The sequence below is a fragment of the Bufo bufo genome, chromosome 5 (genome assembly GCF_905171765.1).
Source record: "Bufo bufo chromosome 5, aBufBuf1.1, whole genome shotgun sequence".
NCBI lineage: Eukaryota > Metazoa > Chordata > Amphibia > Anura > Bufonidae > Bufo > Bufo bufo.
The window spans coordinates 550,127,464-550,199,552 of NC_053393.1; the positions used below are offsets into that span (position 1 = coordinate 550,127,464).

A 72,089-nucleotide genomic window follows, 5' to 3' on the forward strand; every position below is an offset into this window, starting at 1 on the left:
GCCTTCTCGGGTAAGTCAGCGGCGGCTGTCCCGTCTTTGCTTGCAGCAGGCGCTGGCTCTGGAGGCGCTTTAGATGCGCAGGGGCCATCTCTCCTCACGAGCTGGGAAACTCGGATTTCAGGCACAGTGGGCTCGTAGACGAGTTCTCCCTGTATTGCCATCTGGTCCCATTTTGGTAGAGGGAGCGCCATCTTCCTTGCTTCCTCTGTCATGAAGAGTGCAGGAGGTAAGGGTGGAGCCCAGAGGGAGGAGTCTGCACTCTTTTGGCTCACAATGTAAAGTTCGTGGTGGGCAGTCTTTAGTTTTCCCGTGTCTAGGGGGGCGTATTCGGCATCTTCGCACTCTTGAGAGGGCGTTCTTGTCTTTTCCCGCTTCTGGGGGGCGTATTCGGCAATTTCGCGCTCTTGACTTTTCCTGCTTCTGGGCATGAAGAAGCAGCGGCATTTTACGAGTATGGCGAATTAACCCTTGCACTGCTGGAGCGCACGTTTAGCGCTTTCTGACACAGCAACAAGGCAATAAAGTCCATTTTCAGGGTTTTGTACAATTCTCAGAACTTGCAGTACTGTGATCCGGTTAAACACACAATTGGATCCGGTTCTGTTGTCAGGGATAGGCACACAATTCGATCCGATCCTGTTCCAGTGACGCCATTTTATGCAGTAAGCCGGATTGGACTAATGCACACTGGCGCAATAATATGTACTGACTGGGTCAGGTGTAAATGATGGTTAAGAGTTTTTGTTCGTGACACCAATTGCAGCGTGCGCAGGGTACAGTCTCAGGGCCCCTTTAAGGTGTTGCAACTCACGTACCAGGTTAGGAATGCCAGAGTGGGGTAATGTCTCTGTGTAGTAGTAGCAATAGTGTCAATGGTGTCTCCTACCTGGGTACGGCTGGACTCCTGGATCCTGGCTCACTTGCAATAAATTGAGTGTTGCTAGTTAGAGTAATTGAGGGTTTTAGTAGCAATGAATGAGATCCAGACTTGTAATAATGTTCAACTTGTCTTTACTGGAGGCAGCTTGAATCCATATGAGATACAGCATTAGTCGTTTAGGTCCCAGCAGGTTTTGGCAATGTATGGCAGGGATCAATATCTCTTCTGCATCTAGCATGTGCCTGGAGAATATGGCAGGAATCTATCTTCTGCTGTGTGTGGGACTGACTAGCTGAGGAGGAATTTGGCTTCTCCTGGTCTCTGGATAGTGCTCACAGTTCTGCTCACAGGGAATGGTTCGTCCTGGAGTTCTGGAGGTGCTGCTTGCTTGTCAACCAGTTGAGGCTGAAGGCTCAGACTGGGAAGGGTGATCTTTGGTCTCAGCCGAGACTCGATCCTGGGTTGGGATCCCTAGAACTGGGAGCTCCTACCAGCACAGCCTTCCCCTAGCAGGGGTAGCTGGCACACTAACTGTAACTTCCTTTCCTCCCCATGAGGCAGGACGTGGGAACATTCCACACCTCCTCAAAGAGGGGGGGAGCTAAACTGGAATAAACTATTCCAGTCTAGATATGCTAAACTGAACTAAGGTCCTGCTGACACATTGCTGCCACCTGCTGGTGTACATAGAAATTACAGCAAATACATGTAACAGGCTTAGAAAATGCACATTTGTGAGAATGTGATGTTAAATTACACAGGATGACAATGCAAATACACTTAACAGGATGTAGCTAACATGAGACACAAAGCCAAACCCTTGGTTCAGACACCATTTACCAAGCCATATATTGGATTCCTTAATGCGCATCTTCCTGTCATGCTGAAGGTTATGCACAAGCAAAACTGCAGAGAATGAAACAGTCGATGCAACCTCCCGTATATCATTACCAAGTGTATGAATAGCTTCTTTCACCTTTGAAACCTCATTGCAAGCCAGATCATTTGTCCCAAGATGGACAATAACATCCACCTCCCTTTCCTGCTTTGCTTGCCTAACAATATTAAGGATGTGTCGTCTATCCCTGCTAGCGGTAGCACCAGGGAGACATCTCATAAAACCATTTTCCTCAAACTTCACACCTCTTATGATGGAATCGCCCACCAACAGCTGCTTACTATCATTCCTCACCTTCTCCTTTTTGTCTTTGGCTGCAGTCTTGCATACTTTAGGCATGGGAGATGATTGTTTCTCACCCACTGTGCTTGAGCTATCATCCATGTTGCTCTTGCGCTCTGAAAGTGCTGCAAATGAATTATGGAGAGCCACAGACCGTGGGACATGTCTTCTATTAACAACTCTAAGTCTACCAGAACCTGCAGTAACCCATCTTCCATTTCTAGGGGGCCTCTGTGGCAGTGGCATTGCAACATTCCCAGCCTGAGTTTGTTTAACAGTTAATTTACAAATCTCGGATTTCAAAAATGCAATTTCCTGCTGCATTATGGAGAGCTGTCTACAGATCAGACAGTATCCAAACCTCTGAAAAGTGGAACCTGAAATAAAAGCACAAAAATTCCTGCACAGAACCAGGCCTGCCATTGCAAAGAGGGGAAAGATTTTAAACAAGCAAATCTTACTTTTTTAGTTTGTATCCACCTCCAGATTACCTCCTGAGTATCTCCTGAATATCTCAGATGCACTTAGTAATGCTGCACTTTGAGAATGCAGCAAGCTATAATTAGGCAAGCTAATACTATGTTGCTATATATATATATACACACTCCCACAAAAGCTCCTCCCCCAACAAATTTAACACCTTAATCACCCTATGCTCATTTGCAATCAGACAATAGCAAAAATCTGTCTAACAAATTCCTTACCTGTTTTGAAGCAGAGTGTCCGAGTATCCACCAGTAGCTTCTTACCAGTCCCAGGGTCTGTCAGCTCCGCTGCACTGCCTCAGGCAGTATTAGATGTATTGGGCATGGATGTTCGGTATATTCCTGGTTTTGTTTTTTTGCGATCCTCACTAGTAACTGCTCGCTGTTGCAGTTTGCAGTCCGCACTTATGCTGGCATTATCTTTATCACATGCAGGTTCTCAATACCCCCTGTTTTGACCCAGTACTTATAAAGTCCCCTACAGTGCCGACTTCTTCCCCCCCAATAATATGTTCCCTTGAAGTGACAGAAAGAAAGTCCTGCTCCATGTTCCTGCACGCCTCTTCCGACCTGCGACCTGAGTTGCTCGTGTCTCGTTGCAGGCGGTGGCAATGATAATGTCATTGCTTTGTGACTGCCTGAGCCACCTCATAGGCTTCGGGCCTAGTTTTCTGTGGACTATGAAAGTAATTTATGGTGGGACTGGGAACCATTTGCTCCTGTGCCCCGCCGCACTATTCAACTGTATTGCCATGTTTTGGCCTAGCGGCTATTCTGCAGTGGGCGTATCCACTCTGGCACCAGTCCATTTGCCTATGTTCCCTGATACATACTTAAAGGGGAGCCCTAGATATTGCTCAGGGGGTGGGGCAGGATCCTGAAACAGCTGTCTACAGATACACCGCTCTTCCTTTTGGAGTAGTTTGACTGGCACGTTATCTCTTCTGCATGCAATATCCTACTATGGTTATCTATTACCAAAAGATTTATAGGCCAGATGTGCATGTGGGGCCCCTAGGCATAGGGCCCAAAGAGCATATGTAACAACATTGCATTCGAAAAGTCTTCAGATCTTTTCACTTTCCTCACATTTTGTTATCTGGCTCCTTGTGCTATCAGTTCCCCTATCGTTCTGCCCTCAGTCCCCATAATGAGAAAGTGAGAAAGTATTTAGCCCCTTTACTCGGGACACAAGTCTTCAGCCCCTTTACTCGGGACATAAATCTTTAGCCCCTTTACTCGGGACATAAGTCTTCAGCTCCTTTACTTGGGACTTAGCTGAAGCCCCTTTTCGCAGTCTTCTTGGAGATGATGCCACAAGGTTTACTCCTGGATTTGGGAATTTTCGGACGTTCTTCTCTGCACAGCCTCTCCAGCTCTGTCAGGTTGGATGGGGGCCGTCGGTAGACAGCCATTTTCAGGTCTCTCCAGAGATGGACGTGTCAAGGACATTCCCAGAGTTGTCCCTAAGCCGCTCCTGTGTTGTCTTGGCTGTGTGCTTAGGGTCACGGTCTTGTTGGAAGGTGAACCTTCGGCCCAGTCTAACGTCCAGAGCTCTGGATCAGGTTCTCATTAATAATATCTCTGTACTTTGCTCCATTTAGCTTTCCATCCACCATGACCAGTCTCCCTGCTCTACCCCCAGTGATGCTGCTACCCCCATGCTTCACTATAGGGATGGTATTGGGCAGGTGATGAGCGGCGCCTGGTATTTTCCAGACATGATGCTTTAACCCCCATGCTTCACTGTAGGGATGGTATTGGGCAGGTGATGAGCGGCGCCTGGTTTCCTCCAGACATGACGCTTAGAACTGAGACCAGAAAGTTCCATGAGAGCAGAGAATCTTGTTTCTCACAGTCTGAGAGTCCTTCAGGGGCTTTTCTACAAACTCTAGGCAGCGTTCATGGCATTTTATTAAGGAGAGGCTTCTTTCTGGCCGCTCTGCCATAAAGCCCAGATTGGTGAAGGCTGCACTGATGGTCGACCTTCTGGAAGTTTCTCCCATCTGCATACAAGATCTGTGGAGCTCAGCCAATGTGACCATTGGGTTCTTAGTCACCTCTCTTACCAGGGTCCTTCTCCCCCAGTTACTTAGTCCTGTTTGTTCTTCTTCCATGTAAGAATTATGGAGACCACTGTGCTCTTGGGAACTTTCAGTGCAGCAGAAATGTTGTTGTCCCCTTCTCCAGATCTGTCCCTCTACGCAATCCTGTCTCTGAGCTCTACAGGCATTTTTTTCCCTCTTGGCTTGGTTTTTGCTCTGATGCATCGTCAGCTGTGAGATCTTATATAGACAGAACTGTGTCTGTCAAAATCATGTCTGATCCACTGGATTTACCACAAATTACTCCAATCAAGGTGTAGAACATCTCAGAGAAACTGGAGGCCCCAGATCTGAATGTCAAGTGTCATAGCAGAGGGGCTGAATACTTATGTCCAGGATAAATACAATTTTTTTATTTTTAATAAATTTGCAAAAATGTCTAAAATTCTGTTCTCACTTTCTCATTATGGGGGACTAAAGGCAGAACGATGGGGAAACTTATAGCACCAGGAGCGAGAGAACAAAATGTGGAAAAACTGTAAGGGTCTGAAGACTTTCCAGATTCACTGCATATACCAGCAGCAGTTGTCCCATTAAAGGACTAGGCTGTAATAATGAGAAGGGAGCTGACAATCCCATTCCATCACCCATGACAGAGGCGTGTACGTCTTGTATAATGGAGCTCAACCCGCACCCCTGTCCCTGCCTACTTGCCTCGCAAGTCCTAGTGACAAGGGACAACTGGTCGACAAACCCTCAACTAGGATAAGTGCAGGGAAGAGGGACAAACATACAGCAGAGCAGTCAAACGAGCCGAGTCAGAACCTGGAGAGCAGCAAGGTACCAGAGGAGCAAGCAGAGGATCGTCAGGAGGAAGCCGAAGTCAGAACCAGGAGGGAACGCCAAGACCAAGTGATGAGACGGACGGAAGTCTACCACGAGCAGGAGACAAACAAACCAGGTAAGTAATCGCAGGAAGGACCTCAATAACAGGCAATCTGTGGCCAGCAGATTGCCTGTTTAAATAGGGCGCTGGTGGGGTCATGTGACGCAACACTCTCCAAGGCATGGGACACTTTCATGACACCCGCCAGCACACTCATCCTGAAGCGCAGCCTAGTGGTACAAGGAGGGAAACGTTTTGGAAAATAGTGAAGGAATACATAGCAGACCGTGTCAGCGTCCTAAATGATCCCTCAGTGCCTTACAACTACTGGGTGTCCAAGCTGGACACGTGGCACAAACGTGCGCTCTACGCCTTGGAGATGTTGGCCTGCCCTGCCGCCAGCGTTTTGTCTGAGCGGGTATTTAGTGCTGCTGGGGGCATAATAACAGATAAGCGTATCCGCTTGTCCACTGGCAATGCTGACAGGTTTACTCAGATAATAATGAACAAGGCCTGAATTGCCCCTGACTTCTCCACTCCACTAGAGGAACGCTGAGCTAATGAGGAACAAACACGCAATTTAAATGTATGCTTTAGGCCTCATGCACAAGACTTGTTGTGCGTCTGTCAAAAAAAACTGATGCGGCATCAGTTTTTTGGGGAGAATCCGTTTTTTTCCACAGATCCCTTGTAATAAATGCCTATCCTTGTCTGCAAATGTGAAAAAAGTAGGACATGCACTATTTTTTTTTGCTGAAGGGAAACACGGACAACGGACACGGAACACAAACGGATGAACGATCAGCATTTTTTTGCTGACCCATTAAAATGAATGAGTCCCCATCCTATCCGCAAAAAAAATGGAACGTAGGCCGAGAAAAACAACTGTCGTGTGCATGAGGCCTTACAATGTACTCAATCCACAAGATTCAGATGCACCCTTTTCACATCCAAAAAAGGGTATATGTTTGAATCTTGTTTACTCCTCCTCCTCCTGGTCCATACAGTATACAGTATATATATGCCCTCACTCCAATGTTTCATACGGTCTGCTCACCTGTAGGCCCTCACTACAATGTTTTATGGGGTTTGCTCACCTTCAGGCCCTCACCCCCAATGTTTCATACGGTCTGCTCAGCTGTAGGCCCTCACCTCCAATGTTTCATACGGTCTGCTCAGCTGTAGGCCCTCACTACAATGTTTTATGGGGTTTGCTCACCTGTAGGCTCTCACCTCCAATGTTTCATACGGTCTGCTCACCTGTAGGCCCTTACTACAATGTTTTATGGGGTTTGCTCACCTTCAGGCCTTCACCTCCAATATTTCATACGGTCTGCTCAGCTGTAGGCCCTCACATCCAAAGTTTAATACATCTGCTCAGCTGTAGGCCCTCACTACAATGTTTTATGTGGTTTGCTCACCTTCAGGCCCTCACCCCCAATGTTTCATACGGTCTGCTCAGCTGTAGGCCCTCACCTCCAATGTTTCATACGGTCTGTTCAGCTGTAGGCCCTCACTACAATGTTTCATACGGTCTGCTCACCTGTAGGCTCTTACCTCCAATGTTTCATACGGTCTGCTCACCTGTAGGCCCTCAATACAATGTTTTATGGGGTTTGCTCACCTTCAGGCCTTCACCTCCAATATTTCATACGGTCTGCTCAGCTGTAGGCCCTCACATCCAAAGTTTAATACATCTGCTCAGCTGTAGGCCCTCACTACAATGTTTTATGGGGTTTGCTCACCTTCAGGCCCTCACCTCCAATGTTTCATATGGTCTGCTCAGCTGTAGGCCCTCACCTCCAATGTTTCATACGGTCTGCTCAGCTGTAGGCCCTCACTACAATGTTTTATGGGGTTCACTCACCTGTAGGCCCTCACCTCCAATGTTTCATACGGTCTGCTCACCTGCAGGCCCTCACCTCCAATGTTTCATACGGTCTGCTCAGCTGTAGGCCCTCACTACAATGTTTTATGGGGTTCGCTCACCTGTAGGCCCTCACCTCCAATGTTTCATACGGTCTGCTCACCTGAAGGTCCTCACCTCCAATGTTTCATACGGTCTGCTCAGCTGTAGGCACTCACTACAATGTTTTATGGGGTTTTCTCACATTCAGGCCCTCACCTCCAATGTTTCATACGGTCTGCTCAGCTGTAGGCCCTCACTACAATGTTTTATGGGGTTCGCTCACCTGTAGGCCCTCACCTCCAATGTTTCATACGGTCTGCTCACCTGTAGGCCCTCACCTCCAATGTTTCATACGGTCTGTTCAGCTGTAGGCCCTCACTACAATGTTTTATGGGGTTTTCTCACATTCAGGCCCTGTCATGCCCCACTCTGACGATGTGCGGAGGTCGGCCAGGATAGCAGCACGAGTTTAGTATTTGTTTTGGTGTCGTGCTGGATCCGCCTCTCATCAGGTGCACTGGGTGGAGTCATTAGTTTAAATGGCCTCCAGCTAAGTGCTCTGAGCAGATTATACTGATCATTTTGGTCTGGGAAGTTTGGAGGAAAGGTTGGCTGTCTGTTCCTGCTCTCAGAGATAAGTGGCATTTCTAGTTTGGTTGTTTGTGTCATCTAGCCCATTCAGGTTCTGTGCGAGCAGGCTGCTCCTTTCTCCCCACTTCACCATCTCAGGGAGTTCAGGGTTTTGTTAGTCCAGGCTGGTAGACACAGCACACCTACCTTTAAGGTCTGCCTGTGGGCTGAGCAGTGCAGGGAAAGAGGTCAGGGATTTACTAGGAGGTGACCCTTCCCCTGTCTCTCGTCCAGAGCCTGGTTGGTGTGTTATCATTTATACTGAGTGCACGTCCGCCGTGACAGGCCCTCACCTCCAATGTTTCATACGGTCTGCTCAGCTGTAGGCCCTCACTACAATGTTTTATGGGGTTCGCTCACCTGTAGGCCCTCACCTCCAATATTTTATACGGTCTGCTCAGCTGTAGGCCCTCACCTCTAATGTTTCATATGGTCTGCTCACCTGTAGGCCTGTCACGGATGTTGTAGGGGAGAACACCAAAAGACAACAAGAAGGAAGGGAAAAGACACTAGGCCTCACCGCTAGGGAAGGAAAAGGGTCACCACCTATAAAACCCTGCTCCTGGCCCTAACTCCTATCCGTATGGGCACCTCTCGATGGTAGAGATGCCCATACACAGGAACCTAGAAAACCCTGGTGGCCCTCAGATGCCCTAATAGTAATGACAGGGCAGAGACAACCCGCTCCTTCCCTGGTGAAGCAACCAGCGTCTCGCTGAGGCCTAGTAAACAACAAAGGTGGGGGGGAATACAAAACACAACAAGCGGAACACTTAACTTCTGAGGCTGATGGATGATGGACGAACAGGACTTCACCATGAACCACACTCCAGCTCTTCCAAAAACCAAATGAAGCTATCCAGAGCAAGGAGTGATGGGTAAAGTCAGACTAAATAGGGGGAGGTGAAGGTCACATGATCCACACCTGAACAGGTGGTGTGGACATACCAGCAACTCACAGACAAAGTGAAACCAAAAGAGGCTATCAGATAACTAATGCGCAGATATTCTCTTAGACCTTCTCAAGCCTGTTACCGGCGTGACAAAGCCCTAACTGCAATGTTTTATGGGGTTCGCTCACCTTCAGGCCCTCACCTCCAATGTTTTTAAGGGTCAGCTCACCAGCAGGCCCTCAACCATAATGTTTAAGAGGGTCAGCTGAGCAGCAGGCCCCCACCCGTAATGTTTTAGAGGGTGACCAGGAGGCCCTTGCTCCTAATGTTTTTTGAGGGTCAGCAGCAGGCTATTATTAATAATTTTTAAAGGGTGTGTATGATGCCCTCTTTTATGTGTAATAAAAGGTGCATTGTAGTGCCTGCTCCTTGTAATTTTTGGCAGCCCTTTCACTTAGTGTATAGGCTTTATGAGTGTAGGAGTCCCACTACCTGAACAATTGTAGCACCATGTGAATGAGGCCTTCCTTTATGTGATATACAGGTTGTATCTCTTTTTCCTTGTAATTTTTGGCAGCACTTACACTGTATATACAATTGTATCTACAGGAAAGAATGTTTCCTAACAATTTTTCCTCTAAAAAGGTTTTTTTTTTTGTGGGGGCGGGGTTTTGGGCATTTTTTTGTCAGTCTGTAAAAGTGGCGTACAACTCGAACAACATGATTCCCAGAAGCGACATTGGTGTCCAAGATGCATCCAGACATGGTCCCCCTGCTGTTCCTGATCTATTTCAGAGGTGTTTCCATCACTTTCAGACCTTTTCCTATGAACCAGGCACCCTCCCCTCATCCGAGCAGGGGGTGCCTGGTCGCCTCCCATTGACTTCCATTATACTCGGGTGCTCGGCCGAGCGCACAAATATCGCGATGTGTTCGGACTGAACACACAAACACTTTGGTGCTCGATCATCACTATACTTAACCCACAACTGTTGATCATCGGAGACGTATGACCTGAGAAACTGTTCCACAGACTGATTAAGTCGTTCCGTCTGCCCGTTACTCTCAGGATGATAGGCAGACGAGAAAGACAATGAGATTTGGCACCTCAGACAGAAGGCTCTCCAAAATCTAGACACAAACTGGACCCCCCCTATCCGATACAATGTTTTTGGGAATACCGTGCAAACGTACAATTTGTTCTACAAATACAGCGGCCAGAGTCTTAGCATTAGGAAGCTTTGCAAGAGGAACAAAATGTACCATCTTGCTGAACCTATCGACCACTACCCAAACCACAGTTTTACCCTCCGCAGGTGGCAGGTCCGTGATGAAATCCATCGAAATATGAGACCAGGGTCTACTGGGAATGGGTAGGGGTCGCAAGTCAACAGCAGGGCGAGTTCTAGGGGTTTTAGACTTGGCACAAACCTCGCAGACCGACACATAGGACTTGACATCCTTGACTAGGGTGGGCCACCAGTAAGACCTTGATACCAGCTCTTTAGTATCCTCGATACCAGGATGTCCACACAAAACAGAGTCATGACACTCACCCAACAGCCGGAGACGGAATTGTTCGGGGACAAACAACTTATCTGTTGGTGTGGGTGCCGGGGCCAGATGTTGTTCTGCCTTAACCACCTCAGCCCCTATGGCTTAAACACCCTGAAAGACCAGGCCACTTTTTACACTTCTGACCTACACTACTTTCACCGTTTATTGCTCGGTCATGCAACTTACCACCCAAATGAATTTTACCTCCTTTTCTTCTCACTAATAGAGCTTTCATTTGGTGGTATTTCATTGCTGCTGACATTTTTACTTTTTTTGTTATTAATCGAAATTGAACGATTTTTTTTGCAAAAAAATGACATTTTTCACTTTCAGTTGTAAAATTTTGCAAAAAAAATGACATCCATATATAAATTTTGCTCTAAATTTATTGTTCTACATGTCTTTGATAAAAAAAAAATGTTTGGGTAAAAAAAAAAATGGTTTGGGTAAAAGTTATAGCGTTTACAAACTATGGTACAAAAATGTGAATTTCCGCTTTTTGAAGCAGCTCTGACTTTCTGAGCACCTGTCATGTTTCCTGAGGTTCTACAATGGCCAGACAGTACAAACACCCCACAAATGACCCCATTTCGGAAAGTAGACACCCTAAGGTATTCGCTGATGGGCATAGTGAGTTCATAGAACTTTTTATTTTTTGTTACAAGTTAGCGGAAAATGATGATTTTTTTTTTTTTTATTTTTTTCTTACAAAGTCTCATATTCCACTAACTTGTGACAAAAAATAAAAACTTCCATGAACTCTCTATGCCCATCAGCGAATACCTTGGGGTGTCTTCTTTCCAAAATGGGGTCACTTGTGGGGTAGTTATACTGCCCTGGCATTCTAGGGGCCCAAATGTGTGGTAAGGAGTTTGAAATCAAATTCTGTAATAAATGGCCGGTGAAATCCGAAAGGTGCTCTTTGGAATATGGGCCCCTTTGCCCACCTAGGCTGCAAAAAAGTGTCACACATCTGGTATCTCCGTACTCAGGAGAAGGTGGGGAATGTGTTTTGGGGTGTCATTTTACATATACCCATGCTGGGTGAGATAAATATCTTGGTCAAATGCCAACTTTGTATAAAAAAAATGGGAAAAGTTGTCTTTTGCCAAGATATTTCTCTCACCCAGCATGGGTATATGTAAAATGACACCCCAAAACACAATACCCAACTTTTCCTGAATACGGAGATACCAGATGTGTGACACTTTTTTGCAGTCTAGGTGGGCAAAGGGGCCCAAATTCTAAAGAGCACCTTTCGGATTTCTCTGGTCATTTTTTACACATTTTGATTTCAAACTCCTTACCACACATTTGGGCCCCTAGAATGCCAGGGCAGTATAACTACCCCACAAGTGACCCCATTTTGGAAAGAAGACACCCCAAGGTATTTCGTGATGGGCATAGTGAGTTCATGGAAGTTTTTATTTTTTGTCACAAGATAGTGGAATATGAGACTTTGTAAGGGAAAAAAATAAAAATAAAAATAAGAAAAATCATCATTTTCCGCTAACTTGTGACAAAAAATATAAAATTCTAGGAACTCGCCATGCCCCTCACGGAATACCTTGGGGTGTCTTATTTCCAAAATGGGGTCACTTGTGGGGTAGTTATACTGCCCTGGCATTTTCCAGGGGCCCTAATGTGTGGTCAGTAGGTAAATGACCTGTGAAATCCTAAAGGTGCTCTTTGGAATGTGGGCCCCTTTGCCCACCTAGGCTGCAAAAAAGTGTCACACATGTGGTATCGCCGTATTCAGGAGAAGTTGGTCAATGTGTTTTGGGGTGTCTTTTTACATATACTCATGCTGGGTGAAAGAAATATCTCGGCAAAAGACAACTTTTCCCATTTTTTTATACAAAGTTGGCATTTGACCAAGATATTTATCTCACCCAGCATGGGTATATGTAAAATGACACCCAAAACACATTGCCCAACTTCTCCTGAGTACGGCGATACCACATGTGTGACACTTTTTTGCAGCCTAGATGCGCAAAGGGGCCCACATTCATTTTATGAGGGCATTTTTAGATATTTGGATCCCAGACTTCTTCTCACGCTTTAGGACCCCTAGAATGCCAGGGCAGTATAAATACCCCACATGTGACCCCATTTTGGAAAGAAGACACCCCAAGGTATTCAATGAGGGGCATGGCGAGTTCATAGAATTTTTTTTTTTTTGGCACAAGTTAGCAGAAATTGATATATATATTTTTTTCTCACAAAGTCTCTCCCTTTCCGCTAACTTGGGACAAAAATTTCAATCTTTCATGGACTCAATATGCCCCTCACGGAATACCTTGGGGTGTCTTCTTTCCGAAATGGGGTCACATGTGGGGTATTTATAAGAAGTCTGGAATATAAATGTCTAAAAATTTTTACGCATTCGGATTCCGTGAGGGGTATGGTGAGTTCATGTGAGATTTTATTTTTTGACACAAGTTAGTGGAATATGAGACTTTGTAAGAAAGAAAAAAATAATTTCCGCTAACTTGGGCCAAAAAAATGTCTGAATGGAGCCTTACAGGGGGGTGATCAATGACGGGGGGGGGGGGGGGTGATCAATGACAGGGGGGTGATCAATGACAGGGGGGTGATCAGAGAGTCTATATGGGGTGATCACCCCCCTGTCATTGATCACCCCCCTGTAAGGCTCCATTCAGATGTCCGTATGTGTTTTGCGGATCCGATCCATGTATCCGTGGATCCGTAAAAATCATACGGACATCTGAATGCAGCCTGACAGGGGGGTGATCAATGACAGGGGGGGTGATCAATGACAGGGGGGTGATCAGGGAGTCTATATGGGGTGATCACCCCCCCTGTAAGGCTCCAGGGAGACGCCTGTATGTGTTTTGCGGATCCGATCCATCTATCAGTGGATCCGTAAAAATCATGCGGACGTCTGAATGGAGCTTTACAGGGGGTTATCAATGACAGGGGGGTAATCAATGACAGGGGGGTGATGAGGGAGTCTATATGGGGTGATCACCACAGTCATTGATCACGCCCCTGTAAGGCTCCATTCAGACATCCGTATGCGTTTTGCGGATCCGATCCATCTATCAGTGGATCCGTAAAAATCATGCGGACATCTGAATGGAGCTTTACAGGGGGGTGATCAATGACAGGGGGGTAATCAATGACAGGGGGGTGATGAGGGAGTCTATATGGGGTGATCACCACAGTCATTGATCACGCCCCTGTAAGGCTCCATTCAGACGTCCGTATGCGTTTTGCGGATCCGATCCATCTATCAGTGGATCCGTAAAAATCATGCGGACATCTGAATGGAGCTTTACAGGGGGGTGATCAATGACAGGGGGGTAATCAATGACAGGGGGGTGATGAGGGAGTCTATATGGGGTGATCACCACAGTCATTGATCACGCCCCTGTAAGGCTCCATTCAGACGTCCGTATGCGTTTTGCGGATCCGATCCATCTATCAGTGGATCTGTAAAAATCATGCGGACGTCTGAATGGAGCTTTACAGGGGGGGTGATCAATGACAGGGGGGGGTGATCAATGACAGGGGGGTGATCAGGGAGTCTATATGGGGTGATCACCACAGTCATTGATCACGCCCCTGTAAGGCTCCATTCAGACATCCGTATGCGTTTTGCGGATCCGATCCATCTATCAGTGGATCCGTAAAAATCATGCGGACGTCTGAATGGAGCTTTACAGGGGGTTATCAATGACAGGGGGTAATCAATGACAGGGGGGTGATCAGGGAGTCTATATGGGGTGATCACCACAGTCATTGATCACGCCCCTGTAAGGCTCCATTCAGACATCCGTATGCGTTTTGCGGATCCGATCCATCTATCAGTGGATCCGTAAAAATCATGCGGACGTCTGAATGGAGCTTTACAGGGGGGTGATCAATGACAGGGGGGTAATCAATGACAGGGGGGTGATCAGGGAGTCTATATGGGGTGATCAGGGGTGATCAAGGGGTTAATAAGTGACAGGGGGGGGGTGTAGTGTAGTGGTGCTTGGTGCAACATATTACTGAGCTACCTGTGTCCTCTGGTGGTCGATCCAAACAAAGGGGACCACCAGAGGACCAGGTAGCAGGTATATTAGACGCTGTTATCAAAACAGCGTCTAATATACCTGTTAGGGGTTAAAAAAATCACATCTCCAGCCTGCCAGCGAACGATCGCCGCTGGCAGGCTGGAGATCCACTCTCTTACCTTCCGTTCCTGTGAGCGCGCGCGCCTGTGTGCGCTCGTTCACAGGAAATCTCGCGTCTCGCGAGAGGACGCGCCGGCGCGTCCACCCAGAAGAGCAGGGCCGCCGCAAAGACGCAATCCTGCGTACGGCGGTCCTGAGAAGGTTAATAAGAGCCGTAAGGTCTTGGGACACGGCTGCTAAAAAGACATTAGCTGGCAGTATGGTTTCAGGCGGTCCGTCCGTAGGCTGAAACGCACAAAAACTCAGAGATTAGGCATTGGCCTTCACGTTCTTACTTCCTGGCCTGAAAGTGATGGAGAAATTAAAACGTGTAAAAAACACCGCCCATCTGGCTTGACGGGATTCAACCTCTTAGCAGACTCAAGAAACATTTTTGTGATCAGTAACAACGGGGACACAATGTTTAGCCCCTTCAAGAAAATGCCTCCACTCCTTAAACGCCCATTTAATGGCCAGCAATTCCCGATTCCCTACGTCATAAGAAAATTTTCTGGAAAAGAAGGCACAAGGCCTTAAATTGGTAAGAGTAGAAGGGCCTTGTGAGAGGACTGCCCTTACCCCGTCCTCAGAGGCATCCACCTCCACAATGAACGGTCTTTCTTGATCCGGCTGAATCAAAACAGGAGCGCTACTGAAGGCCTTTCATTGTGAGTTTCAAATGCTTCAGTAGCTTTAACAGACCAGTTCTCCAGGTCCGCCCCTTTTTTGATGAGGTCGGTCAAGGGTCTAGCAATTACCGAAAAATTATTTATAAATCTGCGGAAATAATTAGCGAACCCCAAAAAACGTTGTAAGGCCTTTAAGGACGATGGCCTTACCCAATCCATAATTGCCGATAGCTTGCTAGGATCCATTTTAAAAGCGTGAGGAGTGAGAACATACCCGAGATATAATATCTCTTGTACCCCAAAAATACATTTCTCCTGTTTGCCAGATAATTGATTCTTCCTCAAAATCTCCAATACTTGTTTAACATGAAACACTTGACTTTCAAGGTCAGGGGAAAAAAATCGAAACATCATCAAGGTAAACAATCACAAATTTACCCAAGAATTCTCTGAAAATATCATTCAGAAAATTTGGGAACGCCGCTGGCACATTGCTGAGTACAAAAGGCATTACAAGATATTCGAAGTGTCCAAGCAGGAGTATTGAAAGCTGTCTTCCACTCGTCTCCCTCCTTAATTCAAATTAAGTTGTATGCCCCCTTCAAATCAATTTTAGAGAACCAGGAAGCCCCCTGTACTTGATTAAACAAATCGAGAATCAATGGGAGGGAGTATTGATTCTTAATCGTAATCTTATTTAATGCCCGATAATCGATACAAGGTCTGAGGCCTCCATCCTTCTTTTTAACAAAGAAAAATTCTGCCCCCATAGGATGGAAAAAAACTAAATGTAGCAGCACAACGACTAAGATATATATATACCGTTCCTTTATGTGGTGGTGCCAGCCGTGTTGGAAGCCAGTCCGAAGCTCCCCCAGACGTAAACAGACTTTGTAGGAAAACCGCAGCACTCTCTTGTCTTCAATATCCAAAAATGTTTATTCACCAATACAATGCGACGTTTCGACCGGTATGGTCTTTCTCATGGCTTAAGAAAGACCATACCGGTCAAAACGCTGCCCCCCCATAGGAGATACAGAAGGCCTAATGTGCCCCTTACTGATACTCTCCTTGACATAATCCTCCATGGCCTTGTGTTCAGGCCTAGAAAGAGATGCGTCCTTTGGGAAACCTGGCACCCTCTACCAATTAAATGGCGCAGTTTTAAGACCTATGGGGTGGTAAAGACTCGGGGTCAGATGAGGAGAACACATCCATATATTCCTTTAAGACTAGAGGCAATGTATCGGATTCTGCTGAGACCCCCGCTTGCACCACAGACAAGCACAAGTCGCATTTAGACCCCCATTTCACCAGTTCTCCCTTGGTCCAGTCAATAATGGGATTATGTAACTGGAGCCAAGCCATCCCCAGTACTTCCTCTACTGGTAAGTTTTCAAGAACTAACAGGGAGCATATTTCGAAGTGACACACGCCCACAGTCAAGGGTATCTCAGAGGTGAAATGCTTCACGGTACCACCCACCAGGGCGGTGGAATCGATCGCCATGATGTGGATGGGAGTGGGTAGTGTCAAAATCAGAATGCCCAACCCTAGTGCAAATTTATGATCAATAAAGTTGGCCTCAGAACCAGAGTCGATAAAAAGCATTACCAGAAAATTTGTTATTACCCATGGAGATAGTAATAGGCACTAATACCTTACTCTTGACCAGCTTAGGATATACCTGGTACTTAGGCTCCCCCGTCTTGGTTGATTTATCGGAGGAAGGCTTCTTGGAGCACTGGTTAATCCAATGGTCTGAGTCTCCACAATAGAAACAAGCCCCACGTCGGTGGCGCTGATCTCTACGAGTCATCCCGACCTGCATGGGTTCCTCAGAAGAGATATCAGCTCGGTTCATAGGACAAACCTCTGGCTGGACCGTCTCCTGGGGAAAGAACAAACGTTCCTGCCGTCTCTCCCTAACAAGTCTGTCAAGTCGAACAGCGAGTGTCATAGTCTCCTCCAATGTCTCAGGAAGCTGATAGCTGACTAATATGTCTTTAAGATTCTCCGACAAACCTGACCTGAACTGGCTTTTAAGGGCTGGTTGATTCCAACCCGAGGGGACACACCATCTTCTGAACTGAGTGCAATATTCTTCTGCAGGTTGATCCCTCTGAACCAAAGCTCTAAGAGCGGTTTCAGCTACCATGGCCCTGTCAGGTTCATCATACAGAGTTCCCAGAGCCTGAAAGAACCCCTCGACGGAACTGAGACAGCTAGCAGGGCCGGCGCTTCCATATAGGCAAGGGGGGCAATTGCCCCTGGGCCCCCGAGTCCTTAGGGGTCCCCAAGCCCATCACCCGACATCGGCCGGTCCCGAGCCTTTTTTTTTTTTGTGAGGCCTCGCGCTGGTGGGGGCCTCGCTCTAGCTCCGGGAAGGGGGCCCACGGCGGCTGAGGCAGGTCACAGGGAGATGAGCGCTTCCATTGTGGAAGCGCTCATCTCCATAGTCATCTGTACTGCCGTCCTCAGGACAGTGATACAGATTGCAGTGCTGTGGAGCAGGGGAGGGAGAGGCGTCTCCCTTGCCTGTTCCTCTGATAGGCTGCCGGCACAAGGCCCGCAGGCCGGAAGAGGCCTGCATCGCATCCCTGTGTGATGGAGGTAAGTATAAGTGTTTTTTTTTTTTTAATACCAGACTTTTCCTATCACATGGGGGTAGCGGGAGGCACTTGATACTGGCACATGGGGGGGGGGGGGGGGTTTGGCACTTGATACTTGCACATGGGGGGGGTTTGGCACTTGATACTGGCACATGGGGGGTTGGCACTTGATACTGGCACATGGGGGGGTTGGTACTTGATACTGGCACATGGGGTTGGCACTTGATACTGGCACATGGGGGGTTTGGCACTTGATACTGGCACATGGGGGGTGTTGGCACTTGATACTGGCACATGGGGGGGTGTTGGCACTTGATACTGGCACATGGGGGGGTGTTGGCACTTGATACTGGCACATGGGGGGGGTGTTGGCACTTGATCCTTGCTTATGGGCGGGTTTGGCACTTGATACTGGCACATGGGGGGTTGGCACTTGATACTGGCACATGGGCGGTTGGTACTTGATACTGGCACATGGGGGGGGTTGGCACTTGATACTGGCACATGGGGGGGTTTGGCACTTGATACTGACACATGGGGGGGGTTGGCACTTGATACTGGCACATGGGGGGGTTGGCACTTGATACTGGCACATGGGGGGTTGGCACTTGATACTGGCACATGGGGGGTTTGGCACTTGATACTGGCACATGGGGGGTTGGCACTTGATACTGGCACATGGGGGGGTTTGGCACTTGATACTGACACATGGGGGGGGTTTGGCACTTGATACTGGCACATGGGGTGGTTGGCACTTGATACTGGCACATGGGGGGTGTTGGCACTTGATACTGGCATATGGGGGGTGTTGGCACTTGATACTGGCACATGGGGGGGTGTTGGCACTTGATACTGGCACATGGGGGGGTGTTGGCACTTGATCCTTGCTTATGGGCGGGTTTGGCACTTGATACTGGCACATGGGGGGTTGGCACTTGATACTGGCACATGGGCGGTTGGTACTTAATACTGGCACATGGGGGGGTTGGCACTTGATACTGGCACATGGGGGGGTTTGGCACTTGATACTGACACATGGGGGGGGGTTGGCACTTGATACTGGCACATGGGGGGGTTGGCACTTGATACTGGCACATGATGGGGGTTGGCACTTGATACTGGCACATGGGGGGTTTGGCACTTGATACTGGCACATGGGGGGTTGGCACTTGATACTGCCACATGGGGGGGTTTGGCACTTGATACTGACACATGGGGGGGGGGGGTGGCACTTGATACTGGCACATGGGGTGGTTGGCACTTGATACTGGCACATGGGGGGGTTTGGCACTTGATACTGGCACATGGGAGGTTTGGCACTTGATACTGGCACATGGGGGGGGTTGGCACTTGATACTGACACATGGGGGGGGGTTGGCACTTGATACTGGCACATGGGGTGGTTGGCACTTGATACTGGCACATGGGGGGGTTTGGCACTTGATACTGGCACATGGGAGGTTTGGCACTTGATACTGGCACATGGGGGGGGGGTGGCACTTGATACTGGCACATGAGGGGGTTGGTACTTGATACTGGCACATGGGGGGTTGGCACTTTATACTGGCACATGGGTGCATTGGGCATTTGTTACTAGCACATGGGGGGCATGGAGAGGCACTTGATACTGGCACATTATTATGGGGCACTATGGGGGCTTCTACTGAGGCCACAAAGAAGGGGTATTTTATATGGGGGGCTCTGTGTGGTACTAGTATTATCAGGGGTATTATCTGTTTCTGCAGTATAGTATTGGGGAGCACAGCGGCACAGTATTGGGGGTGGTAGGATGATTTGTCCAGAAGATGGGAGGATGATGGAAAAGTAGTAAACTAAGATTTTGTTTTGTCAAACTGCAGACACAAGAAATGGCTGAAAAATTGTGTCTGGTCTAAAGGTCTGAAAGGAGAAGACGAGGACAGAGATCATCTACATCAAAGGAGACGTCACTGGATGTAAGAGGTATGGGGCTGTATTTCTGTAGTGATGGGGGGACGTTAAAGTCAGCAAGTGTCGTGTATGGGGGGGGGTCTTATTGTTTTTCACCCCAGGGCCCCATTTCACCTAGAACTGGCCCTGACAACTAGGATCGGAAGGCAAGGAAAAAGCCCAATCCCGGGGGTCCCCCTGTAGTCGGGAGATAACTATGCCCACCCGTTAGCTCTCTGAACCGGATGACAAGGGTGGTAACCTGAAGTAAAGCTTACAGTTCTCTTTGAAGGAAAGAAACTTTTTACGGTCACCAGAAAATGGTTCAGGAAGCTTAATCTGGGGCTCCATATGATGACTAGAGACACTCTGTCCTGATTCATGTAAACGGCGTTTCTCCCCCAATTCCTGAACCATCTGAGTCAAATTGGAAACATGCTCCATCAGGGTAACCAAAGGATTCATGGTAACAGTGGTAAATGGGCCTGTTATTCTGTCACGCACACAGGGGGTGGGGAAGTGACCACTGAGCTCAACCCGCGCCCCTGTCCCTGTCTACTTGCCTCACAAATCCTAGAGACAAGGGACAACTGGTCGACAAACCCTCAACTAGGATAAGTGCAGGGAAGACGGACAAACATACAACAGAGCAGTCAAACGAGCCGAAGTCAGAACCTGGAGAGCAGCAAGGTACCAGAGGAGCAAGCAGAGGATCGTCAGGGAGAAGCCGAAGTCAGAACCAGGAGGGAACGCCAAGACGAAGGGATGAGACGGACGGAAGTCTACCACGAGCAGGAGAACAGCAAACCAGGTAAGTAATCGCAGGAAGGACCTCAATAACAGCCAATCTGTGGCCAGCAGATTGCCTGTTTAAATAGGGCGCTGGTGGAGTCATGTGACGTGGCAAGCGTCACATGACTCCTGAGTTCTAATACAGCCGAGCACCGAGAGAGCAGCTCGGTGCTCAGCCCCATTGCAGTTGCCATGGGAACGGTCGACGCCAAGCGCGCTGATGATGCGAGCGCGCCCCGGCCGTCCCCGCACAGAGCGCACCGTGACACCCATAATGACAGCGTCTGTAACCTATCCAGTTACAGGGGGTCCTATTGTTACACGACCTATCTGAAGCTAATGAGATATAATGATCCCAGTCTGAGGGCTCCATTCTCTCCAGGGGCTGCCTACAATGCGACGACATGCAGCGCCCCGGCCATGAGCAATTTCAGCAGCACATTCTGTCAGTAAGAGATCATCGGCACAAGGCAGGAGATAAGCGGTCAAAGGAAAATATCATAGAAAATCATTACAGGATCCATCACCAGTCACTACAGCCCAGGAAAAACATTAGAGGATCCGCCATCAGCCTCTACAGGGAGAAAATACGTTTGTTCCACATGTCAAGATGGAGCCTGTCCCTGCCCCTCACTGCGTGCTGTCCGGGGGTCCATGTTATCAGAGGAATGTATATGATGACCGCCAGCTCCGTCCTGGGTCATTGCTGCGGGTTAATCAGTCATTAGTTGTCATAGACTCCAGGATAAACAGGATCAGAGTGTGACAGGACCGAGCGTCTCCTCCGGGGATCCAGGGACAGTGCATCTAAAGGCATTTACACCATCCGAGGAGCAGCCGCTAGTCAGGAAGGAGGCGTTCCTTACTGACAGTCGGCTGCTCGTTAGTGGAGGTCCTTACTGACAGACAGTATCACACAGGACAGGATTGGATACACAGCTCAGCAGACAGTATCACACAGGATAGCATTAGATACACAGCTCAGCAGACAGTATCACACAGGATAGGATTAGATACACAGCTCACCAGGCAGTATCACACAGGACAGGATTAGATACACAGCTCAGCAGACTGTATCACACAGGATAGGATTAGATACACAGCTCAGCAGACAGTATCACACAGGACAGGATTAGATACACAGCTCAGCAGACAGTATCACACAGGATAGGATTAGATACACAGCTCAGCAGACAGTATCACACAGGACAGGATTAGATACACAGCTCAGCAGACAGTATCACACAGGGCAGGATTAGATACACAGCTCAGCAGACTGTATCACACAGGGCAGGATTAGATACACAGCTCAGCAGACAGTATCACACAGGATAGGATTAGATACACAGCTCAGCAGACTGTATCACACAGGGCAGGATTAGATACACAGCTCAGCAGACAGTATCACACAGGATAGGATTAGATACACAGCTCAGCAGACGGTATCACACAGGACAGGATTAGATACACAGCTCAGCAGACAGTATCACACTCTGAGCTGTGTATCTAATCCTGTCCTGTGTGATACTGTCTGCTGAGCTGTGTATCTAATCCTATCCTATGTGATACTGTCTGCTGAGCTGTGTATCTAATTCTATCCTGTGTGATACTGTCTGCTGAGCTGTGTATCTAATCCTATCCTGTGTGATACTGTCTGCTGAGCTGTGTATCTAATCCTATCCTGTGTGATACTGTCTGCTGAGCTGTGTATCTAATCCTGTCCTGTGTGATACTGTCTGCTGAGCTGTGTATCTAATCCTATCCTGTGTGATACTGCCTGCTGAGCTGTGTATCTAATCCTCTCCTGTGTGATACTGTCTGCTGAGCTGTGTATCTAATCCTGTCCTGTGTGATACTGTCTGCTGAGCTGTGTATCTAATCCTATCCTGTGTGATACTGCCTGCTGAGCTGTGTATCTAATCCTATCCTGTGTGATACTGCCTGCTGAGCTGTGTATCTAATCCTATCCTGTGTGATACTGCCTGCTGAGCTGTGTATCTAATCCTCTCCTGTGTGATACTGTCTGCTGAGCTGTGTATCTAATCCTATTCTGTGTGATACTGTCTGCTGAGCTGTGTATCTAATCCTATCCTGTGTGATACTGCCTGCTGAGCTGTGTATCTAATCCTCTCCTGTGTGGTACTGTCTGCTGAGCTGTGTATCTAATCCTATCCTGTGTGATACTGTCTGCTGAGCTGTGTATCTAATCCTCTCCTGTGTGATACTGTCTGCTGAGCTGTGTATCTAATCCTATCCTGTGTGGTACTGTCTGCTGAGCTGTGTATCTAATCCTATCCTGTGTGATACTGCCTGCTGAGCTGTGTATCTAATCCTCTCCTGTGTGATACTGCCTGCTGAGCTGTGTATCTAATCCTATCCTGTGTGATACTGCCTGCTGAGCTGTGTATCTAATCCTATCCTGTGTGATACTGCCTGCTGAGCTGTGTATCTAATCCTATCCTGTGTGATACTGCCTGCTGAGCTGTGTATCTAATCCTATCCTGTGTGATACTGCCTGCTGAGCTGTGTATCTAATCCTATCCTGTGTGATACTGCCTGCTGAGCTGTGTATCTAATCCTCTCCTGTGTGATACTGTCTGCTGAGCTGTGTATCTAATCCTATTCTGTGTGATACTGTCTGCTGAGCTGTGTATCTAATCCTATCCTGTGTGATACTGCCTGCTGAGCTGTGTATCTAATCCTCTCCTGTGTGGTACTGTCTGCTGAGCTGTGTATCTAATCCTATCCTGTGTGATACTGTCTGCTGAGCTGTGTATCTAATCCTCTCCTGTGTGATACTGTCTGCTGAGCTGTGTATCTAATCCTATCCTGTGTGGTACTGTCTGCTGAGCTGTGTATCTAATCCTATCCTGTGTGATACTGCCTGCTGAGCTGTGTATCTAATCCTCTCCTGTGTGATACTGCCTGCTGAGCTGTGTATCTAATCCTATCCTGTGTGATACTGCCTGCTGAGCTGTGTATCTAATCCTATCCTGTGTGATACTGCCTGCTGAGCTGTGTATCTAATCCTCTCCTGTGTGATACTGCACTACACCCCCCATCATGTACTGTTGCTGGATTTCTCTGCAGACTTTGCTGCGGCTGGTGCAGCGGGTGACTCTCTTACAAGCCGCCATCAGATGCTTCATCCAGACCGCGGAGGAGGCGAGAGGATCGTCGTTCTGGGGGGATGTGGGGGTGTCCGGATTTCCATCTCAGGAGAGTGATTATGAGAGTCAGGTCAGTACGAAATACTGGAAAGGACCAGAATGTGCTTCTGCTGTATATATGGTATACGTATACAGTGTATATATGGGTGTTATCCAGTACAGATACAGTCCTGATCAAAAGTTTAAGACCACTTGAAAAATTGCAAAAAATCATATTTTACATTGTCGGATCTTAACAAGGTTCCAAGTGGAGCTTCAACAAGCAACAAGAAGAAATGGGAGTGAGACAGAACATTTTTTGAGCATTTAATTAATTGAAAATAACGAATAAACTGAAACAGGCTGCTTTTCAGCTGATCAAAAGTTTCGGACCACATGCCTTTTAAAAGGCCAAATCTGTGCAAAGATGTGGATTCATTGTCATTTTCTGTCAGGTCGTCACACGTTGTGATGGCAAAGGCAAAAAAAACTCTCCCTTTTTGAACGTCAAGTGGAAGACCCCAAAAAAATGTCATCAGCACTGAGCCGGAGGATCCAATTGGCTGTCCGTCAAGACACTGGACGATCCTCGACCCAAATTAAGGCCCTTACTGGTGCTGACTGCAGCCCCATAACCATCAGACGGCATCTGAGACTGAAGGGCTTCAAAAACAAAAACGTCTTCAAAGACCTCGTCTCCTTGAACGCCACAGAACTGCTCGTTTGGACTTTGCAAGAGAGCACCAAACATGGAACATTCAAAGGTGGAAGAAAGTTTTATTCTCTGATGAGAAAAAATGTAACCTTGATGGTCCTGATGGTTTCCAACGTTACTGGCATGACAAGCAGATCCCACCTGAGATGTTTTCTACGCGCCACAGTGGAGGGGGCGCCATAATGGTCTGGGGTGCTTTTTTCTTCAGTGGAACAATGGAGCTTCAGGAAGTGCAGGGTGTCAAACGGCCGCTGGCTATGTCCAGATGTGGCAGAGAGCATTCCTCATGACTGAGGGCCCTCGTCTGTGTGGTAACGACTGGGGTTTCAACAGGACAACGCTACAGTACACAATGTCCGCAGGACAAGGGACTTCTTCCAGGAGAATAACATCACTCTTTTGGCCCATCCTGCGTGTTCCCCTGATCTAAATCCAATTGAGAACCTTTGGGGATGGATGGCAAGGGAAGTTTACAAAAATGGACAACAGTTCCAGACAGTAGATGGCCTTCGTGCGGCCGTCTTCACCACTTGGAGAAATGTTCCCACTCCCCTCATGGAAACGCTTGCATCAAGCATGCCGAAACTAATTTTTGAAGCGATCAACAATAACGGCGGAGCTACTCATTACTGAGTTCATGTTTGGAAGTTGGATTTCTGTTTTGGGGGAAGGGGGGGGGGGTTAGTTTTTGTTTTTGGAGTTGTGGTCCTAAACTTTTGATCAGCTGAAAAACAGCCCGTTTCAGTTTATTCGTTGTTTTCATTAATAAATTGAATGTGAAAAAAATGTTTTGTCTCCCTCCCATTTCTTCTTGTTGCATGTTGAAGCTCTAAGAACCTTGGTAAGATCCAACAATGTAAAATATTTTTTGTCATTTTTCAAGTGGTCTTAAACTTTTGATCAGGACTGTATATGTGTGTTATCCGGTATATATAATATATATATATATACAGTACAGACCAAAAGTTTGGACACACCTTCTCATTCAAAGAGTTTTCTTTATTTTCATGACTATGAAGGCATCAAAACTATGAATTAACACATGTGGAATTATATACATAACAAACAAGTGTGAAACAACTGAAAATATGTCATATTCTAGGTTCTACAAAGTAGCCACCTTTTGCTTTGATTACTGCTTTGCACACTCTTGGCATTCTCTTGATGAGCTTCAAGAGGTAGTCCCCTGAAATGGTCTTCACTTCACAGGTGTGCCCTGTCAGGTTTAATAAGTGGGATTTCTTGCCTTATAAATGGGGTTGGGACCATCAGTTGCGTTGAGGAGAAGTCAGGTGGATACACAGCTGATAGTCCTACTGAATAGACTGTTAGAATTTGTATTATGGCAAGAAAAAAGCAGCTAAGTAAAGAAAAACGAGTGGCCATCATTACTTTAAGAAATGAAGGTCAGTCAGTCAGCCGAAAAATTGGGAAAACTTTGAAAGTAAGGGCTATTTGACCATGAAGGAGAGTGATGGGGTGCTGCGCCAGATGACCTGGCCTCCACAGTCACCGGACCTGAACCCAATTGAGATGGTTTGGGGTGAGCTGGACCGCAGAGTGAAGGCAAAAGGGCCAACAAGTGCTAAGCATCTCTGGGAACTCCTTCAAGACTGTTGGAAGACCATTTCAGGGGACTACCCCTTGAAGCTCATCAAGAGAATGCCAAGAGTGTGCAAAGCAGTAATCAAAGCAAAAGGTGGCTACTTTGAAGAACCTAGAATATGACATATTTTCAGTTGTTTCACACTTGTTTGTTATGTATATTATTCCACATGTGTTAATTCATAGTTTTGATGCCTTCATAGTCATGAAAATAAAGAAAACTCTTTGAATGAGAAGGTGTGTCCAAACTTTTGGTCTGTACTGTATGTGTGTTATTTGGTATATACATTATATATGGGTGTTATCCGGTATATACAGTATATACACTCACCTAAAGAATTATTAGGAACACCTGTTCTATTTCTCATTAATGCAATTATCTAGTCAACCAATCACATGGCAGTTGCTTCGATGCATTTAGGGGGGTGCTCCTGGTCAAGACAATCTCCTGAACTCCAAACTGAATGTCAGAATGGGAAAGAAAGGTGATTTAAGCAATTTTAAGCGTGGCATGGTTGTTGGTGCCAGACGGGCCGGTCTGAGTATTTCACAATCTGCTCAGTTACTGGGATTTTCACGCACAACCATTTCTAGTGTTTACAAAGAATGGTGTGAAGAGGGAAAAACATCCAGTATGCGGCAGTCCTGTGGGCAAAAATGCCTTGTGGATGCTAGAGGTCAGAGGAGAATGGGCCGACTGATTCAAGCTGATAGAAGAGCAACGTTGGCTGAAATAACCACTCGTTACAACCGAGGTCTGCAGCAAAGCATTTGTGAAGCCACAACACGCACAACCTTGGGGCGGATGGGCTACAACAGCAGAAGACCCCACCGGGGACCACTCATCTCCACTACAAATAGGAGAAAGAGGCTACAATTGGCACGAGCTCACCAAAATTGGACTGTTGAAGACTGGAAAAATGTTGCCTGGTCTAATGAGTCTCGATTTCTGTTGAGACATTCAAATGGTAGAGTCCGAATTTGGCGTAAACATTATGAAAACATGTATCCATCCTCTGATGGCTACTTCCAGCAGGATAATGCACCATGTCACAAAGCTCCAATCATTTCACATTGGTTTCTTGAACATGACAATGAGTTCACTGCACTAAAATGGCCCCACAGTCACCAGATCTCAACCCAATAGAGCGTCTTTGGGATGTGGTGGAACGGGAGCTTCGTGCCCTGGATGTGCATCCCTCAAATCTCCATCAACTGCAAGATGCTATCCTATCAATATGGGCCAACATTTCTAAAGAATGCTATCAGCACCTTGTGGAATCAATGCCACGTAGAATTAAGGCAGTTCTGAAGGCAAAAGGGGGTCCAACACCGTATTAGTATGGGGGCACTAATAATTCTTTAGGTGAGTGTATATGTGTGTTATCTGGTATATACATTATATATATATATATATATATATATATGTGTGTATTATCCAGTATCCTGTAGCTACAGTGATGAACCTGATGTTTTTTACATCATCTTCCTAGGAGGAGGAGGAGGAGAAGAAGAAAAAGAAGAAGAAGGAGACTCTGGAGCTGGCCTTCGATGTGACGTTCTTCAGGACTCAGTATGAGGTGAGGCGTGTGCCATCCAGCAGGGGGCAGTGTGGGGTTCAGGGCATTCTTCACTCAGGGCCTCTGGTCATTCTTGTAGTTCACGTTTCCTGAGAAGGCGATAGCGGTGGCGCTGCAGAGGCCAGGGGATCGCTCGGAGGGTGACATCCGCTTCATCCGCAGTATGATGATGGGCATCCTGAGCTTCCGGAGATACAGCACCCAGATGCAGTACATGCTGGCCAGGGTCGTCTATTACAGGAGGTTTGTGTGGGGCGTAGAGGGCGACATACACACTGACCAGATGTTCTAGACCAGTGATGGCGAACCTTTTACGGACCATGTGCCCAACCCACTTATTTATCGTAAAGTGCCAACATGGCAATTTAACCAAAATACCAATATAGTATATCCTCCATGTACTTTATCATTTAGCTATAACACCCGGCCTACAATCAGTGCGCTGCTTGTTATGTCCATACTGCGTCCTGCGCTGATGAATGACAGGAAAAGTCTAAGGCGTATTGGTACACCATAGACTTTTTCCATGGTGGGGGTGCCCACAGAAAGGGCTCTGAGTGCCGCCTCTGGCACCCGTGCCATAGGTTCGCCACCACTGTTCTAGACTATTCTTTGTGAGCTGTGCACTTCTCCTGCTCTTGTTACAATGTATCAGTGCAGGAAAGCAAGCAGAGATATTGAAAATGGCACAGAGTTGATACACAAAGTCTTGTTTATTATCCTGAGTTAGCAGTGGGACCCTAACCACCTGATACCTAATTTAAAGGAACTGTTCATAGCGCACGGGGCACAGAAGTATGTTCTAGATTTATGTGTCTCCCACAGGTTCGGGCGTGGACGGGTCATTGTGAGGAAGGGGCATCGGGGCGACAGCTTCTACTTTGTCTTCTCAGGAGTCATCGCTGTGACACAAGATGAGGATGGCAGCAGTGCCCTCCTGGACCCAGAACCCATCCTGCTGCACAAAGGGGCCAGTTTCGGGGTGGGTATTCTGGCTTCTTGTTCTCCTGTGGGCCTAGAACACTGCCCCTATAGCGCCATCTATAGGAATTGAGCCAACCCTGTGGTGCGACCAATTTCTTCCTCCTGGACCTGAGCAGCACAGAGCAGGGTCCAGCAGCTTTAACCCCCAGCAGTCAGGAGAAGATGCCAGCGGGTGAAATATTGGTGGTGGTCGTGGAAGTCCATGATTGGTCACGCCGCAGATGGTTGCAGAGTGAGAACTGCTCCCTGCCTGATAATTAAGGAGGGGTCTATCGTGTCTCTGTATCCTACAGGGCATACAGTCAGGGGTTGTCCTCCTTTAGGCACTGACTTACAGTGTTCTCATCTATAGAGGGCGCTATTTGTAATGCAGTCATCGGGGAGAGTCCAGCCTAGTTGTTGAGGCTCCGTGAAGACCGGAGCCACAGACGCGGCGTACCCTCCACTTCGGCTGATGGTTGCCTGGGTGTACTCCCGGAATCTCTGTCCCTTTCAGGAGCCTTCTAACCTGGAGGGACTGGGAAAGTTTATGGGGGGCCCTTCTCTTACGGAGAGGGCCTAGGATGGAGTGAACTTAGAGCACGTTTTTTGTGTGGCATGCTGTGCAATTTTGTTGCACGGGTGTAGAAAGCACGCTTCTCGGGCTTAAAAAAAGAAAAATCTCCAACTTGTGGCTCTAGAGTCCAGTCCTTGAGGTAACATCCGCTGTGGCAGAAGGACAACCATCGCTGCTTTGCAGAAATCCTGCCCTATCCTGAGGAGTCAGGAGGGGTAACCAAAGGGGCTGTTTGCCCCACCAGGCCGGGCACTGACATCTTCCTCATGCAGCACAATGCAGAATGTCTTCTCCTCATCGTACAGGACGTGGCGTTACTGAAAGGTGTGAGGAGAAATGCTACGGTCATCTGTATGGAGGAGACGGAGTTCCTGGTGGTGGATCGGATGGAGTTCTTCCAGAATAAACTGGACCAGGAGCTCCAGAAAGAGCTGCAGTATCGATTCCAGTTCTTCAGGTAATAGGGATCTGTAGACTGTAAAGAGCGATCGCTCCTCCTGTAAAGTGCAGTCGCTCCTCCTGTAAAGTGCAGTCGCTCCGCCTGTAAAGTGCAGTCGCTCCGCCTGTAAAGTGCGGTCGCTCCACCTGTAAAGTTTGGACACACCTTCTCATTCAAAGAGTTTTCTTTATTTTCATGACTATGAAGGCATCAAAACTATGAATTAACACATGTGGAATTATATACATAACAAACAAGTGTGAAACAACTGAAAATATGTCATATTCCAGGTTCTTCAAAGTAGCCACCTTTTGCTTTGATTACTGCTTTGCACACTCTTGGCATTCTCTTGATGAGCTTCAAGAGGTAGTCCCCTGAAATGGTTTTCACTTCACAGGTGTGCCCTGTCAGGTTTAATAAGTGGGATTTCTTGCCTTATAAATGGGGTTGGGACCATCAGTGGTGTTGAGGAGAAGTCAGGTGGATACACAGCTGATAGTCCTACTGAATAGACTGTTAGAATTTGTATTATGGCAAGAAAAAAGCAGCTAAGTAAAGAAAAAAAACGAGTGGCCATCATTACTTTAAGAAATGAAGGTCAGTCAGTCACCTGAAAAATTAGGGAAAACTTTGAAAGTAAGGGCTATTTGACCATGAAGGAGAGTGATGGGGTGCTGCGCCAGATGACCTGGCCTCCACAGTCACCGGACCTGAACCCAATCGAGATGGTTTGGGGTGAGCTGGACCGCAGAGTGAAGGCAAAAGGGCCAACAAGTGCTAAGCATCTCTGGGAACTCCTTCAAGACTGTTGGAAGACCATTTCAGGGGACTACCTCTTGAAGCTCATCAAGAGAATGCCAAGAGTGTGCAAAGCAGTAATCAAAGCAAAAGGTGGCTACTTTGAAGAACCTAGAATATGACATATTTTCAGTTGTTTCACACTTGTTTGTTATGTATATAATTCCACATGTGTTAATTCATAGTTTTGATGCCTTCATAGTCATGAAAATAAAGAAAACTCTTTGAATGAGAAGGTGTGTCCAAACTTTTGGTCTGTACTGTATATTGTGACAGCACAAATGACGTCACTCCCATCATCCCCGACCCCAGGAGCTCCCAATCTACCCTTTATATCTCACGCGCAGTGTTTCACTCCCATCATCCTTGTCTCTATCTAGCTGTATGTTTTAAAATGTGGAAGGAAATAAGGGAACCTGAAGGAAGCGATGGCCATATGATGTCATACAAACAAGCTGTATCCGTGGTAGATGTCATCCAGAGTCATGAAATGTCTTCTAGATCACTGGATCTTTTCTCCACTTGGTCGGATGAGACCTTGGAGATGCTGGCCGACCACTGCAAGACAGAAGAATGTCACCACAGCCAAGTCATGGTGACCGACACCCACGAGAGCAAAAACATCATCTTCATCACAAAGGTGATTCCAAGGCTGGAGCCAGTGACTCTATGGTGTACATGGGATCTGTTGAGCAGATCCCGAGCCCCGGTGGTGATGACTGATGCAAACACCAACCTCCAGATACAGAGTTTGTGACACTATGTGGAATCTACCAGCAGATCACTGTGTTAATAAATAACCCAATAGATCCCTAAATCATAGTGGATCACTCACTTTGAGCCACCGTTGTACCTTTGCATTTTGATCACTGTAGTAACTTTCCACACAACGCCCTAAGAATGTCCCTTAGATACAGATCACACGGGATCCTGCCTGATTTTCTGAAGCTCTGCTGAGATTTTTATTGACTTCAATGCAATCTTTTAATAGAATCAATTCTGATTTTGTAATCCACTTCTGTAGATCCCTTTGTGAATCGATCCTCACTGAATAATATATCATTCCTCCCGTAAATCACCGGACTGCTGTGTTACTAGATAACAAGATCAGCAGATCACTATATTACTAGATGAGCAGATCACTATATTACTAGATGAGCAGATCACTATATTACTCATCTGCAGATTACCATTTCACTAAATGACGGGATCACCAGATCACTATATTACTCTATACTCCATTTAGGGTCGCTGTGAAGTCCTGCGTCTGGTGGATCTCACTCAGTGTCCATCATTCCACAAGTGGATCAAACATCACCAACCTCTGCTGGGAAAATCCACCCACCTCAGCTACAATGGTGAGCAGAAAGGAGGTGATGTGAGTGCGGATGATGAGGGTGAAGGAGGTGATGTGAGTGCGGATGATGAGGGTGAAGGAGGTGATATGAGTGCGGATGATGAAGGTGAAGGAGGTGATGTGAGTGCGGATGATGAGCGGGAAGGAGGTGATGTGAGTGCGGATGATGAGGGTGGAGGAGGTGATGTGAGTGCGGATGATGAGGGTGAAGGTGATGTGGGTGCGGATGATGAGGGTACAGGAGGTGATGTGAGTGCGGATGATGAGGGTGAAGGAGGTGATGTGAGTGCGGATGATGAGCGGGAAGGAGGTGATGTGAGTGCGGATGATGAGGGTGGAGGAGGTGATGTGAGTGCGGATGATGAGGGTGAAGGTGATGTGAGTGCGGATGATGAGGGTACAGGAGGTGATGTGAGTGCGGATGATGAGGGTGAAGGAGGTGTTGTGAGTGCGGATGATGAGGGTGAAGGAGGTGATGTGAGTGCGGATGATGAGCGGGAAGGAGGTGATGTGAGTGCGGATGATGAGGGTGGAGGAGGTGATGTGAGTGCGGATGATGAGGGTGAAGGAGGTGATGTGAGTGCGGATGATGAGGGTGGAGGAGGTGATGTGAGTGCGGATGATGAGGGTGAAGGAGGTGATGTGAGTGCGGATGATGAGGGTGGAGAAGGTGATGTGAGTGCGGATGATGAGGGTGGAGGAGGTGATGTGAGTGCGGATGATGAGGGTGAAGGAGGTGATGTGAGTGCAGATGATGAGGGTGAAGGAGGTGATGTGAGTGCGGATGATGAGGGTGAAGGAGGTGATGTGAGTGCGGATGATGAGCGGGAAGGAGGTGATGTGAGTGCGGATGATGAGGGTGAAGGAGGTGATGTGAGTGCAGATGATGAGGGTGGAGGAGGTGATGTGAGTGCGGATGATGAGGGTGAAGGAGGTGTTGTGAGTGCGGATGATGAGGGTGAAGGAGGTGATGTGAGTGTGGATGATGAGGGTGAAGGAGGTGATGTGAGTGCGGATGATGAGGGTACAGGAGGTGATGTGAGTGCGGATAATGAGGGTGAAGGAGGTGATGTGAGTGTGGATGATGAGGGTGAAGGAGGTGATGTGAGTGCGGATGATGAGGGTGAAGGAGGTGATGTGAGTGCGGATGATGAGGGTGAAGGAGATGATGTGAGCGCGGATGATGAGGGTGAAGGAGGTGATGTGAGTGCAGATGATGAGGGTGAAGGAGGTGATGTGAGTGCGGATGATGAGGGTGAAGGTGATGTGAGTGCGGATGATGAGGGTGAAGGAGGTGATATGAGTGCGGATGATGAAGGTGAAGGAGGTGATGTGAGTGTGGATGATGAGGGTGAAGGAGGTGATGTGAGTGCGGATGATGAGGGTACAGGAGGTGATGTGAGTGCGGATGATGAGGGTGAAGGAGGTGATGTGAGTGCGGATGATGAGGGTGAAGGAGGTGATGTGAGTGCGGATGATGAGGGTGAAGGAGGTGATGTGAGTGCGGATGATGAGGGTGAAGGAGGTGATGTGAGTGCGGATGATGAGGGTGAAGGAGGTGATGTGAGTGCGGATGATGAGGGTGAAGGAGGTGATGTGAGTGCGGATGATGAGGGTGAAGGAGATGATGTGAGTGCGGATGATGAGGGTGGGAGGTGGTGATGTGAGTGCGGATGATGAGGGTGAAGGTGATGTGAGTGCGGATGATGAGGGTGAAGGAGGTGATGTGAGTGCGGATGATGAGGGTGAAGGAGGTGATGTGAGTGTGGATGATGAGGGGGTGAAGGAGGTGATGTGAGTGCGGATGATGAGGGTGAAGGAGGTGATGTGAGCGCGGATGATGAGGGTGAAGGAGGTGATGTGAGTGTGGATGATGAGGGTGAAGGAGGTGATGTGAGTGTGGATGATGAGGGTACAGGAGGTGATGTGAGTGCGGATGATGAGGGTGAAGGAGGTGATGTGAGTGCGGATGATGAGCGGGAAGGAGGGGATGTGAGTGCGGATGATGAGGGTGAAGGTGATGTGAGTGCGGATGATGAGGGTGAAGGAGGTGATATGAGTGCGGATGATGAGGGTACAGGAGGTGATGTGAGTGCGGATGATGAGGGTACAGGAGGTGATGTGAGTGCGGATGATGAGGGTGAAGGAGGTGATGTGAGTGCGGATGATGAGGGTGAAGGAGGTGATGTGAGTGCGGATGATGAGGGTGAAGGAGGTGATGTGAGTGCGGATGATGAGGGGGAAGGAGGTGATGTGAGTGCGGATGATGAGCGGGAAGGAGGTGATGTGAGTGCGGATGATGAGCGGGAAGGAGGTGATGTGAGTGCGGATGATGAGCGGGAAGGAGGTGATGTGAGTGCGGATGATGAGGGTGAAGGAGGTGATGTGAGTGCAGATGATGAGGGTGGAGGAGGTGATGTGAGTGCGGATGATGAGCGGGAAGGAGGTGATGTGAGTGCGGATGATGAGCGGGAAGGAGGTGATGTGAGTGCGGATGATGAGCGGGAAGGAGGTGATGTGAGTGCGGATGATGAGGGTGAAGGAGGTGATGTGAGTGCGGATGATGAGGGTGAAGGAGGTGATGTGAGTGCGGATGATGAGGGTGGAGGAGGTGATGTGAGTGCGGATGATGAGGGTGAAGGAGGTGATGTGAGTGCGGATGATGAGTGGGAAGGAGGTGATGTGAGTGCGGATGATGAGCGGGAAGGAGGTGATGTGAGTGCGGATGATGAGCGGGAAGGAGGTGATGTGAGTGCGGATGATGAGCGGGAAGGAGGTGATGTGAGTGCGGATGATGAGCGGGAAGGAGGTGATGTGAGTGCGGATGATGAGCGGGAAGGAGGTGATGTGAGTGCGGATGATGAGCGGGAAGGAGGTGATGTGAGTGCGGATAATGAGCGGGAAGGAGGTGATGTGAGTGCGGATGATGAGGGTGGAGGAGGTGATGTGAGTGCGGATGATGAGCGGGAAGGAGGTGATGTGAGTGCGGATGATGAGCGGGAAGGAGGTGATGTGAGTGCGGATGATGAGCGGGAAGGAGGTGATGTGAGTGCGGATGATGAGGGTGAAGGAGGTGATGTGAGTGCGGATGATGAGGGTGAAGGAGGTGATGTGAGTGCGGATGATGAGGGTACAGGAGGTGATGTGAGTGCGGATGATGAGGGTGAAGGAGGTGATGTGAGTGCGGATGATGAGCGGGAAGGAGGTGATGTGAGTGCGGATGATGAGCGGGAAGGAGGTGATGTGAGTGCGGATGATGAGGGTACAGGAGGTGATGTGAGTGCGGATGATGAGGGTGAAGGAGGTGATGTGAGTGCAGATAATGAGGGTGAAGGAGGTGATGTGAGTGCGGATGATGAGCGGGAAGGAGGTGATGTGAGTGCGGATGATGAGGGTGAAGGGGGTGATGTGAGACACATCTGTAGAATCAGTTGGACTACAGCAGCTCATAACTTAAAGGGTTATTCCCATCTCGGACATTGAGGCCATACCACTAGTATATGTCCCCAATTTCTGATAGGTGTGGGGCCCTCACCCTTACTTAGAAAGGAGCCTGCTAAGTGCCAGAGGGCGCACCGCACATGCGCAGCCATCCTCCATTCATTCCTATCTGCAGTGCGCCTTCAGGCTTCGTTCTAAGTATAGGCGCAGGACCCACACCTATCAGACATTGGGGGCCTATCCTAGTGGTATGCCCCCAATGTCGGAGATGGAAATCGTTAATTTCTAACGATAATTTGTTTTCCCTTAGTCCTAACAGCAGCACAGATGGGGTTAACCACCCCCCGTGGACTGGTAGGACTAGAGGAATTTTTAATGAGCCCAAGTAATAAACTTAATGAAACACTTAACCCTCCCCTATAAAGGAGGGAATCACCCCCAGCCCACTGTGTTTATAGCAAGAAAAAAACTAGCCTTACTAGGGTGGGATATTTGTGTGCTGCTGTTAGGACTAAGGGAAAACAAATTATCGTTAGAAATTAACAATTCCCTTACGTCCTACCAGCAGCACAAGAAGACTCTTCTCGGCAAAAGAAGTAGCTACGGCCATGGTAGAATGGGCCTTTACAAACCCCGGAGGGTCTAGAGATTGGGAAACAAAGGCTTCCCTAATAGCCTCCCTAATCCATCGACTGATGGACGGTTTAGATGCCTTACGGCCTAAACTTTGTCAAGGCCGTCTTGCAGAAACTGAAGGATGATGGGGAGGGGCGGATCTGCAGACGCCACCTCCTTTGAGGAACACCAAGAAGAGAATATCCTCATAATCCGTGAGTAGGCTCTCTTAGTAGAGTCCGCTCTAGAATGAGACAGTGTTCTCAGGACCGACTCTGAAAGCCCTTCTACTCCGGGAAGGGACGGATCAGCCTCCAGATCTGATCAGAGGTGAGTGTCCCACGACACCAGGGTCTGCTGAGGGGGGAGCCTCCAATATTGCCCTCGACTCATTTGAGTGAGCTGGGTAAACCAGGACCTCTTTGGCCAAAACGGTATGATGGCTATCACCGAGGCCTGATCCTGACGGATTTTCATCAATACCCTTGGAATCATGGAAAATGGAGGGAAGATGTAAGCCAGCCTGAACCTCCAGGGTATCGACAGAGCGTCTGTCGCCAGGGGGTTGTCCTCCCTGTAAACCTCTCCACCTTGGCGTTGAACCTTGTTGCCATAAGATCCACCTTTGGCACCCCCCACTTGAGGACTAGAAGAAAAAAGGCACCAATAAGTGGAGGAACACTCAGTAAAACGAAGGCACAGCCCGCTGACAAACTGAAAAAAAGATCCCCCCTAGAGCGAGGGGGAATCACGGCCTAGCCCACCTGTCCGGAGGACAGAAAACAAACACAGTGGGCTGGAGGGGATTCCCTCCTTTATAGTGGAGGCTTAAGTGTTTCATTAAGTTTATTACTTGGGCTCATTAAAATTTCCGCCGGTCCTACCAGTCCACGGGGGGTGGTTAACCCCATCTGTGCTGCTGGTAGGACGTAAGGGAATACCCCTTTAAAGGGGTTGTATCACCTCAGCAAATGGCATTTGTCATGTAGAGGCAGTTAATACAAGGCACTTCCTAATGTATAGTGATTCTCCATATTGCTTCCTATGCTGGTTTGATTCACTTTTCCATCACATTATACACGGCTCGTTTCCGGGGGTTATGGCCACCCTGCAATGCAGCAGCAGTTGTCCTGCTTGCACAATAGTTCCGTTCCTCGCCCAGCGCAATCGCGGACAAGAATAGGCATTTGTACAACACGGCCGGTATCCATGTTTTGAGGATCTGCAATTTGCGGACCTCTTGCGGACGTCTGAATGGACCCTAACTAGGTTTCTAAGAACATTTTCATCATGTCTGGGCTGAATGATTGAAAATTGTAGTTTTTCACATGTGCTGACATCTAGTGGCCAAACCAGCGACACTGCAGTTTGGTCTGAAGAAAATAACTTCGATGCCCGCTGTCCTGTGTGTAGATTTAACCTGTGAAATGCTGATCATAACTGGTCACAGACATGGAGTGGAGGTTACGTGCGGACAGAGCTCGGGGAGCTCCACCATCAGTGCCTCACTCCTAGTGTTGCCACCTTGGCACCAATGATTCGTAGTGTTGGCACCAATGATTTGATTTTATATACATATATATATATAAAGAAGGACGTATATATGTGTGTGTATATAAATATATATATGTGTGTGTATGTATGTATGTATGTTCCGCGATCACTCAAAAACGCAACCATCCATTTCCACGACACTTGGTCTACACATCTGTTGCTACCTGGAAAGAAATCTTGGGGGGTCTCAGCTCTCTAGGACGTACCGTTCCTGAGATATTCCCAGAAAATTACCTCCATTACCCAATACAAGCCTGCAAGTCTTTCTCTTCATATCCCAACTGCCATACACACGGTCACATGACCCTTATCAGCCAATAGAGGCTCGCAGGCCCTTAGTCTCCACATACACACAGTTTTACTCCAGGTTTCCATAACAACCCGGCCATTTATCTTCACAATCAGTCACACGGCACATAAGGCACAACTACACTGCTACAGGTGTCGCAGAAAAATCCAGGGGCAGGCACTGTGGAGGTCACTGTTAAAGGGGCGGACACTGTGGAGGTCACTGTTAAAGGGGCAGACACTGTGGAGGTCACTGTTAAAGGGGCAGACACTGTGGAGGTCACTGTTAAAGGGGCGGACACTGTGGATGTCACTGTTAAAGGGGCGCACACTGTGGAGGTCACTGTTAAAGGGGCAGACACTGTGGAGGTCACTGTTAAAGGGGCGGACACTGTGGAGGTCACTGTTAAAGGGGCAGATACTGTGGAGGTCACTGTTAAAGGGGCAGACACTGTGGAGGTCACTGTTAAAGGGGCGGACACTGTGGATGTCACTGTTAAAGGGGCGCACACTGTGGAGGTCACTGTTAAAGGGGCAGACACTGTGGAGGTCACTGTTAAAGGGGCAGACACTGTGGAGGTCACTGTTAAAGGGGCAGACACTGTGGAGGTCACTGTTAAAGGGGCGGACACTGTGGAGGTCACTGTTAAAGGGGCAGACACTGTGGAGGTCACTGTTAAAGGGGCAGACACTGTGGAGGTCACTGTTAAAGGGGCGGACACTGTGGAGGTCACTGTTAAGGGGGCGGACACTGTGGAGGTCACTGTTAAAGGGGCGGACACTGTGGAGGTCACTGTTAAGGGGGCAGACACTGTGGAGGTCACTGTTAAGGGGGCAGACACTGTGGAGGTCACTGTTAAAGGGGCGGACACTGTGGAGGTCACTGTTAAAGGGGCAGACACTGTGGAGGTCACTGTTAAAGGGGCAGACACTGTGGAGGTCACTGTTAAAGGGGCGGACACTGTGGAGGTCACTGTTAAGGGGGCGGACACTGTGGAGGTCACTGTTAAAGGGGCGGACACTGTGGAGGTCACTGTTAAGGGGGCAGACACTGTGGAGGTCACTGTTAAGGGGGCAGACACTGTGGAGGTCACTGTTAAGGGGGCGGACACTGTGGAGGTCACTGTTAAGGGGGCAGGGGCCACTATTAAAGGGGCAACTGCTGTGGAGGTCACTGTTAAGGCAGCGGGTACTGTGAGGTCACTGTTAAGGGAGAAGGGTGCTGTGAAACTCACTGTTAAAGGGGCGGGCTGCTGTGGAAGTCCCATTTTAAAGTGGCGGGGCACTGTGGGGGGGTCAGTGTTAAGGGGTGGAGGACTGTGGTGTTTTTTTTTTTTTTTTTTAAACAAAACTTACATTTTTCCCAGTTGGGGACCGCCATGAGTATTTTTAAGTTGTCGGTGCCAGGTATGGAACTCACTACCTGCACTGAAGGCAAAAGCATTAACCACTGAGCCATAGAGCTCAATGCTAGCAAATAGAAGATTTTCTATGGCTAAAAACCTCAATAATATTTTTCCTGTGTATTATGCAATCAGATGTACAGTGCACTGGAATCTACAGATATAACACTATATATGCTAATAGAAGTGACATTTCATTTTCAACCATTTTCAAAATGCATGCCAAAATGAAAAATGCAATTCCTCCATTTGAATTTTCATTTCCAACTCGTCCCATACAGGGCACTGTACATCTGAATACACAATACATAGGAAAAATACTACTGAGGTTTTTACCCATCGAAAATCTTCCATTCACTAGCACTGAGCTCTATAACCCAACGGTTAGAGTCTTTGCCTTCAATGCAGAAGGTTGTTGGTTTGTCACCCGGCAAACAATTTAAAAATAGAGACTGAATGAAAGTTAAATATACAGGGGTGTACTGTATATACGGAGTCAGACCAGGGACTCCTAAGCCATATACAGAGTCAGAGCAGGGACTCCTAAGCCATATACAGAGTCAGAGCAGGGACTCCTAAGGCATATATGGAGTCAGACCAGGGACTCCTAAGCCATATACAGAGTCAGAGCAGGGACTCCTAAGCCATATACAGAGTCAGAGCAGGGACTCCTAAGGCATATATGGAGTCAGACCAGGGACTCCTAAGCCATATACAGAGTCAGAGCAGGGACTCCTAAGCCATATACAGAGTCAGAGCAGGGACTCCTAAGCCATATACAGAGTCAGAGCAGGGACTCCTAAGCCATATACAGAGTCAGACCAGGGACTCCTAAGCCATATATGGAGTCAGACCAGGGACTCCTAAACCATATATGGAGTCAGTGCAGGGACTCCTAAGCCATATACAGAGTCAGAGCAGGGACTCCTAAGCTATATATGGAGTCAGAGCAGGGACTCCTAAGCTATATATGGAGTCAGAGCAGGGACTCCTAAGCCATATATGGAGTCAGAGCAGGGACTCCTAAGCCATATACGGAGTCAGACCAGGGACTCCTAAGCCATATATGGAGTCAGAGCAGGGACTCCTAAGCCATATATGGAGTCAGAGCAGGGACTCCTAAGCCATATATGGAGTCAGAGCAGGGACTCCTAAGCCATATATGGAGTCAGAGCAGGGACTCCTAAGCCATATATGGAGTCAGAGCAGGGACTCCTAAGCTATATATGGAGTCAGTGCAGGGACTCCTAAGCTATATATGGAGTCAGAGCAGGGACTCCTAAGCCATATACAGAGTCAGAGCAGGGACTCCTAAGCCATATATGGAGTCAGACCAGGGACTCCTAAGCCATATACGGAGTCAGACCAGGGACTCCTAAGCCATATACGGAGTCAGACCAGGGACTCCTAAGCCATATACGGAGTCAGACCAGGGACTCCTAAGCTATATATGGAGTCAGACCAGGGACTCCTAAGCCATATATGGAGTCAGAGCAGGGACTCCTAAGCCATATATGGAGTCAGAGCAGGGACTCCTAAGCCATATACGGAGTCAGAGCAGGGACTCCTAAGCCATATATGGAGTCAGACCAGGGACTCCTAAGCCATATACGGAGTCAGACCAGGGACTCCTAAGCCATATACGGAGTCAGACCAGGGACTCCTAAGCCATATATGGAGTCAGAGCAGGGACTCCTAAGCCATATATGGAGTCAGACCAGGGACTCCTAAGCCATATACGGAGTCAGAGCAGGGACTCCTAAGCCATATACAGAGTCAGAGCAGGGACTCCTAAGCCATATACGGAGTCAGACCAGGGACTCCTAAGCTATATACAGAGTCAGAGCAGGGACTCCTAAGCCATATACGGAGTCAGAGCAGGGACTCCTAAGCCATATATGGAGTCAGAGCAGGGACTCCTAAGCCATATACGGAGTCAGAGCAGGGACTCCTAAGCCATATACGGAGTCAGACCAGGGACTCCTAAGCTATATACGGAGTCAGAGCAGGGACTCCTAAGCCATATACGGAGTCAGAGCAGGGACTCCTAAGCCATATACGGAGTCAGAGCAGGGACTCCTAAGCTATATATGGAGTCAGAGCAGGGACTCCTAAGCCATATATGGAGTCAGAGCAGGGACTCCTAAGCTATATATGGAGTCAGAGCAGGGACTCCTAAGCCATATATGGAGTCAGAGCAGGGACTCCTAAGCCATATATGGAGTCAGAGCAGGGACTCCTAAGCCATATACGGAGTCAGCCAGGTGGCAACCCTACTTCTTTTTGGTGATGTTCTCGCTATCAGACACCCTCAGTAGCAGCCCTGCAATATGTAGACTCCACATTTGTCAAGTACTACAGGGTGACATGTATTATTTATTATGTACCACCCATATCCTCATCCTCAGGGAGGACACCTGGAGAACAGCGAGCTCATGGAATCCCATCACCAGGAGGCAGCGACCCTTCAGATACTAGTAATGGAAGGAGGTGAGGGTGGGGGACTTACCACATACCCTCTGATATTACCACATATATGATGGGATCCCCTCAGGTGTCATTCTCTATGCTTGTCTATAGGACCCTCACCATGGAGGATCTGGCTTCTCAAGACGACCTGCCAGGAAATCTGGAGGCGCTACCTGATGACTTCATGGCCGCTGTCTACCTGAGGATAGACTCCCTGCAGCCCGGCCACTACTTTGTGAGATGATACAATAACACGGTTTATTATGGGTGACATGTATAATAATCAGGGGAGGCTACACCAGGTGCGATCAGTCCCATCTACAGTACAGACCAAAAGTTTGGACACACCTTCTCATTCAAAGAGTTTTCTTTATTTTCATGACTAGGAAAATTGTAGATTCACACTGAAGGCATCAAAACTATGAATTAACACATGTGGAATTATATACATAACAAACAAGTGTGAAACAACTGAAAATATGTCATATTCTAGGCTCTTCAAAGTAGCCACCTTTTGCTTTGATTACTGCTTTGCACACTCTTGGCATTCTCTTGATGAGCTTCAAGAGGTAGTCCCCTGAAATGGTTTTCACGTCACAGGTGTGCCCTGTCAGGTTTAATAAGTGGGATTTCTTGCCTTATAAATGGGGTTGGGACCATCAGTTGTGTTGAGGAGAAGTCAGGTGGATACACAGCTGATAGTCCTACTGAACAGACTGGTAGAATTTGTATTATGGCAAGAAAAAAACAGCTAAGTAAAGAAAAACGAGTGGCCATCATTACTTTAAGAAATGAAGGTCAGTCGGTCAGTCAGTCAAAACTTTGAAAGTAAGGGCAATTTGACCATGAAGGAGAGTGATGGGGTGCTGCGCCAGATGACCTGGCCTCCACAGTCACCGGACCTGAACCCAATCGAGATGGTTTGGGGTGAGCTGGACCGCAGAGTGAAGGCAAAAGGGCCAACAAGTGCTAAGCATCTCTGGGAACTCCTTCAAGACTGTTGGAAGACCATTTCAGGGGACTACCTCTTGAAGCTCATCAAGAGAATGCCAAGAGTGTGCAAAGCAGTAATCAAAGCAAAAGGTGGCTACTTTGAAGAACCTAGAATATGACATATTTTCAGTTGTTTCACACTTGTTTGTTATGTATATAATTCCACATGTGTTAATTCATAGTTTTGATGCCTTCATAGTCACGAAAATAAAGAAAACTCTTTGAATGAGAAGGTGTGTCCAAATTTTTGGTCTGTACTGTATATCCACAGGACTTCCAAACCAGTCCCAGTTTTCAGGATTGTCATCATTCGGCACTGGACATAAGAGAAGTATGAAGTAATTGACCATTTCTGGTTAGGAATACCCTCCCTTGATGCCAGTGGACCATATGCAGCTGGTTCCTGGTGGGCATTGCACCAAGATGGAGATACTTTAGAACCAGCCCAGTATACAAGAGGGCCCAGTTCCTATTGGCCAGTCTGCTAACATAGACCAGTTCATGGCAGCCATTGTACCAGATCGACGTCTTATGTGGACAGTATATCTGTACAGTTCAGCAGGCCTTTATACGAGATAAATCACCCAATCCCAGTGTGGCCCCAGCCCCGGGGGCCATTAGTGGTCCTTATATCTGCTTCAGTAGAATTTTCAGGATGAACCTAAACCAAACCATGAGGTTTTTTATGTTACAGAGAGGCGTGGATGTGGATTTCATTGAGAGAAGCTTCGAGAAGGAGGGACGACTGCCGCATGATCAGGTGCATGGACCACACCTCATATTCCCAGACCAGGCAATTACTGATATCACAGGCCCACAAAGAAAAACCTAAATGCATGAAATATAATGTACAGTATATGAAAGCACAGGAGTGTGGGCCCCAAACAGAAAATCAACATGGGGCCCCTCCTGGTGCAGGTTTAGACAACCAAAACACAGCCACACCTAAGACATCCCTTGCAGAAAAGGAGGGATGTATAAGGGGGTCTCCACCGTGCCCTTGAGACCCTCCTGAGCTGGAGCCCCTATGTACAAGGGCCACACAGCAACTACAAGGGCTGTCTGGTGCAGTCTCCTCGGTAAGAAGCACCAGCATTTCCTCTGTGGATGTAGAGGAGACACCGTATCTCATATCTAACGGTCAGCTCTCCTCCACCAGAGTCTCCGCTTAATGTTGCCATCGGCCCCGAGAGACCCCCGCTCGATGGTCATCATCAGTCAGGGAGCAGAGGTCATCCGTATAAAACTGGACAAGTTCTCAGAGCTGGCGGATCTCACCAGCTTGCAGAAGCTGAAGGAGAAGATGGTGGAGTACCCCAGGTGAGTGGAGTGGTCAGAAATGTTGGGTGTAGCCTGCAGATTTTGGGTCCTTTTCCTTTCGTCTGTCGGTTCCTATAAGTGACGGTTGATGTCAGAGCTTTGCTGCATTCTCTGACCAATCAGACGACAGCTGCTGCTCCTTCTCCCCTCTCACAGCGTGAGCTTCACAGAGAAAGAAGCTGCGGCTGCACACTCCCTCCTCTTTACTGTATTGCATTAGATGGATATTTTAGGACTAAGGAAACTATTTTTCCCTCTAGAGAGAAGTGTTTGTAGGAGGTTTTATATCACCCAAATCCTCAGGGAGGACACCTGGAGAACAGTGAGCTCATGGAATGTAACATTGGGCTGCATTCACACTACGGACACGCTGTCAGTTTTTCTCGGCCATTTTGCAACCATTTTCTGTCCGTCTATTTTTAGCGACCGTGATAAAACTGATGATTTTTATTGAGTTTTTAAGTTAAAACCCCAACTCCTGCAGTGCCCTCAGTATATATAAATATATATATATTATGCCCCCCATAGTGCCACCAGTATGGATAATGGCCCCCTTAGCACTTCCCAGTAGTGATAACAGCCCCCAAGTTGTGGCCCAGTATAGATATTAGCCCGCAGAGGAGCGACCTCATGTGACGCATTCAAGTGGATGCATTTTGTTTTATATTAACCCCTGAAAGGCCAGTGTACTCGTTTTTTTTTTTACGGCCGTTAGATGGGTGCACTCCTGTCTATACGGCCTATAGATTCAATTGGGGACGTGTGCCTTCCGCAATTTGTGGAACGGAACGAGCAAGGAGTGCTGTCCGCATCTTTTGGGGCCCCATTGAAGTGAATGGGTCCGCACCCGAGCCACAAAAAATGCGGCTCGGATGCGGACCACAAAAACGGTTGTGTGCATGAGGCCTTAGGCTGTGAAAACATGACGTCCTATGTTTTGACAGCTGCTATTCACTGACTTAGAAAAACATCCATGTAAAAAGCCCCATAGGCTTTAATTGGCTCTGAGAACTGTTGTCACGCAGCGTTTTTCACTGTTGTGTGAATGTAGCCTTGGAGTCTAAGGTAATCCAGAATCCAACTCGTGTCTCATCAGAGTCTTAGGCTGCTGCACTGTTCCTCCGCCATACTTTATACTGCAGCTGTTTGTAGAAATTTGCTGCTGTGTAGAAAAGCAAACAAAATACAGTCTTTCTGTGTCTTACCCTCTTGCTTGAGGGTGTCAATGATGGCCTTCTGGACGGCAGTCAGGTCGGCAGTCTTACCCATGATTGTGGTTTTGAGCCAGGCTGGGAGTTTTTAAAAGCCTCAGGAATCTTTTGCAGGTGTTTAGAGTTAATTAGTTGATTCAGATGATTAGGTTAATAGCTCGTTTAGAGAACCTTTTCATGATATGCTAATTTTTGGAGATAGGAATTTTGGGTTTTCATGAGCTGTATGCCAAAATCATCAATATTAAAACAAGAAAAGGCTTGAACTACTTCAGTTGTGTGTAATGAATCTAAAATATATGAAAGTCTAATGTTTATCGGTACATTACAGAAAATAATGAACTTTATCACAATATGCTAATTTTTTGAGAAGGACCTGTATACTTCATTAATAAGGAGTCATCCATATCTTGTATCCGTCCTTCCAGTGACGACGACTTGTGCAGAGTTTTCTTGGATCAGAATCGATGGAAAATCTTCAAGTCGGATTTGGTCAGTCATCTCGGCTCCTCCCCCAAGACCCATCAGAGACGGGACCTCCGTCCAGAAAAGCTCAGAACCACACAAATGGTCCAGAGCGTGGACAAGAGGGGGGTCCTGCAGCTGGGGAACCACAAGACAAAGCCCGAGAAGGTCGGTATAGCACGGGGGCATCCTGTCGGCACAGCGCCACCCTGCAGGTGGGATAGTCACTGCACATTTTATGCATAGTTTCCTGCTGCACCTGCGCGTCTGTCTGGAGGGCGGCCCCCAATATTCCCTCCCTGGCCTGATGCACAATGTTCCCTACCTGGTTTCCGAAGCAGGGGAGCAGGGTAATCTGGGAATCGGGTGCTGTACCCTGCGATCTGGGAAATCTGAAAACGAATGCAGATCAAACCCCTAATTAACCCTACAGCATCCAAATACAAAGGGAGGGAAATTTTCTTGAGTCTGCAGTCACATGATTTGTGCCAAATTTTCCCAATGGCATAGGTTCCTTGATAAATTTGGCACATCTCTAGAGAGGTTACTCCAGGTTCTCTACACCACTTCCCTACTGGAGTAAGATTGCACTTTTTTTTCAGACAGCGAGTTCAGTGCGAGAAACCTGCTCCGCGTAGAAGCGCGATTTCCAGTCCTGATCTCTGCTGCTGTAACGGGACCTATAATGACTTATAATGCTGTGTGTTCCTGCCCTACCTCCACTGTACAGACAGCATTATGTCAACTCTTCACAGCCAATGTCGGGCAGGGACACACAGCATTATAACTCGGACCCCGATCATCAATAGTAAAAAGCGGACAACCCCTTTAATGTAACGCAGTTTTAGTGTGCAATTTTATTTTCTCTTTGCTGGAAGAAAATGCAGCATAAATACAGCGACGTTGTTGACAATTTCTGGGGTCTCGTTATCTCCAGGTCTGGACAACCACAGTAAAACAGAAGACCCCCGAATGCAGCAAAGACAACGACGTCTCACCTTCTGGACAAGCACAGGTCCGTCTCATTCATGGGATCGATATCCCCAAGCTGTGCGGCAAGAGAATCATGTGGTGATGGAGGTTGTGCTCTAGGCAGTAGTCCTGCACAGACTCTGGACATACAGTATGAAAACCCGACCACCTCCATTGTGTAGAGCAATGACATTCACTGGACATGACCAGTAATTCTACAACTGACCACAAGGTGGCAGAAACACCCAGCGCAACGTCTATTCCAGGGCTGGCCAACCTGCGGCTCTGCAAAACTACAACTCCCAGCATGCCCAGACAGCCTACAGCTATCAGCAGGGCACGGTGGGAATTGTAGTTTTACAACAGCTGGAGGGCCGCAGGTTGGCCAGCCCTGGTCTAATCATTTAAGCCCCTAAGAAGGGTCCCCCAAATGTGGTCACCGAATCCACAATCCTGGAAGAATAAAATCTAGAAGTTTCTCGTTATATTTTACACTGTTTTATATTATTTTCCCCATCATTCTAGTCGCAGCACACCAAGGGGCAGGCACATAAGAATGCTGCCACGCACGAGCACATCTCTCTCCTGTAATACTCTGTGCTGCTGGGGTCCCTGCTCAGTATATGACCTCCCTCGTGTCTCCACTCTCCTCACAGGGGTGGGGGGCTTGGGATGATGCTGAGGGTCTCATTGATGAAGATTTCAGCGCAGTTGTATGTTATGTAAAATAAAGCACCATTTACATTTTACTTAATATTTATTGCATAAAAAAAAACAACAAAAAAAAATATACAAAATATAAAAATCTCAGCCGCCTTCACCTTGTGCTAAAATGCACAAGTCCCAGCAGACGGGGGTAGAGCAGGAGCAGACACTGGGCAGAGAGGCTGACATTCCACAGTCCTGTCCCCTGGGGCGTCAGTAGGACCAAGGTACCCTCCTCGTCATGTCCGTATCCAGTCTCGACCTCCAGCGAAGTCCTCCATAACAGAACGCCAGAATCATCATCATCTTGTCTCCGATTTGATGTCAACGATCAGTCAGAATCCTCGTCCTCCTGTTTAGCAGCCTGCACCGCGTCCGCAAGATTCTCCTCCTGACCCTTCAACCGCTCTCCTGCCACAAACACCAGAAGAAGAACAGAATCATAACAGGGCCGGACACTGTACAGTATGGATGTAACCGTGTGTACTGTCTCTGGAGGTTATATCAGCACTGGAGCGTTATAAGAGGAGCGGCCGATATCAGTCATGAATAGATTTTCAGGAGATATGTGATATTACAGAGGGGCTGGTCCCCCCCTGACATGTAAGTTTTAGCAACTACTTGCATTCCCCATGTAATAACAATTCTGGAGCATCTATTCTCATGATTCTATGATGCTGAATTCCTCTATTATTCCTCCTAGAAGTTTTGAATTAATTACTGTCAGTTTGCAATGAAGATCCAGCTGCGTGTTACCTGTTGGGGGGGGGGGGGGGGGCCTGCACAGTCTGCCACTATCCAATCAGGAGTCGGTACCACCCACTACTCGTTATATTGTACATCACTGCAGACATCCTCTCCCCTGAAATGGCTGATAACAGGGGGCAATAGACTGTATTCTCCTGTACTACAGTCATCCTCTCCCCTGAAATGGCTGATAACAGGGGGGCAATAGACTGTATTCTCCTGTCCTACAGTCATCCTCTCCCCTGAAATGGCTGATAACAGGGAGCAATAGACTGTATTCTCCTGTCCTACAGTCATCCTCTCCCCTGAAATGGCTGATAACAGGGAGCAATAGACTGTATTCTCCTGTCCTACAGTCATCCTCTCCCCTGAAATGGCTGATAACAGGGGGCAATAGACTGTATTCTCCTGTCCTACAGTCGTCCTCTCCCCTGAAATGGCTGATAACAGGGGGCAATAGACTGTATTCTCCAGTCCTACAGTCATCCTCTCCTCTGAAATGGCTGATAACAGGAGGCAATAGACTGTATTCTCCTGTCCTACAGTCATCCTCTCCCCTGAAATGGCTGATAACAGGGGGCAATAGACTGTATTCTCCTGTCCTACAGTCATCCTCTCCCTGAAATGGCTGATAACAGGGGGCAATAGACTGTATTCTCCTGTCCTACAGTCATCCTCTCCCCTGAAATGGCTGATAACAGGAGGCAATAGACTGTATTCTCCTGTCCTACAGTCATCCTCTCCCCTGAAATGGCTGATAACAGGGGGCAATAGACTGTATTCTCCTGTCCTACAGTCATCCTCTCCCCTGAAATGGCTGATAACAGGGAGCAATAGACTGTATTCTCCTGTCCTACAGTCGTCCTCTCCCCTGAAATGGCTGATAACAGGGGGCAATAGACTGTATTCTCCTGTCCTACAGTCATCCTCTCCCCTGAAATGGCTGATAACAGGGGGCAATAGACTGTATTCTCCTGTCCTACAGTCATCCTCTCCCCTGAAATGGCTGATAACAGGAGGCAATAGACTGTATTCTCCTGTCCTACAGTCATCCTCTCCCCTGAAATGGCTGATAACAGGGGGCAATAGACTGTATTCTCCTGTCCTACAGTCATCCTCTCCCCTGAAATGGCTGATAACAGGGAGCAATAGACTGTATTCTCCTGTCCTACAGTCATCCTCTCCCCTGAAATGGCTGATAACAGGGGGCAATAGACTGTATTCTCCTGTCCTACAGTCGTCCTCTCCCCTGAAATGGCTGATAACAGGGGGCAATAGACTGTATTCTCCTGTCCTACAGTCATCCTCTCCCCTGAAATGGCTGATAACAGGGGGCAATAGACTGTATTCTCCTGTCCTACAGTCATCCTCTCCCCTGAAATGGCTAAAAGGGGGCAATAGACTGTATTCTCCTGTCCTACAGTCATCCTCTCCCCTGAAATGGCTGATAACAGGGAGCAATAGACTGTATTCTCCTGTCCTACAGTCGTCCTCTCCCCTGAAATGGCTGATAACAGGGGGCAATAGACTGTATTCTCCTGTCCTACAGTCATCCTCTCCCCTGAAATGGCTGATAACAGGGGGCAATAGACTGTATTCTCCTGTCCTACAGTCATCCTCTCCCCTGAAATGGCTGATAACAGGGGGCAATAGACTGTATTCTCCTGTCCTACAGTCATCCTCTCCCCTGAAATGTCTGATAACAGGGGGCAATAGACTGTATTCTCCTGTCCTACAGTCATCCTCTCCCCTGAAATGGCTGATAACAGGGGGCAATAGACTGTATTCTCCTGTCCTACAGTCATCCTCTCCCCTGAAATGGCTGATAACAGGAGGCAATAGACTGTATTCTCCTGTCCTACAGTCGTCCTCTCCCCTGAAATGGCTGATAACAGGGGGCAATAGACTGTATTCTCCTGTCCTACAGTCATCCTCTCCTCTGAAATGGCTGATAACATGGAGCAATAGACTGAATTCTCCTGTCCTACAGTCATCCTCTCCCCTGAAATGGCTGATAACAGGGGGCAATAGACTGTATTCTCCTGTCCTACAGTCGTCCTCTCCCCTGAAATGGCTGATAACAGGGGGCAATAGACTGTATTCTCCTGTCCTGCAGTCGTCCTCTCCCTCCTGTAATGGGTTCAGAGATATAAGATGATCCGGAGCAGATGATTACAAGGCAGTGGCACCCGGCACACGTGGTTGCGCTCATGCTCAGCTTGTAATGGGAAATGGCAGACGTCTTGAGGATGTTCTAGGGCACTTCAGCTGTGGTAAAACTACTACTCCCAAGATGCCCCCTTGCTTGGCTGTTCTCAGAACTCGATAGAAATGAATGGAGCATGCTGGGAGTCATAGTTTCCCCACAGCCGGAGCGCTGGAGGTTAGCCATCACTGTTCTAGGTCATCATCTGGTTTACAGAATGTAGCGCCCCCCACAGGTTGGTAACTCACGGATTAACTCTGCGATAGCTCGCTGCGTCCGTTTCTCCAGCTTCTCTAATTTCTTAGCCACGTCTCTCTTTAGATCCCTGAAGACAAGAAGGGAAGGGGGATTGGCAGGGGGCAAACATTTCACAAATCCCTGAAAGAAGCCGCTCACCCTTTAGATAGATCACATTATATTAACACATTTGTTAAGTCTCTTTGTATTATGAGCCTGTTTCTATTTAGCAGGATTTCCCGGAATGCAGCATGAAGTGTAAAGAATGGTGGTCTCCATGGCTACATTTCAGGTCCTGTCTGTATGACACATGTAAGTGGGCTTCGGCTCTGTACTCATCTACTACTGTTACACACAATGTACACTGCAGGGGGCAAAATTATCTATATTTAACCACGGGCATAGTCAGGAGGAGCAGACTGCAGACCGCTCTTCTTTACACTGCAGGCTGCGACCAGAGAACCAAGGACTAGTCCTATGTTATGGTTGGTCGGGCTCTATTTATTGGTAGCTGGGGGGCCCGTTATTAGCTTCACTTGCCATCATCAGGGTGGGAGACCTTTTTATACACACCCTAAAGGAGGAGGGGGAGATCTAAACCATTTTTCACACAGGTAAGTGGCTGCAGTCGCCAGAGACTTCGGGGCGAGCGGATGGACAGTGATCCTAGAATTAACACTTACCAGTCCGGCTTTCTTGGAGCGAGATTTGTCAGATCCTAAAAACGAAGAGAAAAAGTCAGAGGAGCCGAGGGATACATGCAGCTCACACCGAGGACCCCCCAGAATATAAGGTACTAAGTGCTTTGGGCCCTCGGGTCCTCCCCAGATGCTACATTAGTACTCTCCTATCCGCTGTGGCCCCTCAGTCCTCCCCAGATGTTACATTAGTACTATCCTTTGTGGCCTCGAAATGAACTGAGGGGCCACAGAGGATAAGAGAGCGCTAACGTAATGTCTGGGAAGGAACTGGGGGGCCACAGCAGATAGAAGAGTGATAATGTAACATCTGGGGAAGACCCGAGGGGCCACAGCAGACAGGAGAGTGCTAATGTAACATTGTGGAGGAACTCAGGGATGTTACATTAGTACTCTACTATCCGCTGTGGCCCCTCAGTTCCTCCCCAGATGTTACATTAGTACTCTCCTAATCAGTGTGGCCCCTCGGGTCATCCCTGGATGTTATATTAATGGTCTCCTATCCACTGTGGCCCCTAAGTTCCTCCCCAGATGTTACATTAGTACTCTCCTATCCGCTGTGGCCCCTCTGAACTTACCACTTCTTCTATGATGGGCTCCGGTTTGGCGGCTTCCAGCTGCTCCTTCACCTTCTCCTCCACTAGAGGGCGCAATAAGACAAGAGGATAATGTTACAGGAGGAATGACACTGACCACCCAGGGTAGGTCTCGGAGGCAGCCATACTCACCGGACTCCGGTTTGGCGGGCGCTATCTGACGCTCTTTCAGACTTTCGTCCTGGGGGGTGTAGTTCCTAAGTTTCAGCTCTCTGCAAGAAGTAACAGGAGGTAAGACACCAGAGACATCACCAGTAATGTCGTCTTAAGACTCTCAGGATCCCTCCTCCGCTCCTTAGGAATCTCTGGGAATTCTCAATAAGAGATTTATGATATACATACACTACAACTCCCATCATGAGCTGCACTTCAACAGCAGCAGCAGCAGGTTGGAGACCAAACAGTGAATAATGGGGGATAAACTGGATAAAGAACATGGGGGTGCAAAACTGTGAGGAGGGGACGAACTTCAGCCAATGAGCCCCTCACGTGGACGTCACGCTGTTCTGGTCCCATTATCTTGTGTGTCACAAGTCTCCATGATGCTGGAGGATCCGTGCGTCCACCATGTCTTGATGTGGCCGGGCCTGGAAACAGGTGATGTCAAGAGGCTCCGTCACCAGGATCAACCCTATTAAACCGGGCGTACTGCCTGGGAGGATTCATCATGCTGAACAGAACGATACCTTTATTTTGTCTGTATGCTAAACAGCTGCAGAGATATCAGCATTTTTTATCCATATGTAAATGAGCATGTTGGAGCACCAGGAGGCGGGGCTGAACCCACGGAGCACTGCTGGGTAACACCCCCTGTGCTCTGCACACGGCTGCCTCCCCTTGATTGACAGCAGAGCTGTGCATGTAGTTACCGGTAGGGGAGAACAGTCATCATCCTCCTGCTAACAAACTAGTGGTAATGAGGCTTCCTGGACACTAGAGCCTCGTGGTAATGCCCGACCCGTCAGGTGTATTGGCCCCGGCACCATTATCTTCATGTGGTCTGGCGGGTGCCACGCTCCATCCAGTACCCGGGCTGGAATTCTGTCAGGTGATCTTCTAGAGGCCAAAAAGGACGTCCGTAGGAACCTGCGGAATCACTTCGGGTCACGGTGACCTCAGACCAGGAGTTATAGAATCCATCCCGTATCCCAGAACAGGTCACAGAGGGGCCACCAGCAGGACATGGGGGCCGACTGCTGGGATCCCAATAAACTAGTATCATAGGGCCACGGGCCTAGGCGACTTCCGGACCGCCGCTGACTGTATAAATATACACACACACACTACCCATACAGTACACAGGCCTGGCACTATATACACACACACACACACTACCCATACAGTACACAGGCCTGGCACTATATACACACACACACACTACCCATACAGTACACAGGCCTGGCACTATATACACACACACACACTACCCATACAGTACACAGGCCTGGCACTATATACACACACACACTACCCATACAGTACACAGGCCTGGCACTATATACACACACACACACTACCCATACAGTACACAGGCCTGGCACTATATACACACACACACACTACCCATACAGTACACAGGCCTGGCACTATATACACACACACACTACCCATACAGTACACAGGCCTGGCACTATATACACACACACACACACTACCCATACAGTACACAGGCCTGGCACTATATACACACACACACACACTACCCATACAGTACACAGGCCTGGCACTATATACACACACACACTACCCATACAGTACACAGGCCTGGCACTATATACACACACACACACTACCCATACAGTACACAGGCCTGGCACTATATACACACACACACACTACCCATACAGTACACAGGCCTGGCACTATATACACACACACACACACTACCCATACAGTACACAGGCCTGGCACTATATACACACACACACTACCCATACAGTACACAGGCCTGGCACTATATACACACACACACACTACCCATACAGTACACAGGCCTGGCACTATATACACACACACACACTACCCATACAGTACACAGGCCTGGCACTATATACACACACACACACACACACACTACCCATACAGTACACAGGCCTGGCACTATATACACACACACACACACTACCCATACAGTACACAGGCCTGGCACTATATACACACACACACACTACCCATACAGTACACAGGCCTGGCACTATATACACACACACACTACCCATACAGTACACAGGCCTGGCACTATATACACACACAGTACCCATACAGTACACAGGCCTGGCACTATATACACACAGTACCCATACAGTACACAGGCCTGGCACTATATACACACAGTACCCATACAGTACACAGGCCTGGCACTATATACACACAGTACCCATACAGTACACAGGCCTGGCACTATATACACACACAGTACCCATACAGTACACAGGCCTGGCACTATATACACACAGTACCCATACAGTACACAGGCCTGGCACTATATACACACAGTACCCATACAGTACACAGGCCTGGCACTATATACACACAGTACCCATACAGTACACAGGCCTGGCACTATATACACACAGTACCCATACAGTACACAGGCCTGGCACTATATACACACAGTACCCATACAGTACACAGGCCTGGCACTATATACACACAGTACCCATACAGTACACAGGCCTGGCACTATATACACACAGTACCCATACAGTACACAGGCCTGGCACTATATACACACAGTACCCATACAGTACACAGGCCTGGCACTATATACACACTACCCATACAGTACACAGGCCTGGCACTATATACACACAGTACCCATACAGTACACAGGCCTGGCACTATATACACACAGTACCCATACAGTACACAGGCCTGGCACTATATACACACAGTACCCATACAGTACACAGGCCTGGCACTATATACACACAGTACCCATACAGTACACAGGCCTGGCACTATATACACACTACCCATACAGTACACAGGCCTGGCACTATATACACAGTACCCATACAGTACACAGGCCTGGCACTATATACACAGTACCCATACAGTACACAGGCCTGGCACAGCTGCTCGATACCCGCATACCGGTGTTTTTCTTCCTGCTTTTCGGTCTCCTCGCCGTCTGTGCCGCCATCTTCTCGTAACTACAAGAGATAGGACAGAAGTCAGTTATTATAACTGCCCGGGCGCCCCTCTTATCTACAGAAGGGTAGGAGGGCAGCAGACGCCGCGTCCTCCATACTTCACATGGCATGTTATACAGGGGGACCTCTAGTTTGCGGTACTCTCTGAGCACGGACATAGAACAGCCGACCCGGCTTCCTCTGGCAGGAGATCGCACACTGGAAACTAACAGGGTCCAAATATCTAATGTGTACGGACAATTTACAGCAAGCAGAGATGTTAAAAATGGAAAAAGTGTTCAAAATGTTGCAAAAAGTCTCATTACAGATTGATGAAGCTTTATATACATATTACAGGCACCCCCCCCCCATATCCGGGAGCCAAATCTTCCGCTGATGTGTGGGGGATGGGGTCACCGTGTAGCAGCAGGAAGCGGTGTGTGATACGAGGTGGTGTATCGCGCCGCACACATCCTGCGCTTCCCTCCAGTGCAGCACAGATATAGGACCGGAGACGGCGCAGACGCCCCAAACACCGTCACCCTGTAACGACAAGTTCTGTACTGGGGGTCATTCACTAAAGACCAGCATCAGTCTGCATCTCCCGCCGTCCACACATCAGAACTGGAACCCACCGCAGCCGGCCGCTGTAACGCGCCACAAAGGTCCCGTCCGAGAGTCAGAAAATGCTACAAATTATGTCACAAACTGACATTTCCAACTTTTCTAAAACTTTAATAAATAGTCCCTTGATTTTTCTATTCCTCAACATGTTCAATACCTCTGCTTCCTGTCATTACATGGGAATACTCTTTTTATATCCACAGACCGAAAACTTCCACTGGCCAAACACTTCTCACAGCTGATGGTTTGTCATAATGTATTGGTGCCAGTAAAAGTTGCCGGGGACTTGGGACCGGACAGTGCAACAACCCCTCAGCTGTGAGCAGTGTCAGGACATGGAACTGAAACACAAAGGGATAATTTATCATGAGGGGGAAATCTAAGAGCAGTTATGCTGGAGTCTGTTTCGCTGTCATTTGCGCCAAATTTCTGAAACGTGTCCTGCTGGTGCATCTTTATGTCTACAGACAATCTTTTCCACAGGCCCCTCCCCCTGCGTAGCTGGACCGGTGGTGGGTGCATACTTACCTGATCCCCGCCGCCCCTACAGCTCCCGGGTCTCTCTGTGTTAACATGACGTGGGTCACATGATCACTGTGGCCAATGACTGCCCACCATGGTTAGGAGGCATCGCGGGCGACAATAGGGAGGCTCATCGCGCAAAACACATACGGACGTGTGAATGGACCCTAAGGCCTCTTTCACACAACCATTTTCTTCATGTTCTTTTTATTACGGGCTGTTTTTTGCGTTCCATATACGGAACCATTCATTTCAATGGTTCCGCAAAAAAAAAAACACAATGCATTCATTTTCCGTATTTCCGTTCCGTTGAAAGATAGAACATGTCCTATTATTGCCCGCAAATCACGTTCCGTGGCTCCGTTCAAGTCAATGGGTCCGCAAAAAAAACAACGGAGCACATACGGAAATGCATCCTTATGTTTTCCGAATCCGTTCTTGCGGAACCATCTATTGAGAAGTTTATGCGCAGCCCAATTTTCTCTATGTAATTACTGTATATGCCGAACGGAAACAAAAAAAAGACGGAACAAAACACTGAAAAAGCCTAAAAGGGACCGCGCCGTTACAAACACGGGGTCCAACTGCTGGGGCCCCAGAAGAGCCGGGTGCTGGGACTTAGGACCCGTGATATCTCCGCCAGTCCCATGGAGCTCGGCTGCAACTTCATGCAGTTAACCCCTAGATGGCAGACGTGCCCCCAATACCTCACGGCAGTAAGGCGGCGTGCACAAGATGCGGTTACAACGTGGTTTGGGCGCAATTACTACAAACTGCTGTGGCTACTCTGGGGGGGGAAAAAACGCAGGAAAAGCGCAACACATGGCCGACCTGGCAAAAAACCTAGACCTAACACACGGGGGGGGGATATGGCGGCCGGAGCGCAGGAGGACACCGATAACCAGAGCCCTAGCACGGTGGAGCCCCCGGGGCTATCCGCTCTCCGCCTCCTTCTTACCCGCTTCTTCCTCAGATCCAGAAGTCTCTCTTTCCTCTTCAGCGCTTCTTCCTCCAATCTCCCCACATTTCCCTCCATGTTCCCACAATGCCTTGCGAAGCTCGTACAACACCAATCAGAACGTGCAACTGACGTCACGTGACGCGAAACGAGTCCAGAGAAGTCGAATATTGCACATAGAAACCATGGAGACAAAACGGCGTTAAGGGAGAAATAATGGACTGCTGAGCGAATCGATTTAAGTATCTAGGAATGATGCGCTGTTATGGGGGATCTGTGGATGACACACTGTTATGGGGAATCTGTGGATGACACTGTTATGGGCGATCTGTGGATGACACACTGTTATGGGGGATCTGTGGATGACACTGTTATGGGGGATCTGTGGATGACATTGTTATGGGGCATCTGTGGATGACACTGTTATGGAGGATCTGTGGATGACACTGTTATTGGGGATCTGTGGATGACACTGTTATGGAGGATCTGTGAATGACACTGTTATGTGGGATCTGTGGATGACACTGTTATGGGGGATCTGTGGATGACACTGTTATGTGGGATCTGTGGATGACACTGTTATGGGGGATCTGTGGAGGACACACTGTTATTGGGGATCTGTGGATGACACTGTTATGGAGGATCTGTGAATGACACACTGTTATGTGGGATCTGTGGATGACACTGTTATGGGGGATCTGTGGATGACACTGTTATGGGGGATCTGTGGATGACACTGTTATGGGGGATCTGTGGATGACACTGTTATGTGGGATCTGTGGATGACACTGTTATGGGGGATCTGTGGATGACACTGTTATAGGGGATCTGTGGATGACACTGTTATGGTGGATCTGTGGATGACACTGTTATGGGGGATCTGTGGATGGCACTGTTATGGGGGATCTGTGGATGGCACTGTTATGGGGGATCTGTGGATGACACTGTTATGGGGGATCTGTGGATGACACTGTTATGGGGGATCTGTGGATGACACTGTTATGGGGGATCTGTGGGTGGCACTGTTATGGGGGATCTGTGGATGACACTGTTATGGGGGATCTGTGGATGACACTGTTATGGGGGATCTGTGGATGACACTGTTATGGGGGATCTGTGGATGACACTGTTATGTGGGATCTGTGGATGACACTGTTATGGGGGATCTGTGGATGACACTGTTATGGGGGATCTGTGGATGACACTGTTATGGGGGATCTGTGGATGACACTGTTATGAGGGATCTGTGGATGACACTGTTATGGGGGATCTGTGGATGACACTGTTATGGGGGATCTGTGGATGACACACTGTTATGGGGGATCTGTGGATGACACACTGTTATGGGGGATCTGTGGATGACACTGTTATGGGGGATCTGTGGATGACACACTGTTATGGGGGATCTGTGGATGACATTGTTATGGGGCATCTGTGGATGACACTGTTATGGGGGATCTGTGGAGGACACACTGTTATTGGGGATCTGTGGATGACACTGTTATGGGGGATCTGTGGATGACACACTGTTATGGGGGATCTGTGGATGACACTGCTATGGGGGATCTGTGGATGACACTGTTATGTGGGATCTGTGGATGACACTGTTATGTGGGATCTGTGGATGACACTGTTATGGGGGATCTGTGGATGACACTGTTATGGGGGATCTGTGGATGACACTGTTATGGGGGATCTGCGGATGACACTGTTATGGAGGATCTGCGGATGGCACTGTTATGGGGGATCTGCGGATGACACTGTTATGGAGGATCTGTGGATGACACTGTTATGGAGGATCTGTGGATGACACTGTTATGGAGGATCTGTGGATGGCACTGTTATGGGGGATCTGTGGATGACACTGTTATGGGGGATCTGTGGATGGCACTGTTATGGGGGATCTGTGGATGACACTGTTATGGAGGATCTGTGGATGACACTGTTATGGGGGATCTGTGGATGACACTGTTATGGGGATCTGCGGATGACACTGTTATGGAGGATCTGTGGATGACACTGTTATGGGGGATCTGTGGATGACACTGTTATGGAGGATCTGTGGATGACACATTGTTATGGGGGATCTGTGGATGACACTGTTATGGAGGATCTGTGGATGACACTGTTATGGAGGATCTGTGGATGACACTGTTATGGAGGATCTGTGGATGACACTGTTATGGGGGATCTGTGGATGACACTGTTATGTGGGATCTGTGGATGACACTGTTATGTGGGATCTGTGGCTCACGTTTGTCAAATCATTTGTTTTATACATGAGTCTTGTTCCTGCTGCTCTAGTTATGGAGAAAATCCCAGCGAGCGCCTTTGTCTTCAATCCTTATGTTTTTTTATTTTATGAACACATCAATAGTCAATAATGGACGCGTCTCGGCCCGTCCAGCCTTCGTCAGCCTACAGCAGTGACGTCAGACGCCCAGAAAAGGGCTGGTAATAACACAGGTGTCAATTAATGTTCTCACGTTACATATAGAAAAAACATAACAACAAAATAAACAAAACATGTAAATCTCATATTCCCTATTCAATCCTCTGGGCCGCAATGTGCCCCAGAATGGACCCTAATACGCTTCCCTGCGCAATGGTTTTTATTGTCACCACCTCGCCTACGCCTTCTCACGTGTCCCAATACTTGGAATCTCAGCTGAGAGATGGAATGTTGGAATTTATGAAAATGAGCCGGGAAAGGTAATAACAGATTCCCCGTGCGGATATTGGATTTATTCTTGCAAATACGATCTTTTACTGGTTGCGTGGTTTCTCCAACGTGAGCCAAGCCACAGGGGCGCTTAATCAAATAAAGAACGTTGGTGGAATCCCAGGTGAAGAAGCCTGTCTCTCTAACATCTCTCCTATCCTTCCTTCTTGTGTCTGTGGGTCAGATACAATTCGTTTAACCCTTTGTATTTGTCATGTGGGAATAGCTTTTTTTTTTTTTTATAGATACGGGGTGTGCTCTTGTAAAGTGCAACATACTATTTGTATCTGTCTTTTTTCTGTATAAGTCTGTATGTAAGTTCCCCTCCTAGAGTATCTAAGAAGCTCGCTTTGGTTTGATCATATGTCGTAGTGACTTGTAATTCAGTTAGTATCGGTTAAAGAAGACCGCGAGGAGCTCGAGTGGCCCCGGCCCAGACGCCAAAGACATCACCTATATTAATCTTTTCTATACAAGAATGTGTTCTTGGTCAGGTGGATCATTGTGCACATAGTCTTCTTCAAATGATGACATAAATGCATTTTCGTAGGGTGGGGCCACATTCGAGCCCATCGCGCTCCCGCGTTGCTGAAGATAAAAGGCGTCCCCAAACATGAAGTCGTTTTCATATAAAACAAGATGTAACAATTTCAACAAAAAACTCTCTTTGCATATCAGTGTAGTATGTATTCAGCCTCAATCCCTCAACTATTGCGCAGGGAAGCGTATCGGCTCCATTCTGGGGCAGATTGCGGCCCAGAGGATTGAATAGGGAATATGAGATTAGTGTAACAGCGCATTGCAGGAAGATTTATGTTTATTGTTTTTCCTTTTTTTCAGACAGCAATTCAAAGATGGCTGCTGAAATTGAGCGGTATCAGTACTAACCCCTTAAGGACCCATGACGTACATGTACGTAATTTCTTTGCAGGACTTAAAGACCCATGACGTACATGTACTTCATGGGGATTGGGCGGGTGCAGGAGCTGCGCCCACCCGATCAGCAGCAGGGGTCCGGCTGTCACTGATAGCCCTACCCCTGCTGCATGCGCCAGCATCCGTGAAATCACCGATGCCGGCACATTAACCCTTCATGTGCCGCGGTCAGCGCTGACCGCGGCACGTGCGATGTCCGGAGGGGATCGGCACTGCCATCGGGTCCCCGTGCTGCTGTGATGGGGACCCGATAGCAGGGAAGGCAGAGCGATGCCTTCCTTAGGCATCGGCGCTGCCTTCCGGTGACGAGCCTGTGAGATCCAGCCTCTTAGATCTCACAGGCCGGAACCTGTATGAGTAATACACAGAGTATTACTCATACAGCCAATGCATTCCAGTACAGAAGTATTGGAATGCATTGTAAAGGATTAGACCCCCAAAAGTTGAAGTCCAAAGTGGGACAAAATATAAAGTGAAAAAAAAGTTGAAAAAATAAAGTTTTCCCCCCCAAAAAATTAAATGCTTCAAGTAAAAAAAAAACACGTCATTTTCCCCAAATAAAGTTAAAAAATATAGTAGACATATTAGGTATCGCCGCGTCCGTATCGACCGGCTCTATAAACATATCACATGACCTAACCCCTCAGATAAACACCGTAAAAAATAAAAACTGTGCTAAATAAAAAAATTTTTGTCACCTTACATCACTAAAAGTACAACAGCAAGCGATCAAAAATGCGTATGCCCGCCAAAATAGTACCAATCTAACCGTCACCTCATCCCCAAAAAAATGAGCCCTTACCTAAGACAATCGCCCAAAAAATAACAAAAACTATGGCTCAGAATATGGAGACACTAAAACATCATTTTTTTTTTGTTTTAAAAATGCTGTTATTGTGTAAAACTTAAGTAAATTAAAAAACGTATACATATTAGGTATCGCCGCGTCCGTAATAACCTGCTCTATAAAAATATCACATGACCTAACCCCTCAGGTGAACACCGAAAAAAATAAAAATAAAAAAGGTGTAAAAAAAAAACATTTTTTGTCACCTTACATCACAAAAAGTGTAATAGCAAGCGATCAAAAAGTCATATGCATCCAAAAATAGTGCCAATCAAACCGTCATCTCATCCCGCAAAAGTGGTACTGTACCTAAGATAATCGCTCAAAAACTGAAAAAACTATGGCTCTCAGAATATCTGAATATGGAGACACTAAAACATGATTTTTTTTTTGATTTTAAAAATATTAATTGTGTAAAACTTAAATAGATAAAAAAAGTATACATATTAGGTATTGCCACGTCCGTAACGACCGTCTCTATAAAAATACCACATGACCTAACCCCTCAGGTATACACCGTAAAAACTGTAAAAAAAAAGCAATTTTTTGTCACCTTACATCACAAAAATTGTAATAGCAATCGATCAAAAAGTCATACGCACCCCAAAATAGTGCCAATCAAACCGTCATCTCATCCCACAAAAATCATACCCTACCTAAGATAATCGCCTAAAAACTGAAAAAACTATGGCTATCAGACTATGGAGACACTAAAACATGATTTTTTTAGTTTAAAAAAAATGAAATCATTGTGTCAAAATTACATAAATAAAAAAGTAGACATATTAGGTATTGCTGGGTCCGTATGAACTTTTCTTAATAAAAATATCACATGACCTAACCCCTCAGGTCAATACCGTAAAAAATAAAAAATAAAAACGGTATAAAAAAAATCCATTTTTGGTCACCTTACATCACAAAAAGTGTAATAGCAAGCAATCAAAAAGTCATATGCACCCTATAATAGTACCAATCAAACCATCATCTCATCCCCAAAAAAGTGAGCCCCTACACAAGACAGTCACCCTAAAAATAAATAAAACTACGGCTTTCAGAATGTGGAGACACAAAAAAATCTTTTTTTTTTTCTAAAATGCTTTGTTATGTAAAACTGAAACAAACAACCAAAAAAGAGTAGTCATATTTGGTATTGTCGCGTCTGTGACAACCTACTCTATAAAAATACCACATGATCTAACCTGTCAGATGAACGTTGTAAATAACAAAAAATAAAAACGGTGCCAAAAGAGCTATTTCTTATTACCTTGCCTCACAGAAAGTGTAATATTGAGCAACCAAAAATCATATGTACCCTTAAATTGTACCAACAATACTGCCACCTTATCCCGTAGTTTCCAAAATGGGGTCACTTTTTTGGAGTTTCTACTCTAGGGGTGCATCAGGGGGGCTTCAAATGGGACATGGTGTAAAAAAAAACAGTCCAGCAAAATCTGCCTTCCAAAAACCGTATGGCATTCCTTTCCTTCTGCGCCCTGCCGTGTGCCCGTACAGCGGTTTACGAGCACATATGGGGTGTTTCTGTAAACTACAGAGTCAGGGACATAAATATTAAGTTTTGTTTGGCTGTTAACCCTTGCTTTGTTACTGGAAAAAATGGATTAAAATGGAAAATTTGCCCAAAAATTTAAATTCTGAAATTTCATCTCCATTTGCCAATAACTCTTGTGGAACACTTAAAGGGTTAACGACGTTTGTAAAATCAGTTTTGAATACCTTGAGGGGTGTAGTTTCTTAGATGGGGTCACTTTTATGGAGTTTCTACTCTAGGGGTGCATCAGGGGGGCTTCTAATGGGACATGGTGTCAAAAAACCAGTCCAGCAAAATCTGCCTTCCAAAAACCATATGGCATTCCTTTCCTTCTGCGCCCTGCCGTGTGCCCGTAAAGCTGTTTACGACCACATATGGGGTGTTTCTGTAAACTAGAGAATCCGGGCAATAAATATTGAGTTTTGTTTGGCTGTTAACCCTTGCTTTGTTACTGGGAAAAATTGATTAAAATGAAAAATTTGCCAAAAAATAAAAATTCTGAAATGTCATCCCCATTTGCTAATAACTCTTGTGGAACACCTAAAGGGTTAACGATGTTTGTAAAATCAGTTTTGAATACCTTCAGGGTGTAGTTTCTTAGATGGGGTACATTTATGGAGTTTCTACTCTAGGGTTGCATCAGGGGGGCTTCAAATGGGACATGGTGTCAAAAAAAACAGTCCAGCAAAATCTGCCTTCCAAAAACCGTATGGCATTCCTTTTCTTCTGCGCCCTGCCGTGTGCCCGTACAGCAGTTTGCGACCACATAAGGTGTGTTTCTGTAAACTACAGAATCAGAGCCATAAATATTGAGTTTTGTCTGGCTGTTAATCCTTGCTTTGTAAAAGTAAAAAAAATATTAAAATGGAAAATCTGCCCAAAAATTTTAATTTTGAAATTGTATCTCTATTTTCCATTAATTCTTGTGGAACACCTAAAGGGTTAACGACGTTTGTAAAATCAGTTTTGAATACCTTGAGGGGTGTAGTTTCTTAGATGGGGTCACTTTTATGGAGTTTCTACTCTAGGGTTGCATCGGGGGGGCTTCAAATGGGACATGGTGTCAAAAATCCAAGTCCAGCAAAATCTGCCTTCCAAAAACCGTATGGCATTCCTTTCCTTCTGCGCCCTGCTGTGTGCCTGTACAGCAGTCTATGACCACATATGGGGTGTTTCTGTAAACTACAGAATCAGGGCCATAAATAATGAGTTTTATTTGGCTATTAACCCTTGCTGTGTAAAAGTAAAAAAAATAATAAAATGGAAAATCTGCCAAAAAAGTGACATTTTTTAACTGTATCTCTATTTTCCATGAATTCTTGTTGAACACCTAAAGGGTTAACAAAGTTTGTAAAATCAGTTTTGAATACCTTGAGGGGTGTAGTTTCTTAGATGGGGTCACTTTTATGGAGTTTCTACTCTAGGGTTGCATCGGGGGGGCTTCAAATGGGACATGGTGTCAAAAATCCAAGTCCAGCAAAATCTGCCTTCCAAAAACCGTATGGCATTCCTTTCCTTCTGCGCCCTGCCGTGTGCCCGTACAGCAGTCTACGACCACATATGGGGTGTTTCTGTAAACTACAGAATCAGAGCCATAAATATTGAGTTTGGTTTGGCTGTTAACCCTTGCTTTGTAACTGAAAAAAAATTATTAAAATGGAAAATCTGCCAAAAAAGTAAAATTTTGAAATTGTATCCCTATTTTCCATTAATTCTTGTGGAACACCTAAAGGGTTAACGACGTTTGTAAAATCTGTTTTTAATACCTTGAGGGGTATAGTTTCTAGAATGGGGTCATTTTTGGGTGGTTTCTATTATGTAAGCCTCACAAAGTGACTTCAGACCTGAACTGGTCCCTAAAAATTGGGTTTTTGAAAATTTCTGAAAAATTTCAAGATTTGCTTCTAAACTTCTAAGCCTTGTAACGTCCCCAAAAAATAATGAAGTAGACAAACATGAAGTAGACATATGGGGAATGTAAAGTAATAACTATTTTTGGAGGTATTACTATGTATTATAGAAGTAGAGAAATTGAAACTTGGAAATTTTCAATTTTTTAAAATTTTTTGCTAAATTTGGTATTTTTTTATAAATAAAAATGAATTTTTTTTTACTTCATTTTACCAGTGTCATGAAGAACAATATGTGACAAAAAAACATTCTCAGAATGGCCTGGATAAGTCAAAGCGTTTTAAAGTTATCACCACTTAAAGTGACACTGGTCAGATTTGTAAAAAATGGTCTGGTCCTTAAAGGGCTTCTGTCACCCCACTAAACAGTTTTTTTTTTTTTTTTTGGTTACTTATAATCCCTATACTGCGATTTTTTCATACATACTGTAATTAATCATTTCGGTTCAGTAGATTATGTTAAAAACGTATTTTTAAAATATGCAAATTACCTTGCTACCAGCAAGTAGGGCGGCTACTTGCTGGTAGCAGGCGCATCCTCCGATCCTAAAGACGCCCCCTCCGCATGTTGATTGACAGGGCCAACGGACGGGATCGTCCTCTGGCTGGTCCTGTCTGCTATCAAGATCTCGCGCCTGCGCCGTAACGGTATTCAGTCGGCGCAGGCGCACTGAGAGGAGGACGCTCTCTCGGCCGCTCTATCCTCAATGCGCCTGCGCCGATGACGTCATCAAGTACACCCGGAAGAGATTTATTATTAATAATCGTTGGTGGTATAGTGTTAATAACTGTCATTTTTATAAAATTATTTATTCCCATTTCGTTGGTGGTTTTTGTGGCAGCATGCTTATTATGTACATACTTACCTGATTCGAGCACCAGCGACGTCACCAGACTCTCCGCCTCCTTCCAGCGATGCCGGCGTCTTCTCTTCCGGGTGTACTTGATGACGTCATCGGCGCAGGTGCATTGAGGATGGAGTGGCCGAGCGATCGTCCTCCTCATAGTGCGCCTGCGCCGACTGAATACCGTAACGGCGCAGGCGCGAGATCTTGATAGCAGACAGGACCAGCCAGAGGACGATCCCGTCCGTTGGCCCTGTCAATCAACATGCGGAGGGGGCGTCTTTAGGATAGGAGGATGCGCCTGCTACCAGCAAGTAACCGCCCTACTTGCTGGTAGCAAGGTAATTTGCATATTTTAAAAATACGTTTTTAACAAAATCTACTGAACCGAAATGATTAATTACAGTATGTATGAAAAAATCACAGTATAGGGATTATAAGTAACCAAAAAAAAAAAAAAACTGTTTAGTGGGGTGACAGAAGCCCTTTAAGGTGAAATAAGGCTGTGTCCTTAAGGAGTTAAGGTGAAAAATGGCAGGGTTCTTAAGGGGTTAATGTTGAGATTTACATGTTTTGTTTATTTTGTTGATTGACACATGTGTGATTACCGCCACTTTTCTGGGCGTCTGACGTCACTGCTGTAGGCTGACGAAGGCTGGACGGGCCGAGACGCGTCCATTATTGACTATTGATGTGTTCATAAGATAAAAAAACATAAGGATTGAAGACAAAGGCGCTCGCTGGGATTTTCTCCTTCTCGTGCCGGCGCGCATTGGGCTCAGGGGCTGACACTCTCTCCTTCATTTTGCTGTAGTTATGGAGGCGCTTCCACCCGGGACCCCGAAGTCCTTTCACATGACTCGTCGGCACTATCCCTTATATCCCCGCTATTAGATGTTACATATTGTACGTGAGATTTACTGGAGCAGATAATGGGCGCTGCTCTCGTATTCCAGCCGGGAGAACCGGTCTGTCTGCTGCCTCCTGTCCTCACTCCCCTCAGTTCTTCTCTGTGACCTCACACCTGGGTGCAGCGGGAGGAGGACATCAAAGTCACAGTGTTCCCCCCGCACATGAGTCACTAGGGAGCGGACTGTGCAAATGTGGAAGTAGTGACCCCCAGCATGCAAATAAAATATTACACCTTATTTCCTCCTCAACCGCTAACCACTACACATACCGTAAGTCCAGGAGGAGTCATCTTCTTTATAGGAGCAGCATTATAGTAGTTATATTCTTGTACATAGGAGCAGTATTATAGTAGTTATATTCTTGTACATAGGAGCAGTATTATAGTAGTTATATTCTTGTACATAGGAGGCAGTATTATAGTAGTTATATTCTTGTACATAGGAGGCAGTATTATAGTAGTTATATTCTTGTACATAGGAGCAGTATTATAGTAGTTATATTCTTGTACATAGGAGCAGTATTATAGTAGTTATATTCTTGTACATAGGAGCAGTATTATAGTAGTTATATTCTTGTACATAGGAGGCAGTATTATAGTAGTTATATTCTTGTACATAGGAGGCAGTATTATAGTAGTTATATTCTTGTACATAGGAGCAGTATTATAGTAGTTATATTCTTGTACATAGGAGCAGTATTATAGTAGTTATATTCTTGTACATAGGAGCAGTATTATAGTAGTTATATTCTTGTACATAGGAGCAGTATTATAGTAGTTATATTCTTGTACATAGGAGCAGTATTATAGTAGTTATATTCCTGTACTATAGGAGCAGTATTATAGTAGTTATATTCTTGTACATAGGAGCAGTATTATAGTAGTTATATTCCTGTACATAGGAGCAGTATTATAGTAGTTATATTCTTGTACATAGGAGGCAGTATTATAGTAGTTACATTCCTGTACATAGGAGGCAGTATTATAGTAGTTATATTCTTGTACATAGGAGCAGTATTATAGTAGTTATATTCTTGTACATAGGAGCAGTATTATAGTAGTTATATTCTTGTACATAGGAGCAGTATTATAGTAGTTATATTCTTGTACATAGGAGGCAGTATTATAGTAGTTATATTCTTGTACATAGGAGCAGTATTATAGTAGTTATATTCTTGTACATAGGAGCAGTATTATAGTAGTTATATTCTTGTACATAGGAGCAGTATTATAGTAGTTATATTCTTGTACATAGGAGGCAGTATTATAGTAGTTATATTCTTGTACATAGGAGGCAGTATTATAGTAGTTATATTCTTGTACATAGGAGCAGTATTATAGTAGTTATATTCTTGTACATAGGAGCAGTATTATAGTAGTTATATTCTTGTACATAGGAGCAGTATTATAGTAGTTATATTCTTGTACATAGGAGCAGTATTATAGTAGTTATATTCTTGTACATAGGAGCAGTATTATAGTAGTTATATTCCTGTACATAGGAGCAGTATTATAGTAGTTATATTCTTGTACATAGGAGCAGTATTATAGTAGTTATATTCCTGTACATAGGAGCAGTATTATAGTAGTTATATTCTTGTACATAGGAGCAGTATTATAGTAGTTATATTCCTGTACATAGGAGGCAGTATTATAGTAGTTATATTCTTGTACATAGGAGGCAGTATTATAGTAGTTATATTCTTGTACATAGGAGCAGTATTATAGTAGTTATATTCTTGTACATAGGAGGCAGTATTATAGCAGTTATATTCTCATACACAGGGGCAGTATTATAGTAGTTATATTCTTGTACATAGGAGCAGTATTATAGTAGTTATATTCCTGTACATAGGAGCAGTATTATAGTAGTTATATTCTTGTACATAGGGGGCAGTATTATAGTAGTTATATTCTTGTACATAGGAGCAGTATTATAGTAGTTAGATTCTTGTACATAGGAGGCAGTATTATAGTAGTTATATTCTTGTACATAGGAGCAGTATTGTAGTAGTTATATTCTTGTACATAGGAGGCAGTATTATAGCAGTAATATTCTTGTACATAGGAGCAGTATTATAGTAGTTATATTCTTGTACATAGGAGCAGTATTATAGTAGTTATATCCTTGTACATAGGAGCTGTATTATAGTAGTTATAGTCTTGTACATAGGAGCAGTGTTATAGTAGTTATATTCTTGTACATAGGAGCAGTATTATAGTAGTTATATTCTTATACATAGGAGCAGTATTGTAGTAGTTATATTCTTGTACATAGGTGGCAGTATTATAGTACTTATATTCTTGTACATAGGAGCAGTATTATAGTAGTTATATTCTTGTACATAGGAGGCAGTATTATAGTAGTTATATTCCTGTACATAGGAGCAGTATTATAGTAGTTATATTCTTGTACATAGGAGCAGTATTATAGTAGTTATATTCCTGTACATAGGAGCAGTATTATAGTAGTTATATTCTTGTACATAGGAGCAGTATTATAGTAGTTATATTCTTGTACATAGGGGCAGTATTATAGTAGTTATATTCTTGTACATAGGAGCAGTATTATAGGAGTTATATTCTTGTACATAGGAGCAGTATTATAGGAGTTATATTCTTGTACATAGGAGGCAGTGTTATAGTAGTTATATTCTTGTACATAGGAGCAGTATTATAGTAGTTATATTCTTGTACATAGGAGCAGTATTATAGTAGTTATATTCTTGTACATAGGAGGAGTATTATAGTAGTTATATTCTTGTACATAGGAGCAGTATTATAGTAGTTATATTCTTGTACATAGGAGCAGTATTATAGTAGTTATATTCTTGTACATAGGAGCAGTATTATAGTAGTTATATTCTTCTACATAGGAGCAGTATTATAGGAGTTATATTCTTGTACATAGGAGCAGTATTATAGGAGTTATATTCTTGTACATAGGAGGCAGTGTTATAGTAGTTATATTCTTGTACATAGGAGCAGTATTATAGTAGTTATATTCTTGTACATAGGAGCAGTATTATAGTAGTTATATTCTTGTACATAGGAGCAGTATTATAGTAGTTATATTCTTGTACATAGGAGCAGTATTATAGTAGTTATATTCTTGTACATAGGAGCAGTATTATAGTAGTTATATTCTTGTACATAGGAGCAGTATTATAGTAGTTATATTCTTCTACATAGGAGCAGTATTATAGTAGTTATATTCTTGTACATAGGAGGCAGTATTATAGTAGTTACATTCCTGTACATAGGAGGCAGTATTATAGTAGTTATATTCTTGTACATAGGAGCAGTATTATAGTAGTTATATTCTTGTACATAGGAGCAGTATTATAGTAGTTATATTCTTGTACATAGGGGCAGTATTATAGTAGTTATATTCTTGTACATAGGAGCAGTATTATAGTAGTTATATTCCTGTACATAGGAGCAGTATTATAGTAGTTATATTCTTGTACATAGGGGCAGTATTATAGTAGTTATATTCTTGTACATAGGAGCAGTATTATAGTAGTTATATTCCTGTACATAGGAGCAGTATTATAGTAGTTATATTCTTGTACATAGGAGCAGTATTATAGTAGTTATATTCTTGTACATAGGAGCAGTATTACAGTAGTTATATTCTTGTACATAGTAGCAGTATTACAGTAGTTATATTCTTGTACATAGGAGGCAGTATTATAGTAGTTACATTCCTGTACATAGGAGGCAGTATTATAGTAGTTATATTCTTGTACATAGGAGCAGTATTATAGTAGTTATATTCTTGTACATAGGAGCAGTATTATAGTAGTTATATTCTTGTACATAGGGGCAGTATTATAGTAGTTATATTCTTGTACATAGGAGCAGTATTATAGTAGTTATATTCCTGTACATAGGAGCAGTATTATAGTAGTTATATTCTTGTACATAGGGGCAGTATTATAGTAGTTATATTCTTGTACATAGGAGCAGTATTATAGTAGTTATATTCCTGTACATAGGAGCAGTATTATAGTAGTTATATTCTTGTACATAGGAGCAGTATTATAGTAGTTATATTCTTGTACATAGGAGGCAGTATTATAGTAGTTATATTCTTGTACATAGGAGGCAGTATTATAGTAGTTATATTCTTGTACATAGGAGCAGTATTACAGTAGTTATATTCTTGTACATAGTAGCAGTATTATAGTAGTTATATTCTTGTACATAGGAGGCAGTAATTTAGTAGTTATATTCCTGTACATAGGAGCAGTATTATAGTAGTTATATTCTTGTACATAGGAGCAGTATTATAGTAGTTATATTCTTGTACATAGGAGCAGTATTATAGTAGTTATATTCTTGTACACAGGAGCAGTATTATAGTAGTTATATTCTTGTACATAGGAGGCAGTAATTTAGTAGTTATATTCCTGTACATAGGAGCAGTATTATAGTAGTTATATTCTTGTACATAGGAGGCAGTATTATAGTAGTTATATTCTTGTACATAGGAGCAGTATTATAGTAGTTATATTCTTGTACATAGGAGCAGTATTATAGGAGTTATATTCTTGTACATAGGAGGCAGTATTATAGTAGTTATATTCTTGTACATAGGAGCAGTATTATAGTAGTTATATTCTTGTACATAGGAGCAGTATTATAGTAGTTATATTCTTGTACATAGGAGCAGTATTATAGTAGTTATATTCTTGTACATAGGAGGCAGTATTATAGTAGTTATATTCTTGTACATAGGAGGCAGTATTATAGTAGTTATATTCTTGTACATAGGAGCAGTATTATAGTAGTTATATTCTTGTACATAGGAGCAGTATTATAGTAGTTATATTCATGTATATAGGGGCAGTATTATAGTAGTTATATTCTTGTACATAGGAGGCAGTATTATAGTAGTTAGATTCTTGTAGATAGGAGCAGTATTATAGTAGTTATATTCTTGTAGATAGGAGGCAGTATTATAGTAGTTATATTCCTGTACATAGGAGCAGTATTATAGTAGTTATATTCTTGTACATAGGAGAAGTATTATAGTAGTTATATTCCTGTACATAGGAGCAGTATTATAGTAGTTATATTCTTGTATATAGGAGGCAGTATTATAGTAGTTATATTCTTGTACATAGGAGCAGTATTATAGTAGTTATATTCTTGTACATAGGAGCAGTATTATAGTAGTTATATTCTTGTACATAGGAGCAGTATTATAGTAGTTATATTCCTGTACATAGGAGCAGTATTATAGTAGTTATATTCTTGTACATAGGAGCAGTATTATAGTAGTTATATTCCTGTACATAGGAGGCAGTATTATAGTAGTTATATTCTTGTACATAGGAGCAGTATTATAGTAGTTATATTCTTGTACATAGGAGCAGTATTATAGTAGTTATATTCTTGTACATAGGAGCAGTA

General features: G+C 46.1%; 2 protein-coding genes across 2 annotated transcripts; one reads left to right on the forward strand and one right to left on the reverse strand.

Annotated features, from left to right (window-relative positions):
* Positions 1 to 23,671: 23,671 nt before the first annotated feature.
* CNBD2 (cyclic nucleotide binding domain containing 2) lies at positions 23,672 to 46,988 on the forward strand. Its single transcript, XM_040434076.1, has 13 exons — positions 23,672 to 23,848; positions 27,577 to 27,657; positions 27,737 to 27,900; positions 28,483 to 28,639; positions 29,503 to 29,654; positions 30,936 to 31,074; positions 31,681 to 31,792; positions 41,501 to 41,582; positions 41,673 to 41,796; positions 43,249 to 43,314; positions 43,714 to 43,874; positions 45,514 to 45,718; positions 46,488 to 46,988. The coding sequence occupies exons 1-13, from the start codon at positions 23,672 to 23,674 to the stop codon at positions 46,623 to 46,625; spliced, it is 1,758 nt and encodes a 585-aa protein (XP_040290010.1). The 3' UTR covers positions 46,626 to 46,988.
* A 278-nt stretch (positions 46,989 to 47,266) lies between these two features.
* Positions 47,267 to 57,046, reverse strand: CCDC12 (coiled-coil domain containing 12). Its single transcript, XM_040431461.1, has 7 exons — positions 56,950 to 57,046; positions 54,808 to 54,866; positions 51,844 to 51,923; positions 51,694 to 51,755; positions 51,101 to 51,135; positions 50,429 to 50,505; positions 47,267 to 47,638 (listed from the first exon to the last, which is right to left on the reverse strand). Exons 1-7 carry the CDS (start codon positions 57,025 to 57,027, stop codon positions 47,559 to 47,561), a joined length of 471 nt encoding a protein of 156 aa, XP_040287395.1. The 5' UTR covers positions 57,028 to 57,046; the 3' UTR covers positions 47,267 to 47,558.
* Positions 57,047 to 72,089: the final 15,043 nt, after the last annotated feature.

What these genes read in the sequence shown, in the direction of transcription:
- CNBD2 (XM_040434076.1), top strand. Translation starts at nt 23,672, where the DNA reads ATGTACTGTTGCTGGATTTCTCTGCAGACTTTGCTGCGGCTGGTGCAG. An exon ending in AGGGTCGTCTATTACAGGAG is followed by an intron (nt 27,901 to 28,482) that starts GTTTGTGTGGGG and finishes TGTCTCCCACAG; the next exon opens with GTTCGGGCGTGGACGGGTCA. An exon ending in TGCAGCCCGGCCACTACTTT is followed by an intron (nt 41,797 to 43,248) that starts GTGAGATGATAC and finishes TTTATGTTACAG; the next exon opens with AGAGGCGTGGATGTGGATTT.
- CCDC12 (XM_040431461.1), bottom strand. Translation starts at nt 57,027, where the DNA reads ATGGAGGGAAATGTGGGGAGATTGGAGGAAGAAGCGCTGAAGAGGAAA. An exon ending in GCTCCAAGAAAGCCGGACTG is followed by an intron (nt 50,506 to 51,100) that starts GTAAGTGTTAAT and finishes TCTTGTCTTCAG; the next exon opens with GGATCTAAAGAGAGACGTGG. An exon ending in AGCTATCGCAGAGTTAATCC is followed by an intron (nt 47,639 to 50,428) that starts GTGAGTTACCAA and finishes TGTTTGTGGCAG; the next exon opens with GAGAGCGGTTGAAGGGTCAG.